Below are 70,372 nucleotides of genomic sequence, written 5' to 3'. Positions count from 1 at the left end.
AATGACTGCAGCACATCTGCTCCCACAGGACATCACTAGTTTCTCACACTGCTCTGGTTTGATCTTGGTCCATTCTGACTCAGTCTCTTCCACAGTTCACTAACTGGAGTGGGTTTCTTACACATTACTTTGTTGCCAAGGATTTTCCAGAGATTCTCTATGGGGTTTAGATCTGGACTCTGGCCATTTCATTGTTTTGATATTCTTAGCTTCAAGGAACTGATTCACATGTTTTGCAGTGTGACAGGGGACATTGTCTTTTATGAAAATTGCAGCTGATTTCGGAGACGGTTGCAGTGAAGGTGTTGCATGTTGTTGAAGGAGGTTCACATAAACATTTGCATTCACCTGCTATGTAGCTGTACAAGAGGCCCAACTCCTGCTGCAGAAAACATCTTTCAAACCATGACACTTCCTCCTCCAGAGTTAACTGACTTCTTTACACACTCTGGGTTCAGTCTTTCCCCAGTCCTACGCCCAACATAATGTTTCCCATCAGACCCAAATAAACTGAACGTCCTCTCATCACTGAAGTCACTCTGGACCAGTTCTCCTCTGTCCACACAACATGCTCCTCAGCAAAGGCAAGTCTAGCCTTTTTATTCTTTCTGCTGATGAGAGGTTTGGTCACTGCAGAGTGGGCTTTCAGTCCAAAAAGTCTGAAACAATGAGACACTTTGTGCGGAGACAGATCCTTGTCCTGTTCAGCACTGAACTGGAGACCAACTCCAGCTGCAGAGTTGAACCGATTCCCCGTTGAGAGTCTTCTCTTAATCCTGTCCTCTCATGGACCTGCCTTTTTGAGGGACTTAAATGAATCTGTGTCCTTGTAAAGTTTGAATGTTCTTGAAATCACAGACTGTGAACACCCAACCTCTCTCTGATGGCTGAGAGGGTCATCCCTTTGGCCTTCACCTGGACAACCTGCTGTCTCAGGGTTTCAGTCTCCTTAGAGCAGCTTCCATCTTACAAAGTAACCAGGAGAGCTGCAGATAAATAGGGTTTGTCCAACAATGAAGTCAACTGTCACCAGTTGCTGATTAACACCAATAACTGGGAGGGATCTTAAAGTGTTCTCTGATTTTGATCACTGTTTTTTTTCACAATAGAGTGGCCAAGTGTCTTGGTTATTTAAAAGAACATGCTAGTACAGCAGAGGTACAGCCACGGCTGATATTCGAACAAATTATGAACAATAAAAATGACAGTATTTCAGAATAAATCAAGAAGTATGAATGAATATGAATATATATATGAATATATATGAAGATATACCTATATATATATATATATATATACATATATATATATATATATATACTGTATATATATATATATATTCATTCATCCTTGATTTATTCTGAAATACTGTCACTTTTATTGTATTTATTTATATACTGTATATATATATGTATGTATATGTATATATATATACTGTATATGTATAATTATTTCTATTATCTCTTTTCTAGAACCACACACATCTTTAATAAATAAAAGGAGCATCTTGTCTGGAGTGCATTCTGATTGATGCATTCTGATTGATGCCTCCTGGTGGTCACAGTATATATGAACCAGTCAAAGTATATAGTCCTTAACAATCAACACCTTGCTTGGGATACTGCTGGCATCATAGCCAGGTAGCTATTGGTAAGTTTAGATAGATGGAAAGAAATGGTCTGCGTTCCATCCCCACCTCTCCAGTGGGGATGTGGGGATGTGGGGTGTCTAAGAGCGGTCCTGTAGCTCATCGACACCATTATGAGCACGCTTTGTCTTTGTGCTTTCACACTCAGGTACAAACAGCTGTTTAAAGTCATTCTCTATTCTCGCCACTTTGAATGTCTGGTTGTCCTCAGAATTTTATTTAACCTATTCCACCACTTAGCTACAATTATTTCAGCAACACAATCCAATTGGCAAATTGACTGCGGAAAATTACCATTACCATAATACCAATATTGAGCACCGTACAACAGAACAATAAACCAAAGAAATGTCAAATGCACATAGGTCACACACATTACATTTATTGTAATTGACAGTCTACTTGTAGCTCCACGCTGTTCCCTGGTTTGTTCCCCTTCATCTCCTCACACCAGCAGAGCCAGGTGCATCCAATTCTTTCTTGAATTGAATTGAATTAGTTATTTTCTGTGAGGATGCATTCCGTGACTGGAATGGACTGCTTGAAGTGTTTGATGGGCCATTTCCTTTAAAGTACAAACAGCTGCAAGAGTAGACTCTCTGCCTTTCTGGGTGTTGCCAGCCCCTTTCAGTAACACAGGTTTGATGAAGGACAGCCTGACACAAAACATTATTGTTGTTGTCTTTGCTGGCCTCAGTACAGGCAAATAGGTTATAATTACAAGAGGCGATGCTCCATTGGGTCATCAATTAAACATCTGTATGCACCCGCAGAGCTGAGTCACCACCATGTTGGACTGAACAAAGAGCTTGCTTTAATGACAGAGATTCATAAAATATGCCATTCCTACTTATTAGAGGAGATAAATCAGCAGCTGAGGTCTTGGAGGTCCAGACGTGGCAGCTTTTCTGCTAATGGCTGGCCAAGTGTTTGCCTTCAACAGTGGGGGTCAGCAGGGATCATTCCCAACCTGCTCGGCCACATCCACCACTTTCCTGCCCCACCTAAACCCGCTGCCTCCAGTTTAATTTTTCCGCAATAAATGGTGTCAATTTTACGTTGGTTTGCGCAGGGGAGCAGATCGGATGTCAGCATGGGGGGGCACAAAATCACAACTTCGCTCGCCATATAATTCAAAACACAAAAGAATGTGAAGTCTGAAAATACATTAGTTTTATTTTGAATCATTTAGGGTATTTTTATTCATGTTTTTCAGAAATGGTGCTCGTCCCCCCCCAGGATCTGTGCCCATTGCTTTGCGAGAGCTTCAGTCTGAGTGATTCACCTTGTGACACATAGGTTGAATGAAGTGAATGTAGTTGATTGACATCGGCTGGAGCCGATCCCAGCTGACATTGGGCTCGGGGCGGGGTACGCCCTGGACAGGACGCCAGTCTATCACAGGACACATAGAGACCAACAGAGACAACCATTCACACTCACATTCACACCTACGGGCAATTTAGAGTCATCAATGAACCTAACACCTGCACGTCTTTGGACTGTGGGAGGAAACCGGAGAACCCGGAGAAAACCCACACAGACACGGGGAGAACATGCAAACTCCACACAGAAGGGCCCCAGCTGGGATTCGAACAAGGAACCCTCTCGCTGTGAGGCGACAGTGCTAACCACCACAATGGAACATGATGCTGTGATATTGTCACACAGAAAACAGAAAAAGGGAGCATATGAAAAGAGGAGACATTGCTATTAAACAGATTGTTTTGATGCTGGGCCCCAGCTGGGATTCGAACAAGGAACCCTCTCGCTGTGAGGCGACAGTGCTAACCACCACAATGGAACATGATGCTGTGATATTGTCACACAGAAAACAGAAAAAGGGAGCATATGAAAAGAGGAGACATTGCTATTAAACAGATTGTTTTGATGCTTAATTTATTTTTGATGAAATTACTATTTTACAAATATTTTCTTTATGTATCTTGAACTGTATTTCTTGCAGAAAATATAAAGGTTTGATTATCTCAATGAATCCAAATTAAATTGGAACAATTATATTTTTTAAAAGATTCTAAAGAGAATACATTTAATACAATAAATAAACCACTACTGCTAAAAAATGTTATTAGTAAGGCAATAAAAATATATTAACATTATAAATGTGTTTTTCAACCATAGTAGTTTAGCTTCATTCCGAGCGATTCACCTTGTCATCGTCGGTCGGTTCAGATACTGATCAGGCTAGCCATGGTGGTTCTACACGGGCGGGAAGAAGCTTCCCTTCACCAGGCATGAGCTTTATCCACAGCATCATCAATCCTCATGCTAGCATCTTTAGCCCTGTTACTAACATTATTACTGATGCTAGTTGTCATGTAAGCTCTGTTGATAATGACATTAGCATGGTTGGCCATGTAAACTTTGTTGATGATGTGGTGAGCACTGTTCTATGTTAGCAATAATAGGCGTGTTTACATTTGCCCTGTAGAGTAGCCTCCAGGAAAGTTTCAGGCCACACCCTCTCAAATGGCCGCTCACTCGCCGTGTTCCCGTTACAAAAAAAGGCCTGAGAGGGATTTAGAGAACTCCGGAGCAGACGTATCACTCTGAATGATTTAGATCGCTGGTGATCAGCTGATCAGTGATACAGCGATGTGTTCTTCCTCAAGAGAAACACAGAATAGTTGTAGTTTGATTTAAGGTGGCCCCTATGATTCACAAAGTCAACTTATGTACAAGTAACATGGAAGAAAACACTCCACCTTAAAAATTCCAGACGCTATAAAAGTGTTTCTTGACAGACAGGTTATCACCCCGCTGCAGTGTGTGTGTGTGTGTGTTTGTGCGCGCATTCTTGTGAATGTGTAAATGAGAGGTATGGAGCATGCAGCAAAGGACCACAGGTCGGAAATGTAATCCAGAATCTGTGCTGTGTTCTTCTACACCACTGGATAAAAGTGTCTACTCTACTTCACCGTGTTGTTGTGGCGTCTGTACTACCACACGTCACATCCTGCTGAGAGCTACATTCAATCAGCAATCTAGCAAATCTCAGGGGACAAAAGAGACCTGCTCTCTGATAGGGCATCTATCTATTCGGTCAAACGGCCTCCTGAGCGACTCACATGCAAATTAGGGGCGTTTTTGGCGAGATATACCCGCCTCATTCAGGGTAGTCGACCATACTGGAAACACACCTATTAGGTGTCTCACTCAAGGAAGACGGCATACCCTGCCCACTCTTCCTCAGCCTCAGCATCACAAAAAGGCCCCCCTCACTCCGCTGCAATGGCTCATAATGTATTTATACCCCACTGCTTAGCTTCTCCCCACCATCTCATACTGTGCTCTACCGAGGTTGAGAGAGTAGAGACCAGCGGTGCTGTTAATTATGTTAAATAAGTCATAGAGTGTGGTCTTTACCTACTCTGTAAAGTGTCCTGAGATAACTTTTGTTATGATTTGGCACTATAAATAAAATTGAATTGAATCGAAATAATAATGCCGAGCTGGCCCATGGTGGCGGGTCGGCATAATTACGGAGGCTTAGTGCCACAGCGGTTCTCCCACGTCATCACACTGCTGTTATTTGAGCAGTTAACTCCCTGGAGTCCTTAATGTAGTGAGTGGTTACTGTAATATATGGATCCATAGTGCAAGATGTTCAGAGATCGGTAGTGAGTGACACGTTTGCCTCCTTGGCAATCTCAGCTGTCTTACTGGTGAATGATTGTGTTCCTCAGCGTAGTATAACATGGTATGCATAGTCTGGTTAAAAAAAAATTGTTTGCCGTAAGCTTTCTCCAAGACCAAAGATTGATGTTCCCTCTGATTCAGCTTGTAAAATCGCAAGCAGCAGGTTTTAGAACGTAACACACGTCACCTGTTTCAACAGCTAATCAATCAATGGCAGGCTCGACGAGCGTGAGAGAGAGAGAGAGAGAGAGGTAAAAGAGACACAGAGAGAGGGAGAGAAATACAATGATCGAGCAAGCAATACAATGAATAAGGAGAGGGAGCGCCGTGATCCAGAAAAAAGCAGTGAATCAGTGAAATCCAACAGTATTTTCTCTGTTTCATCTCAACTAGAAATGCAGCTGTAATTGTACTATCTCTGTCCTCATTTATATTAAATAATGCTACAAATTATATCCAGCTACGGCTACAGCTAAAGCCTGAAAAGTCAGAGGTTAGAACGGAAGTACAGAGAGGTTTCAGGTTTCAGAACGTTGTAGACCTGAACGTTGCAAATAGTTGCAAGTTTCAAATGGACTCGTTGCGAATCTTTGGTGTGAACTGGGCTTTAGAATAACCATTATAAACATTCTCAGGTTTAACCAATCACCTTCCAGACCACACACCAGGGTAATTGGTGTTTTTGATTTGACTTCAGAATAAAATCAGCTGTTCCTTTGATTTGACTTCAGAATAAAATCAGCTGTTCATTTGATTTTACTTCAGAATAAAATCGTCTTTTTCTTTGATTGTACTTCAGAATAAAATCAGCTGTTCCTTCGATTTGACTTCAGAATAAAATCAGCTGTTCCTTTTATTTGACTTCAGAATAAAATCAGCTGTTCCTTTGATTTGACTTCAGAATAAAATCAGCTGTTTCTTTGATTTTACTTCAGAATAAAATCAGCTGTTCCTTTGATTTTACTTCAGTATAAAATCAGCTGTTCCTTTGATTACTTCAGAATAAAATCAGCTGTTTCTTTGATTTTACTTCAGAATAAAATCAACTGTTCCTTTGACTTTACTTCAGAAAAAATTCAGCTGTTCCTTTGATTTTACTTCAGAATAAAATAAGCTGTTCCTTTGATTTTACTTCAAAATGAAATCAGCTGTTTCTTTGATTTTACTTCAAAATAAAATCAGCTGTTGCTTTGATTTTACTTCAGAATAAAATCAGCTGTTCCTTTGATTACTTCAGAATAAAATTGAACTTCTTCAGCTTCCCCCCGAAGTACATCCTCTGCTGAGCCTTCTTGATGAGGGAGCTGATGTTTGGCTCCCACCTGAGGTCCTGGGAGATGATGGTGCCCAAGAAGCGGTAGGACTCCACAGTGTCCACTGGAGAGTCACACAGGATGATGGGGGAGGGTGGGGCTGTGCTTTTTCTGAAGTCTATAGTCATCTCCACTGTTTTCGGAGCAATTGAGCCCAAGGTTGTTCTCCCTGCACCAAGTCACCAGATGGTCGATCTCCCATCTGTAGGCAGACTCATCCCCACCAGAGATGAGTCCAATGAGGGTGGTGTCATCCGCAAACTTAAGGAGCTTGACGGACTGGTGACTGGAGGTGCAGTTATTAGTGTACAGGGAGAAGAGCAGGGGAGAAAGCCCTGCGGAGAGCTGGTGCTGATCATCCTGGAGTCCGAGGTGAGGCTTCCCAGCCTCACATGCTGCTTCCTGTCTGTCAGGAAGTCATTGATCCACCTGCAGGTGGAGTCGGGCACTTTGAGTCGAGAAAGCTTGTCCTGCAGACGAGCCGGGATGATTGTGTTGAATGCAGAGCTGAAGTCCACAAACAGGATCCTGACGTAGGATCCTGCAGAGTCCAGATGCTGGAGGATGAAGTGTGTGGCCAGGTTAACAGCATCATCTACAGACCTGTTGGCTCTGTAGGCAAACCGCAGGGGTCCAGGAGTGAGTCTGTGATGGATTTGAGGTGGGACAAAACCAGGCGCTCAAAGGATTTCATGACCACAGAGGTCAGGTCGACAGGTCTGTAGTCGTTTAGTCCAGTGGGTCCTGGTTTTTTGGGGACTGGGATGATGGTGGAGGCCTTGAAGCAAGCTGGCACACGGCATGTCTCCAGTGAGGTGTTGAAGATGTCCGTGAACAGAGGAGACAGCTGGTCTGCACAGTGCTTCAGGCAGGATGGAGACACGGAATCTGGCCCAGCAGCTTTGCGGGGGTTCTGTCTCTTGAAGAGCCGGTTAACATCTATTTCAAGGACAGACAGAGGTGTCGTGGAGGGGAGGTGGGGAGGGGCAGCTGTGGTGGTAAGAGGTGTACAGTCTCTATTGTGGTGGTGGGGGGAGAAGGGCTGATGGGCTGGAGCTGGTGGGTACTGAGGTGGGGGGTGGTATGAGTACTGTCCAGATAATCTTCAAAGCGGCAGTAGAAGTGAGGTTGTTGGCAAGGCGTTGATCGTTAGCAGCAGGGGGGGCTCTTGGCTTGTAGTTGGTGATCTGCCTGAGCCCCCTCCAGACAGAGGCAGAGTCGTTAGAGGAGAACTGATGTTGGAGTTTCTTGGAGTACAGCTGTTTAGCGTCCCTCACCGCCCTGCTAAACCTGTATTTGGCCTCTATGTACTCTGCTCTGTTGCCACTTTTGAAAGCCTTTTTCTTGTCAGACCTCAACTGTCGCAGTCTGGGTGTGAACCAGGGCTTGTCATTGTTATAAGTCACCCTGGTGCGTGTTGGTACACAGCAGTCCTCACAGAAGCTGATGTATGAGGTCACAGCTTCTGTGTACTCATCCAGACTGGTGGAAGCAGTCCTGAATACATCCCAGTCAGTACAGTCCAGACACGCCTTTAAGTCCTCTGTAGCTTCACTGGTCCACTTATTTGATGTCCTCACCACAGGTTTAGAGAGTTTTAGTCTTTGTCTGTAGGCAGGAATCAGGTGGACCATGTTGTGGTCAGAGTGTCCCAGTGCAGCGCGGGTGACGGCGTGATAGGCGTTACTGACTGTTGTCTTACAGTGATCCCGAGTGTTCCCCTCCCTGGTTGCACATTTTATAAACTGTCTGTATTTGGGCAATTTGTGACTGAGGTTACCTTTGTTAAAATCCCCGAGGACAATAACTAAGGAGTCCGGGTTGGTCCGCTCCACTTCCAGTATCTGGTCGACGAGCGTGCGCTGTGCGTCCTGCACGTTGGCCTCTGGTGGAATGTAAACACCGACCAGAATGAAGGAAGCGAACTTACGTGGGGAGTAGAATGGTTTGCAGTTAATAATAAAAGTTTCCAGGAGGGGAGAACAGTGTCGTATCGCCGTTACGTCGTCGCACCAGCCGCTGTTGGTGTAGAAACAAATACCTCCACCCTTTGTTTTGCCAGAGAGCCATGTGTCACGGCCCGCTCGGTAAAGCTGGAATCCATCCAGCTGTAGCGCAGAGTTGTTCTCACACAGCCATGACTCGGTGAAGCACAAAACAGAGGATGAATTGAAGTCCTTGTCTCTCCTCAACAGAAGTTGAAGTTCGTCTATTTTATTGCACAGTGAGCACACGTTGGAGAGAAATTTTCCAGGTAGCGGCGTGCGTCTTCCCCTCTGGCGAAGGCGCACATGCACACCGGCTCGTTTCCCCCTGCGACCGCGTAAAGTTGTAAAGGTGAGGGCACCTTTGACTAAAAAGTTCACCCGAACCGATGTGGGAGCCAGAAATTCGGGAAACAAACCCCGTGGAGTTGTTACCAATGTTCATGAGTTGTTCTCTGGTGAAAGAAAGCCGTGAACCCAAACAAAAAAACGTGTTTACAAACAAAACAAGACAAAACAAAGCGCACCAACAAATCAAGACAGCCATCCGCGGCGCCATCTTTCATAGTGCATGGTAACCAAAGAATCCACCATGGTTGGAAAGATGCTTTCAAAAGAGCTCCAGGATAAAGTTGTGGATAGGCACAAGTTAGGAGAAGGAAATAAAAGATTTCAAAGGCTTTACCTCTTCCGCCCAGGAGAGTCAACAATCTAACCTCAAAGAACAACTGTTCACAAATGGCCCCCCCGAGACTCCAACGACTGTCGTTAAGACTCAATAGAGCACTAACAAAGTCGAAACTTCCCACCAACGACTGTCACTCTAACGACAGTCGTTGGCACTTGGAGCACAAAGGGTTCCAGTGCCATCATCGGCTTTGTGAAAGGTTAAATAAAATATTCTTTCAGTCCATTCGAGACATGCATTTCCCAAATATCCCTAACTGATGTAATTGATGGTGTGATATGACACGGGTAGACCGACCTTCAGCACTTGTGTATATTTTTGATAACCATAAATTTCTTTTTTTGTGCCACGTCTTAGGGTCTACTCACCCTTAGCCCAGATGATCCGTGACGTGCTTAAGCACGAGTTTGACTGACAGTTAGCGCTAGCCGAAAGCTGTTAGCATTAGACGTTCCAGCTAAGTAAAGATGAAAGTGATGTTAGCGATCAAGGAGAAGCGTAGCCATGTGGGCGTGCATTTGAATGGCGTTTCTCTCCTTTCTCTCAGTCCATGGAGTGAATGCTCGGCCTATAGTGACTCTGGTTTCTGCCCGTCTCCGCTCACTCAGCTGCTGGGACAAATAACGTTCCCTTCACTGAGGCTCCGGAGCAGCTGCAGGATTGGCAAACTCCATTTCACCCAGTGCCAGCCTACAGTAGCTGCACCCAACAACAGACAACCCTGGCAACCAGCAACGCCCAACGCTATTGGCTGCTACCATGAAAACAGAACGGGACAGGATTTAAAAAAAAAATTAATTCAGACTAAATATATTTATCATATGGAAAAGCAATACTTTCATTCTGTACCCCTCAAAACATCCCGTGGGTGTATTATTTTTATTTTTTAAATATAGCCTTTAATAAAGATTCTACTTATTCATCCTTTAAGAGGAATAGCCTGACATGTTGAGAAACATTTTTTATGCATTTATTGCAAGTTTATCTATTTATTTATTTATTTATCTGTCTCATGTCACTTTTTGGTCCCCTTAGCAGATGAAAGAATAATCAGAGTTAATCAATATGCAGGCCCCTAATTCGGAGGCCTGACAGGAAGTCCTCTCCCACAGATACCATTACTGGTATTAATTCTGCTGGAGGATTGGAAAGGGTCACAGTAGTGTCAATATTGAGTGTGGCGGTGACCTGACCTTTGCGACTGTCTTCATCTCATTTAAGCCCTGACTACTCAAGAAGACTTTGGATTGTACTGCTAGCCTATTAGTCTGGGTGGTGGGGGGTTGGGGAGTTAATAGTTTTATTGGCGGTCCGGGGGCTTTCTGTCACACCTATGAAGGGAAGTGTTAGTTTTGTGATCAATATCCCCAGTTTTCAATGAATTATACTTGGCAAATGGTATACCAAAATAAATGAAGAATATTCTGTGTTTATATTTCAGGCCAGCTGAAATCATAGGAGCAGATCTGTATTTTCATTAATTTTAGTAATTTCTTGATATTCAGAATATATTTCAAATATGTTAATTTAACAACTAGGCACCCTCCCTTTCCAGCCCTGCAGTGATAATCCACTTTTGGGCCTTAAAACAAAATAAGAGCACGTTTCATCTATTATTTCCTTTATTATCCAAATGCTCAGTAGCAACCATCTTCATTTCTACAGGCCATCTTTATAGCAGACATTTTTACTCAGCACAGTGGTTCAAGCACAGGTGTTACTAACATTACTGTTGGCTTGGTTCTATTCCTATAAGTCATGACAGAGTTAGTGAACCAGCATGAATAATACCAGGAGCCTGAAACTGAAAACTATACTAATAAAGCCATCCTGTGTGTTTCCTACTGAAACATATGAGAATATCTTCAAAGAAAAAAAGTCCATGATTGATCTATCGCCATGAGGGTTCAAATGTTCAGTTTATGAATGTACTATATTAATGTGCATTAGTATACGCTGCCAGTGCAATTGCCTTTTTCATTATCACTATCATCTGTGTTATTATGTTATTAGACTAATGAATGCAGATACTCGAGAAGAGCAGAACACAATGGCTGCGTCCCCTTGGGGTGGATCATATGTCTGCTTCACCGGCTCCTTCCCCTTGACAAAAAAAAAACACCCTGTAGTATCAGCATAATCAATGGGGAGTGGTGCTGGAGGGGGGTGGCTACAACAGTTTGTCTGCCTGTGATTCGCTGACTTGCGCTCTAATTGGATCAAGTAGGAACTTGCTTAGCTGGATGCTTTGTGCTTGGATTGGGAGCAGCCTGCAAAGAGAACACGAACACCACCAGACAGGAAGAGAGGCAGAGAGGGAGGAGGCCAAAGGCTGCCCTGCTCACCACTTGGAGAGGAAAGACTGAGAAAGGAGGGGTGAGAGAAGAAAAAGGGGAGTATCCCGTCTTCTCTGCCCTTCTGTGCTACTGCAGCCCCTCCTCCCCCTCCCTCTCTCTATGATTCTCTTTCTCTCTCTTTCCCCTTACTCATCTGTTTCTGTGGCTGTGCTGAGAGGAAGGGCACCTGCCGCTCCCCGATGATTCAGCCTTTCAGCTACTTGGAGCTTCACAGACAAGACAGCATGTCTCTCCTGCCACTGCAGTGCCCGGCCGTCCTGTCCTCTGCACTACAGCTACTGCAGCTGGCCCATCACATCGACACCGCCTCTTCTGCCAAAGTGCTCAGGTGAGTGAGTTACTATTCCGCCACTGCTCTCTAGTAGACCTTGCAGAACATTTAAGGGATCAAATTCTCTGGTAATCTTTTCTGTTTCTGCCTGCAGCCAATTTGCCAATTCTATTAATAGACTGATTGCGTTTCCTGTGAGAAAGCATGAGTAAGGAACTCCTTTTCCTCGTGTGCAGAAGACTGTCTACAGACCGCCCAGGCTGTTAACAAGGTTTGACTTACTATAAAGAGCCTTTCTCTGAAATCCAAGCTCTGACTCTGCAGCCTCATGATGGAAAACATACTCGAGGAGACCGGTGGCAGACAGCCACTGTGTGATGCTCTGAGTTAATAGTTGAGGTGTTCAGAGACCCTTCATCCAGTAGTTGGAAAAGGATGACTGAGGGAATGGAGGACATCTCCGCAGGACCAGCTCCCGCGCCTGGACCGGCCTCCCCCACAAGCTCTGTTGATACTGGACAAGTCCCAGAGGAGAAGCCAGAGGAGACAGAGGCAGCTGGCGAGGGTGGGGAGGACAGCGCAGAGGGAGGAGGTGGTGGTGGTGGTGATGGTGATGGTGAAGGGGAGCATTTGGGGGCTTTGGGAATTGTGGCCTTGCCAGGGACCTGCTGTGTGTGCATAGAGATGGAACAGATTAACAATTGCCTGCACTCTGAGAAAATCTGCATTCTTCCCATCCTGGCCTGTCTGCTTAGCTTAGCCCTCTGCACAGCTGGCCTCAAATGGGTATTTGTGGATAAGATCTTTGAGTACGAACCACCCACACACTTGGATCCTAAACGCATTGGACAGGACCCAGTTATCATATCAGTTACCCCCATACTGGGACTAACTGTGTCGATTCCTCAATCATCTCCGACCCTTGTCTCCTTGACCACCGCCATTACCCCAGGACATCCTGACGTCTTAATGGAAGAGAAGTCTACACGAGGGCCGTACATGCCTCAGCCTCCACTAGTGACACAGCCTGATACCTCTGTTACACTGAAATACAACGATAAACGTCCCACTGTCCCAAAGCAGACTCGCCACCCTCAGACAACGCATGAAATCAACGACATCATCATCCCAACAATCTGTAAGTACCACACACACAGTTAAGTAAAGGTTTTGGAATTTGGTTTTCTTTTCAGACAGAATGACCCTTTGTTCAAAAACTAGTCTCCCATTTAACATGATATAGGATGTAATCATGGACATGGGAAGCTGGAGTCCTACGTAACCTTGGACTGTGACTTTTTTCATCATTGTACAGAGAAGCTCAGTGTTTTTATAAAAATGATTCAAGTGTTTTTTTTACTCTGTTTTATCATTGAGTTATTGAATGGTGCATTCTATCAATTGTGCCAGGAAGTGTCAGGACTTTGTCTGAAAGCAGACACGTTGGGACTTGCAGAGTGTAGCACAGAGGCCCATGACTAAGCCTCTGAAATATTGCTCTGCTGATAGGTGTGCAGGGAAGCACACTCTACTCCTACAGTGAGTGAATGTATAATTTCTAACATTCACTCCTTCCTCTTAAAGTATTAATGATCTCTTAGATTAAATCCCAACGCAGACACGGTATAATGAATGGATGTTGTAATGGTGTTATTTTGAATGTCTTAGCTGGTAGGCAGCAAGATCCTTAAAATGTGTCGATGCACAATTTCAGTCATATGAAAAAGTGAAAATCAATAAATGATGTGGGAGACAAACCGGAGCTCCGGGCTGTGGTAAAGGGAGACTTCCTGTTTTCTGCCTGTGCTCCATTTCAAGGTCAGAGTCTGCTAGAGGCTAATTGATGCCCTCTCCATCCCTCCGCCCCAGGGAAAAACAACCCACTAATTCTGCCTTTCTGCCAGTTGCCACTATGTCATATGTGTTGTAGTCACCTCACTGTGTGCTTTATTACTCTGTATCTGGGTTAGCTAATCTTAAGTGATGGTGGTTCAGGGGAGGTCAGTTTCCAACTAATGCTTAAGTGAAAATATATGGTGCTGTTTCTTTTTATCAGCAGCACAGATGATGCATGTAACTAACTGCTACAACTACAAAGTGGGACATTTCTTGATAACGGTAACAAAAGTCCAAACAGTTGGGCAAAATGGTGGTGCAGAAGTTTTAACGTGCAACTGCAGAAAGTCCGTGTTGATTTGCAACAGTACCTGTTCATGTGTTCCAACAAATAGAAATGGTTGTGTTTGCTGGTGGGAGTGGGTCAATGGGCATCATGCAAGAACATCTTTGTATTCTTATCCTACACTTCTCTTTTTTCTGTGAGTTGTTTTTGTTTGAGTGTTCCAAGTCAGATCCACTTAACTCTCTTAACTGTGGTAAATCACCACCTGTTCACGTCTCACGACATTTCATCATTAGCATAATCAACAGCCACATCATTGCCATATAAGGCGTGCTGTCCTGCTCTCTGTGTGTGAGGAGGTTTCATTGACAAGAAGGTTACCAACAAGTAAAAAGAAGAACTTCACCCAGCAGAGCTTCAATTCCTGCTGTCAGAAATCAGCAGACAAACAGTAGAGGACCGGAAACAATAATGAATTATTAACAAACAACTGTCAATGATTTATGATGATTTGACACAAAGTTAGATGCTTTGTCTTAAACAAAGTGGTCCATGCAGTCACATAGATATTACATCCCACAGCAGGTGATGGTAAACTGTCAGGAGCAACTAACTCTAGAACTTTCTGTGCCCAAATATGGCAATGAGATCATGAAATCAAATAAACACCTCTTAATAAATTGCCTAGCATGATGATCTGGTGAACATAATAATACTTTTTTTTTTAAGTCTGTTTTACTCTGACATTAAACTTGTCTTTTATTTGAGTTATTTATGGTATCATGTTAAAACTCAAAATTCTTTGAGATAAAACGCATTATGATTCCTGGTCAGGCGACCCATCTGGAATATGGATTTTTGATTGATTTATTATATTAAATTACTTGTACGTACCACATAAGAACATATCTGTTCGTATGAGGGGTTCCTGCAAACATGTTTATGATTAATAATGTTACTGTTGCGGCTGATAGTTGCTCCGCATACTTAAAGGGATAGTTTGAAGGATTTAATGAATTAATTAGAGCTGAATGATTAATCCAATTCAAATTTCTGTTGCAATGTAGAAGAACACAATTTTCAAATCAATCAGCAATTTTTTTTAATGCTAAATGCTCTAACCAACCTGAGAGTTGGAAACATCTGTTCCAAGTGACATATGCAAATGAGAGTAGATGACGAAAACAATTCTTAAACACCACGCACAAGCTTGGATTCTTACAGTGCTATAGACGAATCTGGTGAAGTGAACAAGCCGCCATTAATGCAGTGGCATCTTCCTCCAGTATGCAAGAGATAGAATGGGAAGTGAAGCTTTTCTACTTTTACAAGTACTTTTTATGCAGCATTACTTTTGACAACGAAGTCCAGGAAGTCAGGAAGGATCTGTGCAATTCTCTGCTGCTCCAACAGCAGTGGAAACTTCAACTTTGGAAACAACTGAATGAACGACACAAACCTTTACCTCATGAAGAGCACCCCTGTCTGAGGCCGTACGGTCTACATGGATTCAAACCTTTACCTCATGAAGAGTGCCCCTGTTTGAGGCCGTACGGTCTACAGGGATTCAAACCTTTACCTCATGAAGAGCGCCCCTGTCTGAGGCCGTACGGTCTACATTGATTCAAACCTTTACCTCATGAAGAGCGCCCCTGTCTGAGGCCGTACGGTCTACATGGATTCAAACCTTTACCTCATGAAGAGCGCCCCTGTCTGAGGCCGTACGGTCTACATGGATTCAAACCTTTACCTCATGAAGAGCGCCCCTGTCTGAGGCCGTACGGTCTACATGGATTCAAACCTTTACCTCATGAAGAGCGCCCCTGTCTGAGGCCGTACGGTCTACATGGATTCAAACCTTTACCTCATGAAGAGCGCCCCTGTCTGAGGCCGTACGGTCTACATGGATTCAAACCTTTACCTCATGAAGAGCGCCCCTGTCTGAGGCCGTACGGTCTACATGGATTCAAACCTTTACCTCATGAAGAGCGCCCCTGTCTGAGGCCGTACGGTCTACATGGATTCAAACCTTTACCTCATGAAGAGCGCCCCTGTCTGAGGCCGTACGGTCTACATGGATTCAAACCTTTACCTCATGAAGAGCGCCCCTGTCTGAGGCCGTACGGTCTACATGGATTCAAATCTTTACCTCATGAAGAGCGCCCCTGTCTGAGGCCGTACGGTCTACATGGATTCAAACCTTTACCTCATGAAGAGTGCCACTGTCTGAGGCCGTACAGGTAAAAGTACAAAAGGTACACTTCCGATTCAAGCACATGCATACGCAAGCACACACATACTGGAGGGAGAGCCAACTGCAGTAATGGCGGTGCCGCTATTCACCAGACTCGTGATTAAATTGATTAATGATGAAATAATTAAATTCTGCAGCTCTTAATGACCCCAGAAAAGATTCCAGGTCTTGCCTCCAAACTGCTGGGGACAGTCAAAGGGGAACTATTATACTCTTTTTAAGGTTCATACATGTATTTGGTGTTTCTACTTGAACATGTTTATATACTCTATTGTTCTCATACTGCTCACGGCTGCTGCACCTGCATGCACCCTCTGTCTGAGCCGCCTTGTTTCAGTGCCTGTCTCTTTAAGACCCCCTCCCGAAAAGCCCAGTCTGCTATGATTGGTCAACACTTCCTGGTCTCCAATCCACTGTACCGTTTTCTGTATCCGTACTACTGCAGAAGACTTGACAGTAACTGCGTGAATTGTGGGATTTTATACCATCATACGTAAAGAGTCAGACACAAAGCCTTCTAAACCAAACACAAAACAACACAACTGAACATGTTGGAGCAGGAGTGTGGTCTGAAATTAGGGAGCACTAAACAACACATGCAACCAGAATAACAGCTTTGTCTTCCATTCACATGTAGCTACATGTAGTAAACAGCAGCCCGTTCTACCGGAGCTGTGCGTAGCTGTACTTCGTGGGCATGCCCGGCGTGCTGATGATCTTATTTGAAAATCCTTGAGGCTTAAATGTCAGAACGCCAAGAAAGTAGAAAAAAACTGTGTGAAAGAAGGTGTTGACAACAGTCTGTATCCTGAGCAGATCTGCTCATGGGGGTTAGACTGGTTACCCAACAACACCTTTACCTCATTATTATTATGAAACTTTGGTCATGTTAAGCATCAACAGCTGACATTATAATAAGATATATATATGACAGAAACTAGGGAAAGAATATAAGGTCCACTTAAACATATGTTTACAGAAATGGATTTATCTCATATTTCTGGAGTGGAAAGACACAAGTGTTCACTTTAGCTTGTCTTTTTTTACCAGTCGAGACAGCGACACTGGTATAGTTTAAATATATGAGTCTGTGTGTGTGTGTCATCATGTCTCACGCCTGTCTGTCTGCCTGTGAGCAATAACGAAAAAAGTTACACCAGAATTTAAAGCAGAATGAGACCTTGCCTCCCCCCTCTCTGTCCTGAGCCAATAGGAACGCTCTCTCTCTCTGAAATGACTAGTGATTGGTCACAGTCTCCCGTCACAAGCTAGATTTTCTAAAGCCCGAAAAACAGGCTCAAGAGGAGGTTCAGAAAACTAGTTTTCTCTCAGAAGAATTGAATTATAATATGATGAAAGATTGTTTAGGATTTCTTTGACCCACAACGTCAAAAAGAACCGCCCATCCCAGGTTAAGGCCCTTAAAACGTATTAAAAAGTTTTAACCCATATTGCAAAGTATTCAATATTGTAGGTTGTTTTCAATATGCATATTTGTCCAAAGTGGTTGTACACTAAAGTTTGTGTGAATTTACTAATTGCACGGGCACATAGCAGGATTCTGTGTAGTTTATGGGATCTGCAAGTATTGATGGATGAATTGTGGAAATGCAAGTGTTTGAACGATGGAAGGGGCCATCTCTGGAGATAAACATGAGGCTTAAAGCAGCTGTACCTGATATTCACAACATTTATATAGCAGTCAAGAAATATTTGCGATGTAAAGACACAGTGTAGAAATGGCGTCCTGAGCAGAGAATGAAGTCACTCTCCCTCCCTGTGTGTGTGTTGTTTCTTTGTTTGTTCTCATTTCAACTCGTCACATATGACTGCTTTCTCAGGACCATGTGGCGTAACATGGCGTCACATGGCGTCAACGCACTGAGTAAAACTGTGGTCGCTGTCTTAAACACAGCTAACACATGATTAACCTTGTGAACTCAAACAGAACTAAAGTATGTGGTTATAGGTTTAAGCAACGAAACCACTTGGTTGGGGTTAGGAAAAGATAGTTGGTGTGGTCAAGACCTACTCTACATGTAAAGTGTCTTGAGATAACTTTGACTTGAATTAAAATAAGTATGTTTGTAACGTAGCTAAAGTGACACATGGGATGAACAGGAAACGAATGGGACAGGAACTGCATTCTCCTGGGCCAAAGTGTCCGTTTGATCCATCCACCATCCCCTCGTCCTCCCTACTTGGACTATGTCGCTCTTACTTCTAGAACACTTGCACAGGGTGTCTTATTCTGCAGCAGATGGGTTGGCAGTCAAAAGCCTGGTGCGTTATTTGGCGCCTTGTAAATGAGAATGAGTTATGGATTGGCTAAAAACATTTGGGGTAATTTGTTTACTCCAAATTGTTACAGATTTCAGCTTCAATGTGTTAAAGCTAGTTTCTGCTGACCATAACTATAACCATAACCAGAAGTATACAGAAATGTATCTGACCAATCCCATATTTCTCGCTTACCTTAATAAATCTAACAACCATAATCTATAGGGTTTCTAAGAAATCCTCCATTTTCTGTAGGGTTGCGAAGGTTTCTTTTCTTTTTATTAACATACATGAATGATAGAACATGATATAAATTGGTTGTAATTATGTAATGACTTTCATTTGGACATTTTTGAATTCTGAAAAAGCAAGTGCTGTTCACTGAAATGATAGATATATTTGTTTCCTGGGAATGGATTACATCTACACTATGACATTCTCTGAAAGATTCTTTTCATTTTGGTTCTCATCCCAACTACAATCCTGATGTGTCGGATAAAAATAGAAAAGTCAAGACTTTAACTAGAGACATTAACTGTATTTATGAATTTGAACTTCATTTGTTGGACGGAGACGAGCTTTGAAAGTAATGATGAGCTTTAAGTAGTATGTAAAAGAAAAGTATCCTTTATATACTTCCTCAGCACAGTACTAAAGGAGGTTCTGTATTATTCCAATAATGGAGTTATAGCTGACATTTTGCCCAAAGGTTTGAAGCCAAATTGCTTTTATAAGCTGTGTTTCCATTCAGTTGTTAAGTTTTGAATTTTAAATGAACTTTTGAAATGTTTCAAAAAATAAATGCAAATTAGGTTCATTTCCATCAATAGTTTTGACATAAATTGGCGCTATAAGCCACACGTGGCTGTAATCCTTCTGTAAACCAGAGTAGAAGAAGTAGAGGTCACTGATGGGAAACAAAACAAGTCACACTGGCCATCGAAAAAAATCTGCGCCCGAAAAATTGAGAGAGGTCTTGACGAATTTTGAATTGTTCTAACATGTCTGCAATTAAAGGGGAAAATTATCAGTATATTTCATGGGACGTGATAAATGAAATTACTGAAATATTCATTTATGATTATGATTAATAATTAACTTAATTATCACGATCAAAATCACTATTTCAAAAGCTAGTCAATTGAGGTGATTTGGGAGTTCTCCCTAGGAAAGGTTGTCATCATTCATCTTTTTGTAATATTAAATCAACAAACGTATTTATAAACATAAACATTTATTTACAAGAAAGTAAAAGCAAAAACAAAACACACAATAGATCTAACGAGAGGCAAACTAATCAAGACAACACAGGTGTGTGTGTGTGTCTGTGTGTGTCTGTGTGTCTGTGTAAGAGAGAGAGGGAGAGAGAGAGGGAGGGAGGGTGGAGGAGCACTGGAGGAATGTGTTCCTTTGTTCATGGTCCTGAACATGTGGCCAGAACAAAGAAAGCATGTTAGCGGCGTGTTTGAATCTCTCTCAACGTGCAGGATAACGTTCCATTTAAGAGAGTGTCAGGACCCTCTCACATTTGGCCAAGATGATCCTGCTGTCCCTCCCCCTGCTGTTGGTTAGTGAAAGTGTCACACCTTGTTTTGTTTTTTCAACCCTAGTTCCTTTATTGTGCTTCGGTAGATATTTAAGAAAAAAGTTTTGCTTCAAAGTGAAGACAAATCAGAATCAATACTTACATCAATTTCATACGAAAAGCTATAAAAATAAAAAAATAAAAAAATAAAAATAAAAGGACATAACACCACGTAAAAGTAAGTCTATAATACTGGGTCACTGACTGCTGAGCCCTCAGCTCTCTTCACTGGCTGGTAGAGGCTTCAAAATGAGTAATCATCAGCTTCAATCACAGGCTGCAGATCATCCTGGTAGCTTTAGCTCACCTGGTGGAGTCTGCGCCTCTTAGAGAGGAGATAACTATGCCAAATGCATAATTGTTCGCCATTAATCCCAATAGAGTGATGATGATTGAAAATTGCAAAACCAACATCCAACCTGCATTAATCTATATTTCAGGGAATTCACTTTAAATACACAAGCATTTCTAACATAAACATCCTCAACCCAACTTAATAAACACGATCACAACATAATCCTCATTAAAAACATATAACATAGTTATAGTCTTAGGGCTTAGCATTTCAAGTAAAGTCTCGTTACATGTAATTAATGCCCAGTTGCAATTGAGTGACCAATCCATAGGATAGGGAAAGGGAAGTTGGGTTTGTGGGATTTTAGTGTCTGGTCCTTGTTACCCAGGTTGAAGACAGTCATTTTTTTGTCCGGGTTGTGTGCTCTTAAACAAAAAGGTAATCAGATCGCTCTTTGTTTAACCAAACTGGTCATGGTAGTCCTTGTGACCAGTTTGGTTAAAATGGCTGATGGTCCTACTCCTGGCAGGCCATACTCATTCCTTGGGACAGCCGGCAGCTGGTCCCTAGATGATGAGAGGGAAGAAAGGCTGAAATAAGAGGCAAGAGGAGAAAGAATGGCTTTCCTCTAGTTTTATAGACATGAGTGGCGTTTCCATTAGACTGTAATACCTGGTATAAGGCGTGTCTCCACCCCAGAAACACCTCCATTTGTGTGTGTCGTTCAAGCCACAGTTTGACCGGGCTTTTGTTTACCCTATAACTCTCAGCAGGATGTGACGTGTGGTAGTACAGATGCCACAACAACACGGTGAAGTAGAGTAGACACTTTTATCCAGAGGTGAAGAAGAACACAGCACAGAAAATGATCTGTGCATGAGCATCTTTGCCCAGGCGGCATGCTCTCTCTGTCTCGGTCTCTGTCTCTGTCTACCTACACATGTGTAGAGTCAATTGCACCTATGTGTTTGGGGAATCCTATAAATGGATTATAGAAATGTAGAATGTTACAAATGCAAAGGTGTAATAGTCCACACTGACCTTAACACCATAACTTTTAGTGAATAAGTTTTCCATGTGGCATAAGAATTGGATTTTTTAAAAACTAGACATTAATGCACCTTGCATGGGAGAGGAACCCCGCATGCACGCGCTGCCTCCACTCTACCACTGTCCACGGGGTGGAGGTTTTCTTTTACCTGAATCACTATTAAATCCTTCCATGACAGTTTGAGTGGGCATAAAGCTCAGAAACGCCACAAACATATTGAGCAATGGATTGAGAGCAGCTACGATATGGATAGCACAGCACACCTTATTATTGCTCAGCTCTAAGTCTGAGCTGAAAACCTCCTCAGACCAGGTTGGGTTGGCAGCATAAATCCCCATGGTGATACAGCGAGGCTTCGTAGTACACCCCACTGGTCATAACATAAGTAAATATATTAAAAAACAAAATAAATTTTTCATGCTTTTTTGTATTGGCAACCAAACACACATTACACATTACAATTTTACTTAGTTTAGTAAGTAATTGTAATTCAGTATTTAATTCACATTTAGAGTTCTTTTCAAAATCTTTTTCACCAGTCACTGATGCCCTGCTGTGATTCCAGTTAATGATGCAGAGGGAGATTTCTGCTGGTGCAGTGCATCACAGTTTGTCCTTGACACCACTTGATAGAAACACCATCCTCTGCAGCAGACTGCTGCTCTGCTAATTCAAGCCCAGCTCTGCCCAAAGAGCTTGAACAGCAGAGGAGTGAAGTGGCCTGTTGGCTAATCTCCAGCACCGTGTCACTGCTCACTGGTTTAATGTTTCTGATCCACCAGCAGAGAAATCTGCATTAATCTCTTCAGTGTGCTCAACAGCTGCTCTGCTTTGAGCAGTGTAACCAAAACTCTCCAGATGTGGTACTGTGGCATCTCTGACACACCCGCTGCACTGAGCAGAAACTACTGCTGAATATCAATATTTTCTACCCATATTAAGCTGCTGATTTAAAGAGGTTTCGAACACATCCACTCAAGTGCGTTGTTAGACCTAGGCATTCATGCTATTGTCACACCGCGGTGAGGACTGTCCTGTCTTTGGGTTTTCTGTCTTGTGAAGTTCATGTTTTATTTTGAAAAGTAACTCTCCTCTTGTTTCAGGTCACTTGCCCTTCCTCTTGTGTCACCGGTCTGACGTTTCCCCCTGATCCATGATTGTTTCCACCTGTGTTCCCCCTTCCTTATGTGTATATAGTCTGTGTCTTCCCCTGTCTCGTTGCCAGAGTATTTCGTCCGTCATGTCGGAAACGTCCACCCCGATTCCACAGCCTTGTCCCGGCCTTTGAGTCTGAGTGTTGTCAGGCTCTTGTTTTCTGTTTTTCAGTTTTTCCTCTGAAGAAGAGTGATTTTGATTTTGAATTCACTTTTGTCTGCTTTGTTTTTTGGAGAAACCTATTTTATAGTCCCTTTGTTTTCCTTCTGTTCGGAGTGACTTTGTTTTGTGTTTTTTCTAGCTCAGTGCAGCTCAGTTTTGGTTTTAGAATAAAAGCCGGCATAACCTGTTCAACTTTGCATCTGAGTCCTCATTCCTGCCCAGGCCTGACATCTATAGCCTCGGACCTCTGTGCAGTCATTAAAATTATGAAAATAGCCCAGTATAGTAGACTTTTATATGGTTGCATTACCAGCAGCCACAGATGCAACATTGAAGCAGTGAAAATCGCAAAATTCTAAAATGTCCACACTGACGGTGCAGTAAAGGGAATGTGATATATTGCATTTATATATTGCATATATAAACCTCCTGCTCCAATTCTCATGTTCCATCGTCCCCTCACTGCGAATTAGACCCAGAGGTAACTGAACTGCTTCACTTGGGGTTATGTTCTGTGCAATGATGGGTTAACATGTAAATAGTAGGAAATCACTGTATCCATTCATCCCCTTGAGGCTTACTTTATTTTTTCTTTTCAGAATACATATTCACTAATTATGTGGTTATCTCAATTTCAATTCAATTAGATTTGATAGGGCTCCATCTTCCACAGAGGCACACAACGCAGATATCATCGCTAGTTTCAGACCGATGCAGTCGTCATTTCCATGCCCAGTGCTCATGTTTTGTAGGTAGCGAATCTGCTTGCTTCCATCTGTGCATCCATGGGTGTTTGTGTCTTAAAATGAGGTTTGGTCAGGCGAATTGTTGGCACGTTGACAGAAGAAAGTGAGTGCACCATTGACCAACAGAAACTAGGTCTGAAGTAGTGGTGTCTAGTGGAATTTATTTTAGGGGGGGCTTTGTCAAAAATAAAGCGCACTTTCTCTCAGAAAAGATAACCAGTTCAGTTCAGAAACAGTGAGAAGATTGTGTGTCAATATAATGTACACAGACACAGTTCACATTTATATCAATAACCCCAAAAACGTCGTTTTTAGATAATTGACCGATTTTTCTTACTTAAGTGAACATAGCTAGACATTCTTTGTTTTCTTATAGATGTTTTCCATTTAAAAAATTTTTATTGAATTTTTACTGAAGATCTCCTTTTTTTTCATGTTTTTTTTCTTTCCAGAAAGGTGCTTTAGGTCATTTGCTCCAGTATTAATCCAGGCTTAATCTGTTGATTTGATTTGGAAAAGGAGGGAAGGAAAATAGGATAGTTCCTGGATGCTGTCCAAGTTGTTTAACAAGTTTATATGATATTAATCACCTCTCAAACAGATTTAGAGATTTGACAGTTAAGAACACTGTTCGGCTCAATGCTGTTCCTAATATAACTATCTTTTCAGTTTCAGTCACCGATCAGAAACACAACAGGTGAGACTTGGGGAGAGATGAGGGTGGTGTAGGGCGATATTTTTACTGCAGATAGTGAGATCAGAGATTCATGGACTGCAGTTAAATCCACGGCCCTGCAGTTAATTAATAATGGATGGGTTGCGGGTTTGTGAAATAATACATCAAATTCTCTAAAATGTGAACAGAACAGAGCTGATGCACTTCCTGAAAAATGAACAGGAAGTTTAGAGGCCACAGCTTTGAATGACTTCAGCACATCTGTTCCCACAGGACATCACTAGTTTCTCACACTGCTCTGGTTTGATCTTGGTCCATTTTGACTCAGTCTCTTCCACAGTTCACTAAGTGCAGTGGGTTTCTTACACATTACTTTGTTGCCAAGGATTTTACAGAAATTCTCTATGGGAATATCATGGAGCTGTACAAGAGGCCCAACTCCTGCTGCAGAAAACATCCCCAAACCATGACACTTCCTCCTCCAGAGTTAACTGACTTCTTTACACACTTTGGGTTCAGTCTTTCCCCAGTCCTACGCCCAACATAATGTTTCCATCAGACACAAATAAACTGAACGTCCTCTCATCACTGAAGTCACTCTGGACAAGTTCTCCTCTGTCCACACAACATGCTCCTCAGCAAAGGCAAGTCTAGCCTTTTTATTCTTTCTGCTGATGAGAGGTTTGGTCACTGCAGAGTGGGCTTCCAGTCCAAAAAGTCTTAAATGAGGAGACACTGTGCAGAGACAGATCCTTGTCCTGTTCAGCACTGAACTGGAGACCAACTCCAGCTGCAGTGTTGAACTGATTCCCCATTGAGAGTCTTCTCATCATCCTGTCCTCTCGTGCACTTGTTTTACGTGGACGACCGGCCTTTTTGAGGGACTTAAATGAATCTGTGTCCTTGTAAAGTTTCAATCTTGTGAATCTTGTGTGAACGCCCAACCTCTCTCTGACGGCTGAGAGGATCATCCCTTTGGCCTTCATCTGGACAACCTGCTGTCTCAGGGTTTCAGTCTCCTTAGAGCAGCTTCCATCTTACAAAGTAACCAGGAGAGCTGCAGATAAATAGGGCGTGTCCAACAATGAAGTCAACTGTCACCAGGTGCACATTAACACCAATAACTGGGAGGGATCTCAAAGTGTTCTGATTTTGATCACTGTTTTTGTCTTTGTTTAAAAAAAACAAAAACATGCTCATACAGCAGTGGTATAGACACGGAGGATATTCTATTGAATTAAATTCCAATAAAAACTAACAGTATTTCAGAATAAATCAAGTATTTTTTGGTTAATTAATTTTGATCTCAACTGTATTTCCTGTATATCTTTGTGTGTGTAATTTTCTCATTCTCTATCTTTAAGAGCAACAACATGGGCACTACTGATGTTCCAATTACCAGGCTGAATATGGCTGTTTCACTTTTTCTGGTTGTGGTCTTTAAACAAATAAACAAAGCCTGTGCTTCAATTAAGTAGTATGAGTAATTGGAACATACTGAAAATATAAATGGAGAGTAAAATAATGACATAAGGATTTGAGATGTGTCAATCGACATTTTAAATTTTTTAGTTAAACTTAATATATTAAGTTTAATATTTTTAGTCTCCATTAAAATAAATTGACCTGAATCCAATCTTATTGCAGCTGCCATTTTAGATCCACGTTTCCTTTTGGGAGTACTACACTGTGGGATTGTTTTCTTAACACTCAGTAAACATGCAGCCAACATGGATGGATTTTAGCTACTGGTAACTCAGTGTAAGCCATGTGTTGTTTTCTTGCATCACTAATTGCGGTTATCTTCTGCAGCTGCCACCAGCACCACCACTACAACCAAGACCTCCAGTCATGTGACACGCTGCACTGCCAGCCAGAGGAACTACTGTGTTAATGGAGGGGAGTGCTTCACCCTTGAAATCATGCCAGGCAGCACAAAGTTTCTTTGCAGGTATGACAGGGACAGTAGGTTGTAAGACTGACTTTGATTCAAGTTTTCGTCTGACTGAATATTTTATAAAGCATTTCTTGTGATTTATGGTAACCAACACGTTTCAAATGTCATCACTTACCATTAAATGAGCGTTACCAATTGTAATCAGCCTCATAGATATGGGTAAGAAGAAGCCTGCTACACTGCCGTTAAAATATGTTCAAATTGTAACAGTAGCTATTACATTGGACAGGACCCCATGTCATCACTTTTTGATGTGACCTAAAGGGGATTTTCTATATTTGTGTACCTGGAAGCTATCTGGCTGTTAAGTCTCACATAACACCCTTTCAAAATATGATTTCCGGGTCCAAACACTCTGTTGAAATAAAACAGACAACGGCCGAACATGTGAACAATTACAATCACATCTAACTTCATTTAGACACCTTTTTCATCCATGAGAAAGAGAAAATGACAATTACATTGTTTTGTTTTTTAACTCAGATCTGTTCAAACAATGGGGAACACAGCACTGTGGCGTGGTAAAAATACAAGGCTTGGAACAGTTTGGACCCGGAAATCATATTTTGAAAGGGCACTACGTCACGACTTAACAGCCGAACAGGGCTGGTCCCGCCTCTATAATATGGTTTCCATGGGACCTCAGCTCACGAAAAATTTGGATTGATGTCTATTGCAATGGAACAATTCTTTTCTGGTCCCAGTCATTATGTCGCCTATGTGATGTTGAAAGTTGAGAAGTGGAGGAAAGTGTGATAATGTGAAGAATGATGAAATGTAATGATTCTCATTCAGCTTTTTCCAGAACTTTTTACTGAACAATCTTACAATAAACTGTCAAACTCTTAACATGAAAAATTGTCATTTAATTCTGCAAAAATCACATGTGTAATCCAGGACAGATAATGACTGGGACCAGAAAAGAATTGTTCCATTTCAATAGAAACCAATGTCGATTTTTCAGGAGCTGAGGTCCCATGGGGTGTACTGTAAGCCGTAATACAGGGGCTGGACTAACCAGCCCTATTTCCCCATGTATTTTTGTGTATTTTGTGTATTCCGTGTTTCTTATGGCAACAACTTTTTTTTCTTAAGCTGGATACTTATAATAACAATCTGGGCCTGTCAGTGGCAAAGGCAAACACTTTTGGCAAATGTACATTGACGGTGCAGAGGTGCCCTGTTTGATTACATTGTAGCCAGTTCACAGCATCCAGGCTGCTGCGCTAATGCTCAATACTGGACCAATTTAAAAAAAAAAAAGTTGTTGCCATGAGTCACTTACGCAAACGTACTTAGGGAAATAAGGTGCATGTTGAAAAATACAGAAATTACCCTTTTAAGCAGTTCTTACCTTTCTGCCATTTATACACTTTACACTTTCCTAATCTAAGTGTATGGCACTAAAATGTAAAAGAAATCCACCAGGTGTTGAAAGTTATCAATATTAAATTCTCATATATTTCTGATAAAAGTTTGACCAATCATTTGATTCGGTCCTTTTAAAATGATTTGCCGAGCTTCCTGTCCGTCATCCGTCGCAGCGTCCCTTTGAGTGCCTAATCGGCTCTACTTTCTAGTGATGGCGGAGGCTAATGCAGCTTCATCTGGAGCTAAAAAGAGATGAGATGGTCGCAGAGTTTCTTCTACGTTATGTATTGTATCGTATGTTATAGTGGATGTTTGAAGTGTTTCCATTCACATGTCATACAATGGTGGAGCAATGCCGACACCACACTCGTCTTATGAAGTTACCAGCCTGCCTGATCTACTAAAAATCCTGTTCCTATTGTGAGCAGGCTGGCCTAGGTGAGTTCAGCCCAACAACTGAAATGAAGAGAGCACAAGTCAAGTTTCAAGGCAGCGGGTTAGGGGGGCATGATCACACAAATTCTTCCAAATCCGCGGTAGTGGTTCACTTTACTGGACCTGGAGACTTTTATAGCTGATGAGAGATGTTACCCTTTGCCGTTGCGAAGTACTCCCTTGGTTTAAAGCCCTGCCAGAGGAGAAGAGGGTGGGTTACTCAAAGCAGGCTGAAGAGTTGACTAAACAGTCAACTAATCCACCACCTGCAGGGTCAGGCCGACATGGAGGCACTGGTAAAGTGCAACATCTGCACCACCAGAGACAAGCTCAGATGCGCCCAGGAGAAGGTTTTCAACCTGCAGCAAGCCAGGGAGCAAGCCACGGCGGAGCGGGAGCATGATAACGTCCCCCTGCAGGCCGAACTGGGCAACGTGCGATTCAAGCTTGAGCACTTGAGGGACAAGGCAGCCAAGTACGAGGGGGAGATCAGAAGCTGCAGAAGTCCTTCACTGAGAGAGAGTCCAATTGACAATGATTAACTGTTTGTGTTTTTACTTCTTCTCAAACAACACGCAGTTATTTAAAAAAAAGAAAAAAAAGAGAGAGAGCAGAGCGGAGAGGGGTTGGGCTTGGTCTGGAAGCGGTTGGACAGGCCTCAAACAGTCCGTTTTTTACTGTTAGGACTAAGCATCAGTGTCCCTCCTCAGCTTCATGGTCCAAAAGGCAATCATTTTGATTGTTCACACACTACCATGCACCACTTTGTAACATTCTTGAAAATTCTCTTTAACTTTAGATAAATTGGTGTGGTGTTTGTCCCTCCGTCCAGTTCATCAGTAGCTCTTGCATATGAGTCTTAGTGCTCTCTCCCCTCCCTTCTCTCAGACTGTCTTAAAAACAGTTCATCAGTGGCAGTCTAAATCAGGGGGATGAGCCACACCCGGTGTGGCTTCCCTCAGCTCCAATCAATTGAGGTCAGCTCACCTGTTGCTGCTCTCCCAGAGTGTGAGCAGGTAATTGGAGTAGTACTGGCCTGCGATAACCTTCCCCAGTGCCCTGCGTTGTGGGAAGGGTCTCTGCCTATGGTGATGAGGGTGTTACCCCTCCAGCAGAGGCACTCTCAACTAAGTTTTGACATATTTCCTCCAGCACCAGGGGGAGCCCTTTATAGTTGGCATTAGGAAGCTTGGCAAAGTCCGGACTGCCCAAATAGGCTTGCTAGGCTGCTCCTACAGAGCGCCACCAAACACGTCCAAGGAGTGAACCACATGAGGAGACACACAGCATGACCCGATTCGCAAATAGCACCATCTTGGGAATCACAGAATGCATTTTGGGAATATGGAGATGCATCGTGGGACGGAATGTGAACAGACACTTCTCCGCCTCCCGTCTTCTATTGTGTCTGACACGACCGAAAATGACTAATCAATTAAGACAGTATTTATTAAGTCCTACACAAACAGCGGTGAAGTTAGTTTTAAGTTGGATATTCGGCAGATATTCACTCCAGTCCAGCTGTGACTTCTGTCAGTGTTAGCAGTAGGAGGACAGAGTGCTCACCTCCCAGAGCCTCCGCTGAATCACTGGGAACTGTTTTGTAAGAAGTCCTGGCAGGGACCGGAGTGACTATCCAGATGTAGTTGCCCGTTGCCGTGCAGCATATTTTTTAGACTTCCAACCCAGGGCTACACCAGCAGTAAGCCCAACAATCTATCCACATCTGTTACAGAGTAGTTTAGAAACATACTTATCATTAAAAAAGCAATCATAATGTAATCAGTAGTCTAATAACTGTGTGTTGCGCTTGTGGGCTGTCTGGTCCTCAATAAATAGATTACTCAGAAATTTTTTATTTATTACCCTATACATTTTAGCCTTCCGCTATGAATGAATATAGCCAAGTAATTATCACCAACGTAATCTAAAAATATATGTATTTACACTGCGCATCATAACAGTTTAATTAAATGTGCCTCAGTTGTTCAGTGTGTAGTGTGGGACATGAAGAAGAGCACACACACCTCCACTCTCCACCACAAGTGACGGCTCCCTTTATTTTCTTTCATTTTTTAATGTGTCGGTGTAGGAACCTGGCCTGTATTCTTGTATGTATGTATGTATGTATGTATGTATGTATACTTATGAGTCATAGTGCTTTTAAAGCCTGGCTTGGTATGGTCTATGTTTATTATACTAAAGAAGGTGGAGAGTACAATAAAGCACTGGGCAATGCTGCCTGCCTCTTTTCGGCGCTGATGTTAATCAGTTGTGCAGTTCACATATGACACGCCACATTGCAGGGCTCTGCGAACAGCTCACAGTCTTTCAGTATCTGGTCCATTTCTTCTGTAAGCCACGTGGAAATCTAGCAAGAAATCACACTGATCTACTACAAGAAACAATTTAACACACCTATTAGACATGATATAAATGATATGAGTCTCATTTTATATATATATATATATATATATATATATATATATATATATATATATATATACACACACACATATATATACATATACATATATATATATATACACACACACATATATACATATACATATATATGTATATATATATATATATATATATATATATATACATATACATATATATACACACACACACATATATATAGATATATATATATCTATATATATGTATTACTGCTTGCAAAGCCTTTTGATTTTCCTGCCTCTCTTCCTTTTTTTAATTTTTTAGAATAAGAATAAATAAGATCTGCTTGCAATTTATTTTAAAAATTATTATTATTGTGACACACATTTGTCAGTTGTGTCTAAACAGAGAGCACCAGAGATGAGCATGCAGGCTGTCCGTCTGCTGCTCTTATGAACACACACACACACACACACACACACACACACACACACACACACACACACACACACACACACACACACACACACACACACACACACACACACACACACTCGATTCAATTCAAAATTATTCGATTTAGTTCAGTTCAATTCAATTCAGTTCTATTCATAGTGCCCAATCATAGCTCTTACTCTCATATCTCAAGACACTTTACATATAGAGTAGACCTAGACCACACTCTGTGACTCATTTATGATTTACAGAAGTTAGAAAACAGTGGTGCAGAGAAATGCACCCAGCTGCTCGCCCATCTCTGGATATATTGTGGTGGTTCCTGCCGATTACACCCGCAATGGAAACCTGCTGTAAGCTCTGTAGCACATCTGACTCAAGCAGGAAACCCGGAGTTTGTGCCTTGTCACAGACCTTTATACTAACTGTAACAAGATTATTTCTCTAGCCTTAAACAAGTGCTTTAGTTGCCTATCCTTAAACATTGTTCAAGGTGACATTTGCTCCATTCACTCACAAAAGAACAAATCTTGCCCAAAAGGCAAACCCTTCCCAGATCAATGGATGGCACTTAAAATCCAGACGTGTAATGAGTCACATTAAGCGCCCACTCACACTGTCCTTCCGTACCGTTCCCCAGGACGTTTCACGGGTAAAGTCTAGTTCGTTTGACCAGTGTGAGTGCAACCGTACCACTTCTAGGAACTGTACCCTTGCCGGCGCCTGCCCGTTTGGGGGAGGTGGGCTTTTGTAAAGCACGTTTGCACGTGTACGAGCACGAGCGTGCGTACGTGTACGGACACGAGCACGAGACCAATGGCTGTTCTGACGTCATTTTATGTGCGCCTGTTCGGACACAGAAAAAAGAAGGACGGACCATGCGTGGACATTTAAAACAATGGCGGTGAAAGGTTCACGTTGGTGTGATGCAGAGGTGGAGTGTTTACTGCAGATTTGGTCGATGAAAAGATTCAAAAACAGTCGGACAAGACCCACAAAAACTCTGAGGTCTATGGAAAGATTTGTAAACAAAGCGACGCATCGTGATGGCGTCAATCAATAGTGTGAGTACAAACGGGCCTGGGCCGCGGGGGAGATGGAGGGGGGGACAAGTAACCTAAAGCACGGGGCACGGTACGGATGGACAGTGTGAGTGCGCCCTAATATTTCCCCCACTCATAGCACAGCATTTTAAAACCACTGCAATAGGACATTTAAATACATTGCTTTGTGAATGTACACTGGATGTCTTTGTGTTTGTCCATGCGTTCTCATGTCTTGTCTGTAACATGTCAGTACTGTTATCTCTTTCCTTTCTACCCATCAACCAGGTGCTTGGCGGGATACACTGGGCACCGATGTGAACAAGCTGTGCTTAAGACAGTCTCAGACCCAAAACGTATGTGAACACAACTGTATTCAACCCCACATGTCATTGCTGGTGTTTCACCCCTGTCATGTTTTCTCTAAAAAATGGTGGAGGAATCCATGTTTCCCTTATATGCAGTGATACAAATCTAATGATAAGCTAGGCATTGTTCCTGCTATAACTCTATTTCTATTAGCCTAAGCCCTATACATGGGTTTGAAGGCTTAAGCACACTTTCCTGTGGAGTAGTGCACTAAAATTTGCATGTACTACATCTCATCACACCTCATCCATGCTGTTCAGAGCAGTGAACTGCCTTCATCTAGTGTTGAAGTGGTGTGTCTTGTCTACCTAATGTTCTCCCAATTCAGCCATACCCCATTCCCCTAGGGAACACTCTTGTAACGGGTATCCCTGCATCCGAACTTTTCCCCAATGGTCCAATGCTTGACTGACCACCGTGTGGTAGCATAGCAGTATTAACTCAAGTCCAAAAAAAAGAGTTTGATCACTGTTTGGGCTGCTGGGTCATCATGACTAAAGCCGTTTTTCTCAAACAAATTCACAGTGCCAAACAAATCAGGCCCTGACATTTTTCATTGCCCGTGCCAGACGTGTTCCCACTTACTGGAAATACTTTGTTCAGTTTCAAGGAGGGGTGGTGCCTGGAAAGAGTGTGCAATAGGCAGAACACGACACGGATTACACTCAGTCACAAAGCTGGTTCATAATTTGGTCACTAACAAATTAGATGATTTCGCCGTCGTCCCTTATCGTCAGAAGCTCCAGAATCCTGCTCTATTAACACATACATGCAATCCTACATTTCACAGACTTTCAACCAGGGAGCTGGCAGCATCTGTTTATGTCCGGTCCAACTCACATATAGCTCTTCAAGGCAATGTCTAGATAATTGCAGGGTTGCAGTTCATGTGCGAAAGGGGCTTAACAGTCATTACTGGGAACCCTTAATTCTCTTTTTAACTGCCATGCTGTATAACATATAACCTATAGTTCTGTTTTCACTGATATGGCTCTTCTCCACTCGACTCATTCTTTTGGTACCAGTACTTTTCTCGTTTCATTTACCACTGCAGATAGTAAGCCCACAATGTAGGCGGGATTCTCAGCCGACTCCCGTAGCAATGCTCAATATCATCTTCAACACAACACTCACTGAATCCTTTATCAGCACCCAAAAAGAGGAATATTTACACTTTGTCAGTTATATGGCGTAGTCTATGTAGTATACATCATAGTTTTGCAGGCTGCCATTTTTAAAAATCTGTGAATATCGAGTGAATAAAAAAACAGCTGTTGCTATTGATGGTTTGACTTAGCTAAGCTACTTTAAAAGGGTTTGTGGGTTTTGGGTTTGTGCAGGATGTCACATGTCCCACTTTGACCAATTAGTGATCTGCAGCGTTTTAAAGTTATAATCCATAAGATTTCAGATACCTTATTGGCCTCTTTGCCTTTAAGATGTAACAGCAGGCAGCCTGTTCTTTTCTATGTTCATGGTTCTTTCAGAGCCTCCCTCTCGTCACCTTCACGGTCACTGTGCTTTATCTGTCTTTTGATCCTCCATTGTGGGTCAATGGTAATGAAATGGACCTGTGCCGTCAGACACATTAAAGCAAGTTTTTCTGTTCTGTTCTTGTTTCTTTTTTTTGGTAGACTTTATTGAAACACAGTCACCTCTCTACTTCCGGTCCGTCTCATATATGTTCCCCTTTTAAATCCATATACACACACATTTTCCTATTACACTTCTGCCCTTACTACAAACCAGACTCAAGTTGAAAGTTCTTTATTTCATTACCTTACAATGAAACGCAACATACGCTCCAGTGACTAGCTCCATCTGGGCCGACCAATCACTGCTGACTGATGTAAAGCGTCACTAATAGGGCGCTGCATTTGAATTTTGCGAGGGAATGTCCCCAAAGACACTCAAATGTATTTCTCGGCAAAGCAGCAAAAACAAGTGCTTTCATTAGTGGGCCATATGATCAATCACCAAATAGAGAGTTGTTTTAACTCTCTATTTGATAGACAGGAACATAAAAGACAATTAATTAGATGAAAATCTTTCAGATTATAACTTTGAGTCCACCTTTTAGTATCAGCTCAGCTGCCTTGGTACCAAAACAGGTACAAGGTACAGTAATGAGCTATCTAAAACCAAAAAGAGCGATTCCAGTTGACTCCATATCATGGAAAAACGACATATGTTGCTATTTGGGTGGGGTCATGACACTAGGATTGTGTTACAGACAAGACTAGTCTTGTCTTGAATGGTCGCATACGTACATGCAAATTTCAGTCTGCTGCTAAAACAGTATTCAAACCTATAGAGTTTGATGGAGGGCCTGTGCAAAACAGAACTGTTTCTCATATGATCATCTTAAACTGATCATTATTCAATGGACTTGTGTATGAAGGTCTGATGATTATAGACTCACAGACTATGGCTAGACATATTGGTCTATCTGGCCCTTCCTGCTAACACCAGTGATGACTGTTGTGGGTTGCACAGCTCTTGTATAAACTAACCCCCTCTCTCTTCTTGTCTGTTTCTTTTGTTTCCTACTCAGGTGTCCAAATGAATTTACTGGTGATCGCTGCCAAAACTATGTAATGGCCAGCTTTTACAGTATGTCCATTTTCTGTTCTATATTTCCTTGGACTGGAGCATGCTCAATTTGTAGTTCTTGTGCTGTGTACCTGTTCAGTAGATGTGTGATTTGTGCAGCACAAAACATTTTGCATGTTTTTGTTAAAATGGCATGTGGTATTGTATAAGTTATAGAAAGTTGATTCTTCTTTCTACTGACCAAAATGAACATGTTTACAGACTTTTAAACTGGGATCAATTAACTTTTGCTCAGTAAATGACACTTTATTTTATTTACCCTGTTAACTGCATAGTGAATTTATTTTTTACATAAATGAAGAGATGAATACACGTCTAATAAATCAAACTAAGACAAATATTGTCTTTGATGCAATAAGGCACTAAAGACCTGAAATTCTGGATATGTAGTTACAGTCCAACCTATGCCACTTACAGCATCAGCAGTTTAGGACTGCAAGTGCAGACATGCCTATGTGAGCAATTTTCATCTATGTACTGTATTATAACTTCCGTAATTTACCGCAAGTTGAGTAGTTAGAGATGAAACTTAATTGCTTTGTTCTCATTTTCTGAAAGTTAGGTCGTAATTTTGTTCAACCTGTGCTCATTTTGACAATGTAGTCAGGTTGCAGCTGTATTTTAAAAGTCGGACAACACTGCTTCAGATGTTCTTACCTGCAAATAAGAACAAACGTACAACTGAATCTGAAACATGCTACTTGATTGCGTTTGTGGGTGATTCACAAACTAATTTCATGAGGAGGTTTGTCTCTAAATAATAAAATATAAAGAATAATGAATAATATAAATATCGGCAGCTACACAAGCGATGTGTAATGGGCAAACAAGTTTCCATGTTGTTAAAAATAAATATTAATTTCACATCCAGGTAGGTTAGGCATTTTCTAAGATTTTTGGTGCAGCATAACATGCTGGAGCCTTCCAAAGGATCCCACAAGTAAGTTTTTTCAGAATAAGGTGTCTCATAAAAGACATTCTGGCATGGATGGTTCTGCATCCAGTGTTGGTGCATGGACACATACCATGGTGGGTTGCTACCCCAATGAAAGAAGACCATCACGCTGTAACAGCTGTCAAACAGAATTGGTTAAAACTGAACAAAATTCCGATACAATGTTGAAAGGTGTAAATCTTCAATACTTGGATACTTAAAAACCTTTCATTGGACCTGGCACCATATTTTCTGAATTCAAGAGTAAAAAGACAGCTGAACTTTTAGAAGATCACTTTCTGGTGAGATGCTGGTCCAGATTTATTTCAGGCACATTCTAATTTTAATGTTGAGTTTCTGATCAAATCCTCAACTCTGACAGTAGCTGCAAGGGCCACCCAGGCTTCTTCAGTTTTTCACTAAATGTGACAAAAATAGACTTGAAAAGTGAAACAGAGCAAGGATCTCCGTGAGCCGTCCACCACTGTGCATTGATCATTTAATAAAATGGAAGCTTATCTGTTCCATTGGGCATAGGAGTGAAGGAAGTGAAGGAATTAGAGCTGTAGTCCTACATACTGTAGTGTGACATGTCACAGTAGAATGCTTGAACTTTCTGCATTACGAAAGTACATTTTCATTGTTACCTAGAAATCATCTCTCCGCATCTTTGTTACACAACAAGTAACCTGGGCAAAACTGCCCTTTTAGGGTATTAATTCCTAGAAAGGCGGCCTGCACGGAGACTTGTCCATGACCATTGACAATACTGTGTGCATGCCAACTCCATGGACAGTAAGTAAACCAGGATGTGATCCTGGAAGACGAACGTTCATTCTCTGCAAACACTGCAGCAGTAGCCGTCTCCTATACATGCCTCGTGTGCATCAGAGGAATTTGCCCCCACGCAAGGGAAGTGTCCCAGGTGCTTATAGAGACACCTCATGTCCTGCCTTGACTACTGCAACTCCCTCTTTGTGGAAGCATCTGTGTCTGCAAAGTTCTAGCACAACCACTCTGCTCTTCTGCCTGTCTTCATTAGTGGATTGAAATGGCTCATTTGTCATGGATCACTTATTTTCAGTGTCCATCCTGGCCCTAACCGGAGGAAAGGGAAATGGATGAACTAATTCAGTCTCAAGCTCTAGGTGATTTAAGTTAGTGACCCTAATACCTCATACACACAAACCATATGATTGAATTCTTTATCAATGGAATGCTAATTTAACTATTAAATTACTAACTAACATACATACAAATAAATGAGTTAAAGAATGAATCAGGACCACCGTCTGCCAGATAAAGGAAACAAAGGAAACCCCCAAAAACCCTAATATTAAAGTGTAATTCCGTCTTTTTTGGCTCTTATATAAATCAAATAAGCCATCAAGACAGTTTTCTTCGTGGAACAACTATTAAGAGTCCCTAACAGCCGGACGTGATTAGCCCACTTATTGCACACTTGCTCGGGGAAGTACGGTGAAGGCATTTAAAAAGCTTTTACTAGATTCATGCACTGCCGTCATCTTCCCGTCGCCATGTGTGTGTGTGCAATCGTAAACATTATTAACTGTCATACTGTATTTCCATTTTTACTTGGTCTCTTAACATAAAAAAAAAAGCTCTCATGGAACATATTTATGTTATGTTTGTTTTCTAGGCAGTAGAAATATCTGAATACTTCAAATCAGCAGCAAGGTTTTATACACACATACTGGTACCTAAATGCAGTGTCACTGTTATGAATGACATGCACTATAATATTGTTTTATTAAGGAGAAGGGCTGTGCAATGGAAATGAATGGCAGCATTTAACAGAGCTTTGTAGATAGCTAAATGGTGTAGTTTGCACAAAGACACTTTTCAATTTTAATATATTTATTTCCCCTAAAATTTACAGATCAGTTTAAAAACACATTTCATGTTAAACACATCCAAATCTGTAGTGGTTAGTTCTTGTCGCTGACCACCCAGAGCTACATGGTGTCATCATCATTAGCACAGTACAACAACAAAAACAGAAATAACAAATCAGTGTGATCGAAAGAGGAGCAGAAGAGGAAGGAGAGTTGCGGTGTCCCTCACTTACTAGTTGTTAAATCACATGTTTGCTCAAAACAATCTAGAATAAACTGATTAATTTACACTTTTTAAAAAAAATCGTAATAATAAGGACTTATGCATGTTTTGGAATGGTGCATGATAACTAGCATAGCATGCTACATTTAAAGTGAGTTGAGTGTATCCCTAACCCACTGACTGTCTATTGACTGTTTGGCATGGTGCTATAGAAAAGCAAGCACTGATGGAGGTGCTGCATGCAGTTCCACGCAACATATTGCTGTAGTCGTGCTTTAAATTTGGAACCAGAAGTATAATATTGTATTCCGATCATTTTAGGTATTTCATTACAGTCCAAACCTTGTTTTAAAAAACTGAATTGGTGTTGTCATAACAATACATACAGTATTTTAAAGGTACAGGAAACTCAAAATTGGGAGGTTTTAATGAACTAGAGCAATGAAGGAAATCTCATCAACCGTTGTTAATTTTCTATTCTTATAATAGTTTGTTACGCACACATTTCACAGTTACAGCTGTAACAGCTTGCTGACCTCATTAGATTATTTCTCTGTCGGCCTCGAGTCTTCTGAAAGTCCGTGTGATAAGGTCAGGGTATAGTGGATGGTTGTGTAGAACTAATTAAAAAGCCTACTCTTTATGTAAAGTGTCTTGAGATAACTCTTGTTATGATTTGGCACTATAAATACAATTGAATTAAATTGAATGTAACTACATTGAACGTCTGACTTAAATGCAGGCAATAGGGTTGCAAATAGACAGGTGTAGCCTGTTTAGCATCCATTGGGTTTCTTGTTGTGTTAGCCTTAATTTTTTTTTGGTTCAAGTTGCCAAAAGCTGCCAAAAGCTCATCTGGCTCAAAGTGTTTGATAAAGGTAATTGCAATGTTTGCCATGTTTGTTTATTTCCATAACAAACCATGTGGCTTTATCGTTCTCAATTTTAATTGCATTTAATAGAAATGCACAAACCACCCTGATGCCTGGAAATCTTTGAGAAAAGTCAGAATAAACGATTTTAGGTGTTAATAGTTTCCTGTACCTTTAGGATAGATTTGAGATACTTAATGTTTGTACATGTTCCTGTAGAAAGTCTTCTGTATAATGTTTGTATAATGACTGTTACTCTTAATCAATCAAGTTAAAGCTCATTACATTGGTAACATGTTATAATAACCACCATTAATAAGTGGTAAACTCATAGTGATATTTTGTTAATAGTTTACTGTAAACAAACTATTAAATTATGGTTAACAATGTTTAGTAATTATTAGTAACATTAGAATTTATGTTAATATATCATTAACTTAATATAAAATAAATTGGTTGATACATTTAGTTAGATAGTTTATACTTTCGTAATGGGTTATTTCATTTATAAACATTATTTGGATGCTTTTAAAAAGTTGCAACTAATGCTTATAATAATAAGTTAATGGTTAATAAGTGATTTATGAAGCATCAACTAATATTGGTACATTAAATATTTGTAATATAATATTGTTATCTAAATAATGTTTGCTTGTTGTCCAAATAGATGCTTTAGAAAGTATTTTACCATTAACAAGGTATTATAATCATCAGTTGCAACTCATGATAGCCATCCAAATAGTGTTTATTGACGATATTACAAACAATTTACATTATATTACATACACAACATTAGGCCGGTGCTGATACAGAGCATCTCAGACAGAGGGTGCAGCAGCCATGAGCACTATAAGAAAACTGTGTAAGGAAACTGTAAGAAAAGGTGTTTTTTGAACATTAAAGCATATACATATAGCATATACTGTATATATATGAGTATAATAGGTCCACTTTAAAATAATGTAGAAAATGTTTTTGATTTGTCAAGCAATAAACTCTTAAAACAGTATACAGTATACCATAACTTATATTACTAAACATTATTTATTAACAGTTAAATACCTATTAACTTAAATGTGTCTAACTATCGATTCACCATTTTTTAGTGATGATTGTTATAAAGTGTTACCACTACATAATCCTTACCTTATGCCTTAAAACGCATCTGTGAGAGCAACAAATATTATCATCTCATCTGAAAAATCAAATTTTCTTTTTTTTTTGTCACCTTTCTGCATTGACAGAACATCTTGGGATTGAATTTATGGGTATGGATTGTTCCTTCCTCCTAGTTTGCAGATGTAAGACTGTAAGCTAAAACCCTCTACTCAAGCTAGTTTTCTCTTGCCAGGAGGGATCGTACAGCCTTGACCATCAGCGCAATTAAGATACCACGTTGAACAGATTATAGCAATCAATAATAAACCCAATACATTAAGATTATACATGAGAGAGTATCTGATGTATCTAGAAGCTTTCATTTTGACATCAAATATCACACATGCTGTGGTGTAGGTGAACAGTTCACTGCTGCTGATTTTTTTATAGTATGGCTTGAGTAAAGCCAAAGAGGCTGTACAGTTCTGATGATTTATGCTCACACCCCTTGAGCTCTCCCTTCCTGCATTTTCTGTTGCAACCAGTGTTCAGCATGAGACAGAGCAGCATCACTTTCCTCCTGACTCCAACCATCTCATTCCATATGCCTCTCTGTTTCCACCTCCACTAGCTGTATGTTTCCTTTCTTTGTGCTTTATCTTCCTTCTTCCTTATTGCAGCTCTACAGTTTCTGTCTCTTCTCATCACACTGAGGGCAGGGACATCTTATATCTGCTAAATTACATTTAAAATTGTATTAAAATATGTAATATCAACCTGCCCAAAGAAAGCAGATGAGATTTTAAATTTGGGCTACATGTGGCACATTTACCTCAGCACTAGGACAGTTGACTGATTTAAAAAGTACTGCATGGAACCTGCTGGGTCCTTTCACGTTTTTCCATTATTACAGCTAATTAGTCCAATTAACACACTGTTTTAGGCATAAGACCAAATTTAAGCATTTGAAATAACAATAAACTGTGCTGCTGAATGAAACACTGATGTCATCAAAGTTAACAGTTTTTTTTTGGGTGTTTTTTCAATGACTTTCTGCCACCACTTCTCACTTAGTTGAAGTCCTAGTTCACCCTTCCAAACAGTCTTTGTTTTGGAGTTTGTGTAATCACAAAGGGCCAGATTATGGTAATACATTTCCGGAACAATCCCTATTCGTTGTGACTTAAAGTTAAGCAATCCTTCCCACGGTTGTTAAGGAGGCAAGCAGGGGATTTTTTTAAATAGTGGCGAGTTTGAAGGTAGCTAAAAAAACTTGGTAAAACTTCCAAAAATATCATCTGAATATAAACCAATGAAACACTTTATACCTTTGTTTGTATTTAGATAGGAATAGAGGCATTGATTGGAACAAATAAAGAAATTTAGGCAACACATTATTTTCAACAACATTAATCTTCCCAATAAGAGAGAGAGGCATCTCTCCATTTCTGAAGGATGGATTTAATTTTGGCTAATAACAGGGAAAAGTTGGCCAACTGAAGACCTGAAAATGTTCGTGTCACATTAATACCAAGATTCTTGAAGCCAGACTGACTGATATTAAAGGGGAAGTCAGTTTACTTAAGTACTATAGTCCTCTATTGTAAATATATATGTTATATTCAGAAAAAGAACTAAGTGTAGACAGAATGCCAGGAAAACAGTATTCAGGATCGGTTACATATAACAACAAATCATCTGCATACACTGATAACACATTGTTCGACACTGTTGCAAAAGACACCTTTAATACAGGTGGAGAATCGCAATGAAGTGAACAGCGGTTCAATAGCAAAGGTGAACAGAGATGGACAGCCCTGTCATGTCCCCCCCTCTAGTGAAAAATATTAAGAGCAGGTGTAGTTTGTTTGAACAGTAGCTTTTGGTGATGTACACAATAATCTCACCCAGTTTATAAATTTGTCTCCAAAGCCAAATTTTTTTTAATACAACGAATAAGTAACCCCTCTACCCTGTCATATGCCTTCTCAGCATCTAATAATATTACAATTTCAGGTGATTATTTGTTGGTGTTGAGTAAATTATATTTAAAAGCACATGTTAGAATAGAATAGAACAGAATAGACTTTATTGATCCCACAGCGGGGAAATTCACATGAGCAGTAGCTTACAACACAGACACAGACAACACAGACCCTTAGTTTACATAAGGTAAACAAAGATAATTAAAAATAAAATAGAAGATAAAAATAAAAAATAAGAATAGAAAATATACTATATACAATATACAACAATTTACACTATGTGTCATAAATATGAAGTGGAAAAACTACAGTGGATGGAAATACTAAGTACAGATGTTACAAATATGCATTACAAAAGTGACTTGTGAACATGTTACAATATCACAGTCACATGCCTCAAGCTAGGCATACGCTAAATGACATTAGCAGTTGCTATCTATTAGTAAGTTAGCCAGCCTACCTCCATGTAGCGTGTACTCCATGCTGTTTATTGATTAGAGAAGACACAGGCGTGTTCACAGGAATCTGGTGCACAAGCACTGATGAGCACTCGCTGAGAGGGAGAGGAGGAGCTCGGTGGTAGAGGGGGAGTCAGCTCAACTGCAAGATTTGCCGACTGCAGCTTTAATAAAACCAACCTGTTCGTAAGAAATCATACTAGGCAAAATCCTTTCCAAATGGAGAGCAGCAGTCAACATTTAGTAAGGACAGAGGTCTGTAAGAGCCACAGGAGGAGGGATCCTTGTCAGGCTTCAAAAGAAGAGATATTTATGCTTGTGTGTGAGTGTGGGAGGTAGCAAACCATTTTCCAAAGATTCATTAAATATCTGCAAAAGTACAGGGGCCAATTTATCACAGACTTTCTTAAAAAAACCTCTACTGTAAATCAATTAGGACCTTGGGTCTTATTTGACTGATTTGCTTTAATTGAAAGAAGAAATTATTCCACGGAGAGTGGAGTATTCAATTCTTCTGCACGATCAAAATCAATGGCAGGGTTTTCAAGATTAGCCACAAACTGACTCATCTGTGAGGAATTCTGATTTGTACAGAGTAAAGTAAAATGACTTAAATGAGGCACTATTTTCCACAGGATCTGTGACAGTTGGATCCTTTTAACTTGTGGTATGAGACGTGAGGTGAGGTTCAACTGGTGTTTTTTCACCATGCTCATAGAAAGTACCACGATTCAGTAATAACAGACGCTAAGTGGTAAGATGCTTCTTAAAGAGACTGGGGGCTACTGAGAGCGGCCAAAAGTTCTGACAGCCTGGCATTAGGTTTTTTTTATTGTCGTTGGAAAACTATGAAATGATCTGTCCTCTAAGAAAAATAAATTGATTCCCAAAGAGGTAAACATGATGCAATTTTGGTTAAAATAAAAAAGGGAAACTCATCAATAGAATTTAAAATAATGAATTAATAAATATGCCAGCAATAAAGGATAAAGTCTCTAAAGTGGTTGAGTAGGTTTATGTGTGGATAACTGGATATCAAGAAATAACGGAGCATGATCAGATAGTAGAATTGCTGAAAAATCAGTGGAATCGACATGTGAATTAAGACTTGATTCTTGAGTAGATTGATGTACCTGGGAAAAGAAAGAAACGTTTTTGTTATATTTAAATACACTTTTTTTAAATATATGAGAAATGTCAAGTCTGGGAAATATCCTTGATGAAATCCCTATGATGCCAAGTCAAGAGACTACTGAGATGCATTATGGGAGGATCTAGTGTTTTTGGAGCTTGAACCATACGAAGGACTAGAGGCTATGTTCACATTACAGGGCTTGAGCTTTAATTCCATGACCCATATCTGACATCGGGGGTGGGGGGCAAGGGAAATTGGAAGAAATTGAAATGCTGAAAAAATCCAATCTGGACCGCATACAATGCTTTTAATTTGAACATAGCCTTAACGTCTCTACATATCAGCCTCTGCTGCTCAAATTTTGACCATTCTTTACAAAACTTTCCCCCACTAGTCCCAAAACTTTGTGGACGTGCAATACTAAAATGACTGGATTACCACTCATGTTAATGCCTTGGTCCATCAGACTGTTTACATTTACAAGTACTGTAAGGAATAACCAGTCAAAATGAGCATGTTTGGCTGCTGTGAATGCTGAAAGCATGAATGCCACTGTGTCTCCCAGCTCAGTGGATTAGAATTAGATCACGTCAATAGTAGCAAATTACTTCTAATACAGGGATGCATTTGGACTGTTTGTGTGCTGTAAATGTATAATCCTCCTTATAGAGCCTTTTCTTATTGCGGGTTATTGGGTTTATGGCTGTAATGGTCTTAATGTATGTCTGTGTGTCTGTCTGTGTGTGTTGTACACCTGAGGTTTTAAAATTGGACTGTCCTCTTTTTCAGAAGCCGAGGAGCTGTATCAGAAACGTATTTTAACAATAACAGGGATCTGCATTGCACTCCTAGTGGTTGGAATCATGTGCGTGGTTGCCTACTGCAAAACAAAGTAATTCATCGTTACATTTTTACGTTTCATTTATGACTTTAAAGTACACTCCCTGATTTTATTATAGTGCCATATAGGCCATTATAGCCTAGTTTTGTTCCCCTTACATAACAATCAATACTTTGACATAAAAGTGATGTCAAAGGACCCTGTAAACGTCTTTCTTACGCATGAGAACAAGGTGTAAAATTACATGCGAAAAGTTTGAAATGTGTTACATGACATGCAAAACATGGCAAAAATGGCTGTGATATTAATATGCTTTCAGACGAGATCATGTTGCAAAATCTCAACTGTGAACTGTGTTGTGTTTCAAAATATAATTTGTAAGTAAATAAAGTAAGTACAAAGAATAGTGCATGCCAAAGAGAAGACAACAACAAAAAAGTATGTGAATAAATATTAACATCAAAAACAAATCAGGGCAAGGGCATCATAGATAATATATTCATCTAAAATGTGTTAGGGTGAGATTTAACAGTTGCAAGCTTGCTTATCTGGACCCGTATTCACAAAAGTTTTGATCGTACCAAGTTCCTCACTAAGATTGCTCTCTTAAAACCTTTTGACAAAGCTGAGCAGAGAAGAGAAAGAGCAGGGTTGACCCTGGTGCTATAGATGATGTTGTGCTTCATCAAATTGGCTGCCTTGGGTCTTGGGCTGTTTTGGATCTCTGTCAGTGATTTCTTGATAGAAATACTGTAGGAGGTATATATGTTGTATGTTGCCATAACCAAAATGAGGATTTTAAAATAAAATGTAGTGTAAGGTTGTACTCATAAGTTGTAGTAGTGTATGGTTGTACTCTACATAAGATTTCCATCTATTTAATTGCCTTTTTGAGTTCCTATCTATCACAGAGTGAGTTAAAACAATGGTGATTGATCATCTGAGCCACTAATGAAAGACCTTGTTGCCTTTTTTGCTGAGTATTCCAATCCAATTCTCAATTCCAAAATTGACCTAATTTTATCATCAATTATGTAAAGTAACTAGATTAGAAAGTTTGCAGGGTTTAACATATACATAAAGCTAGACATGAAATGCATAGCAATGATTAAAGATAGCCAAACCAGATGAGCTGAGACATTTAGGGATTTTGTGGTGCTATTGGACACAATAACAATATTGTGGAGTATATTTTTACTGACGTCAATCGGTACAAAAAATATCAATTACCATCACTACAGACAAGCCATCATGACATTAGATGAAATTGGGGTAAATGTATCTCTTTAGGTACATTTGGAACTTTACCCTCAGACATGTTGTCCAGTTGTGTTCTCGGCTGCTTCACAATTTAATTTGTTTTTTTTACAAACAGGAAGCAGAGGAAGAAGCTCCATGACCGTCTGAGGCAGAGTCTGAGGAATAAGAGGAACAATAATACCAATAATGGTATTGGCCCCAACCTGGCAAGCTCAGCCAGAGGACGTCAGATTTCTAACTTGCCTCTTCAGGATTTGCAGCTTATCAATGTATGCTGTTACTTGTTGGTATCAAGCAAAAGGTGTCAAAACCTGTTAAATTTGTACATGCACATCAATTGTCAATCTATTTTCTGCTTCTCTTTTTGTAGCAATGTAATGGGACGACTATGCAGCAATCAGCTGAGAGGGAGACAGATACGACCTTCTCCACAAGCAAAAACGCTTTATCTGCACATGAACCCACAACATTTACCCACATCTCTAGCCAAAGGTAAGGAAGAACTTCATAGAAATAGAAAATAGCAGCAGTCCTAGAGAGGAGCCTTGAGGTACAACTTTTTCATTAAATCTGACTGAAAGAGTGTTAGCCACGTCCGGCTGTTAGTGACTCTCCAGGATTTCTCTATTAATAGTTTATACACGAAAAAAAACTGTCTCAATGGCTTATTTGATGTATGTAAGTGTTGAAAAAGACCATGGGATGATTTTTCCCCCACATTTTTTTATTGAATTTTGCAGATGGTCAAAGAAGAAAAAGTACAACAGTTGTACAGTGTCTCAATGCATCTGCCATAAAGTGAAAAAACAGGAACATAATAAAAAAAAAAAAATAATACCACTATCCCTCCCAACAACCCATGTCAGACGTGGTCACAGTAACCAACTAAATAATTGAATAACATATAACAGAAGTAGATACATAGGTACAATGAAACCAAATAGAGTGAAATCTATAGCAAAAAAAAAAATAGGGGGGGGGGGGGGTGTCTCTCCTTCCAAGCACTTGGAAGTGTCCTCAGCATCATCAGGAATAACAGTGATTCTATTACTAATAAAAGCAGCAGTGGGTCCCAGGTTTTGTGGAATGTCTCCAAAGATCCCCTCTGTGAAAACCTTAACTTCTCTAACCTTAGACATCGTAGAATTTCACATATCCAACTATTGTGAGTCGGTGAAGAAAGATTTTTCACAGGTTGTGTAGTGATGGGCAGATTTTTAGACGGAGGGAGCCCAAAAAGAGCAGTCAGGTGATTGGGTTCCAAATTTGTGTTAAGAGCCTGTTTGAGGGTTTGAAATATATCAGACCAAAATTCAGAAAATGTGGGAATTGCTTTTGGATAAAAGCTCTCATTTGAAGGTACCAAAAAAAGGCTAGACAGGCTGTATTTGTGCGACATTGATGCAAAGGACGCAAAAACCCCTTTGTCATACAGGTCCTTAAGAGTTTTGAGGCCCTTATCTGACCATATATTGAATGCAGGGTCGGTGCAAGAAGGGAGAAACGCATGTTATTCAAAACTGGGGCAAGGACCAAAGCCCTTTGCAAGCCGTACTGCTTCCTGAACTGGATCCAAATTTGAATGGCATTAACGACAACCGGATTGGATGAGACCTTGTGGGCAGTTATGGGGAGCTGTGAACAAATCTTAGAGTGCATAGAGCAGGAGGAAGATGCTATCTCAGTATGAGCCCATGGTGGGCAGGCGTCTGCCACTTCACCACAGAGCCAATATAAAAGTTTGCAAGCCCAGAAGTAGTAGCGGAAACTAGGGAGTGCTAGTCCACCTTCACGTTTAGGGAGTTGAAGAATATGTTATTTGATATGGAATGATTTATTTTGACAGATAAAGGCGTTAAGTTGTTGGTCCAGGATAGTGAAGAACGATTTGTTAAGACAAATTGGGAGGTGTTTAAAAAGATACAGAAACTTTGGTAAAATGACCATCTTAATAAGATTAACCCGGTCTGCAAGGGACAGCGGGAGGCCTGCCCATCTAGACAAGTCTGACTTGCATTTATCCAATAGCGGCTGGAAGTTCTTTTGAAAAAGTCCCTGAAGGAGCTGGTGATAAACACCCCCAAATACTTGAACCCCTCGTCAGCTGTTTTAAAGGGGAATATGGATTTTGGGAGTGATCTCGCCAAGTTGTTGACAAACAATAAATCACTTTTCCGAATATTCAACTTGCCCAAACTGATTAAACTCTATGTAAAAGCGGATTTCAGTCGCAACAAAATCTTTAAACTTACTATCCGACAGTAAGTGTGAGCTGAACCTCCGTGGTGAACGTGGAATTGTATCTTGTGGAAAACTAATATCAACTGTGGTAGAAGCGTGGTCAGAAGTGACTATTGGGTGATATTCACACTCATTCACACAGTCAAGGAGGTTGTTATCGAGCTTTCCCATGGGGATTTCTGAACCTCCAAGGATCAGAAATTCCCAACTGTAATGCATATGTTTTTACTGTGCGTGCTGAGTTGGATAGTGTAAGTGTAAAATAGGGCAGTAACATTGAAGTGATCAGTATTTTGTGTCACTGGTTTGTTTTGTAAACATTACAGCGTCTGAGCAAATAGAAAGCAGTAAGCAGTGACTGGGTTACTAATATTTATCATGTTTACGGGGAATATGAATAAACTGATTTCTCTGTGGTCATGTAGCAACACCGTATCCTGAATATGATCTTGACCGGGATAAGCCTCATTATTCACGTCCATGTAAATAACAAAAATGTTATTGGACTGTTGGAAAATTGGACCTCTCATTGTACCTTAAGCTACTGTTTTGACTAAAGAGCTGAATTGTTGACTTGTTTTATTCATTGATATTGTCATCCTTGGCACTAGTTTGTTTATGAATATTTTGAAGACAATTCATTTTTCTATTTCATCAATCTCTTCATCTAGTTCTTGCTTCTTTTGAACTGAAAATGACAGCATTAACTGTCCTATATACACCTTAAATGTGTCTATGATAGATGTTGTATTTTCAATATTTGTATTTATATATATATTATATATACTGTATAATATCCCCATTCTTTATAGGTTAAATGTTTTTGATCCATTCAACAGATTTTATGAGGCCGTTAATTTATTGAAAGGGCCATTGCATACATAAGTGCAGCATGATCCGACATAACTAACCTGAACTCAACAGAGTACAGGGAAACATGCAGAAAGCAACATAGCATCAGCATAACAGCGACATAACATAGCCACTATTAATAAGGTGGCCCACTAAAATCCAATATAACACTTACCAAAATAACACATTAACCACTTAAGGAAGCACGCCTAAGCTAGTGCTTACAACAGCAAAAAAAAACCTACACATTAATAAGAAAGCTGCATTTAGCTCAGCCCCTGCAGTTGATTCAACTTAAGTATGTGAGTGGGCATCTGCCAAAATGTTCCTTCCCATAAGAGTGACAGATTTCCAGCTTGTACTCCTTCAAAAACAGGCTCCGCCTCATCAATAAAAAGCACAGGACAGGGGAAAGGCCATGGGTGTATTAAAAGAAAGGCAGGGAGGTGAGAGGGACGGGAAATATTTGGCACATCACAATACTCTGAAGAAGCACTTATGGGGTTGGAAGGATGTATTTGTTTGGCTGTTGAGTTCATATATCAGCAATTGTTCTCCAGAATTGCATGCTCCACCTTTAATTGCATAATTTGACATTATAATAATTATTATAATTTGAACGAATAACTATGCTGTCTGATCCATCAATGAAGAAAAGTGAAAACAAAATGGGATCAAACGTCTTTATTGGGTCAGGTCCCATTTGATAGGTTCAGTCCTATTTGACTGAACATAAAGTTGCAAATATGAAAGGTGTTCCAGTTTCTTATTCTATAATTAATGGCTGCATCAGTAAAACAGACTTTGAATTCATGCAGGCTGTGTGCAAACTGGAATGAAATACATTGAAAGGCTCAGGGACACAAATTTGACCCACAATATATTTATGTCATGGTCTAGAGGCCTGTCTGAAACCTGCCTCATGTAAACGACCCCCTCCCTGTCTCTGCAGCTGGAGTAATGACTGGAGCACCAGTGTTCTGTCTGACACTGAGTCTGTCTCGGTGATGTCATTGGCGGAGAATAGCCAGCGTGCCACACAGGGCAGCCGGGATCGTCTGAAGGCCACTGGTGGTAGCAGAGACTTAAGTGCTCTTTGAATGAAGTTCTGAGACACACCCAACTCCAACAGGGACTTGTCTTAAAGTGCAAGGTAATTGGTTGATAAATTATAACTTTGTGTCCAAAAGAGGCACTTGAAACTGACAACAAAGACTTTCAGAAGGCACACATCCAACAATTAGAATTAAAGTAGCCTATTATAGACAATTGCTAATAATAATAATAATAATAATAATAATAACAATAATATAAATAATAATAATACTAATAAAAATAATAATAATATTAATAATAATAATAACAATAATATTATTATTAATAATAATAATACTAATAATAATAATAAAAATTATAATAATATTAATAATAATAATAATAACAATAATATTATTATTATTAATAATAATAATAATAATAAAAAATAATAATAATAATAGGTTTGTATAGCCCCTTTCAAGAGCAGACGTCACCAACTGCTTCACAACACAAGCAAAAATAGCAAGCAAAATATAAATCAACAGACGTAAAATGCAGACATCAAGAAAAAAACATAAAATACACTAAAAAACTAAAGAAAAGCAAGTCTAAACAAGTGGACCTTGAACTACTTATTACTGTCCACAGATCGTAAGTCCAATGGGAGCGGTTCGAAAGTTTAGGAGGTCTCCTTTTGTTTTGATCTTGGGGCGAGGAACCCTTGGATACTTTTAAACAGACGTTTTGCCTTATTACCACCATCAGTTTAAATCACAATGACAAATAACTTTTGCCAACAGCAATAATAATTATTGCCCTTCTTGTGCTGTGTCTCACAGCACTCCCACAACACATGACACAATGGTATAATGACCGATTTGCAGCAGCAACAAAGTGTATTTCCACTGTTGAAATGAAGATGGAAGTTACATGGGGAACTTTAAATAGTTTATTAGAGAATAATAGGCATCCTTTAGGCCCGGGCAATTGCTGCTCCTTCCACTGTCATGTCTGGGAAAGATCTGGGTCACTGGTCTGGCGTCCCTCCCATGCTCCATCTCCATCAACAACATACAATCTCACACCGTAAATCCAAAGAACCATGCAAATAACTAGTAAAACCATGTAACACTTCAAAACTAATAAAACCAAATGAAAATAAATATATAAATACTGAATACAAACTAAACTGGATAATAAACTAAAACATGCAATGTTAGGATGAAGTGAATAAAACTTGCTAATATAAAGTACCACGCTGACACACACACGTACACACACACACACACACACACACACACACATACACACACACACACACACACGTCTCACAAGAGATGGTCACAAGTCTCACACAGAGATGGTCACAAGTCACTTTTTTTGCAAGTCTTAAGACTCTGAGGAAAGCAGCAAGTCCTAATCAAGTCTCTTATAGTTTTAGTAAATAATAAAGAGAGTTGAAGTGCACTGTATTATATAATTACACAAAGCCCCAACTAATGATAGTTTATAATTTAGTGTAAATAAAGAAAGTCTGCTGCTCCCTTTACTGAACTTATCACAGACACACCAGAAACTCCAGGTCCTGCTCTCACTGGAGGATTTCAAGACATTTGTTAATAACTTGGAGGCTGTACATATTCTGCATTATATATATTCATGATTATGCTCGATTTTGATATATTATTAGTTGATATACAGTATTTTTATGTATTTTGTATTGGATGCTTTTATGTTTGTCAGAAACGTTGTCAGTCGTGCTGCTGTCTGTCTCAGGACACTCTGAAAAAAGAGATGTTTAATGTCAGTGAGTTCTTTCTGTTAAATACATTTTTAAAAAAATCCTCCAGTCTGTCAAACGCAGTGTATTGGTAAGCTAATCAGGCAGTGACGTTAATGTAACGTGGTCAACAGTAAACTTGTAAACAAGCCCCCACCACAGCAACTTCCTGGTTGTGCCAAAAACTGCAGTTCTCTGAGTGTCCACCAGGGGCAGGTTTCATAATAGAGCAGTTTCTCATTGACCCCCATGTTAAACAGGCCGTTTACACAGCATCATTAAACCTGTTTAAGGCCTGGGACAAAAAAACATTATAGTCTGTATGTTTAGGTCATATCTCCATGACAACACTGAGGGGGAAGAACTTTTTTGTACCAGGCTAGTTTTTATTCAATTGGAGGTTAAAGTTTATAAATAATTAGGGGCGTGGCCTCTTGAGTGACAGCTAGCCTATGGCCCTCACTTCTCCTCGGTGGTAAACGTCAGCCAGATGGACATATGTCCCTCCCCCCTACGTCACATACATTCCCTTTTTTAGTCAGAGGAAATGACAAGATGGAGACTCCCGTAGGTAAGGAAGATTGGAAGTTGAGAGAACGGACCCCGACGGGTATGCTACGTCCAATTTTTATACAGTCTATGCTTGTAACATAAACTTGCCTTTAGCTGACAATAATAATTAACGTGTATTTCTCCCAGTTTATCGGCCTTAGCCAGCAGATGGTGGCAGCACCGGAAAGAAAACACTTTTCAAAAATATGTAATTCAACGAACGCTAACATTAGTAGAACCTGTAGTTTCGGCTGTGCCTGGAGTTATTAAAGCCAAACATGACAAGGTAATGTAACTGCAGCCACAGACCGGGGTGAAGTTAGTTTGAAGTTGGATATTCAGTTAGGCTGGGACTAGAGTGGGTCCATTAAATAGCCAACTTCACCAGTTCAGTAGCAGCCCTCTCCCTGTCATCTGTGGAGTGTAGCCGCTCACACATCTCTGTATGTCTAATATATACTGCATGTACGAATTCTACTCCACCTCAACTTATAACAAGTTTTGATAGACTCATAACCCAATTATTCTGCCTATTATTTGCTTCTTTTCAGGTTTTGTATAGTGGTGTCGTTTTTTATTTAGTTATTTCCACATGCATCAGTTCTACATTAATCAATTACTGGGGATGTTTCTAAGGTGGTAGAAAGCAGATTTAGTAATGGATTTAATGTTTGACTGGAATAAAAGGGTGATGGGCAAATGGAGCAGCTGATGGAGCAGGAGAAGATCTTTAACCTTCTGGAGCAGCGCCTTGGAGGCCACAACCATGAGCTCTGTTTTGTTGCTGATTAGTTTGAGTAGGTTGGATGACAGGTTTTTTTTGTCTTCTGCATAGCAGTAGAAACTTAGGCCATAGTGACACATGCTCTGACCATGGGGGAACATGATGGATGGTAAAGGTCTGAGTTTGCACTGTAGCCGTGCTGTTAGTCCTCTGTTTCCTCCACACACTCTCTCCCTTTGTGATCCACCATCTATCATTGGTATGAGCTCTGTATGAGCACCGATCTCTCACTGAAGCCTGACCCAGGTGCCCTTGAAATCCAGACATACTGCTAGCAAATTTCAAATTGCTCTGCTAGTGCCTCTGGGCACTCACTGTTGGAGCTCATTAACAATGTCAGAAAATCCCAACTCACCAATCAAATCATACTATCTGTTATGGACGGACGTAACTGAATGACGACAGTGCTTCGCCATTGAAGTCTGCTAGATACGTCAACTTTTTCATTGCTCTGATTTGTCGTAGAGCTATCCAATTGCGTGCAGTAATATTTAGAAACATGCGTTGGGATGGTCTATCGCTCATTGCCAGACCTTATGTCTTTCTAGATGTGGGTCTGGATTTCCAGGCTATGACCCAGGTAGTACACAGTACGCAGCATTTAGTTAGCCTGTGGATGGCTATTGCCATTGTTAGCTCCATTATGGCTCAGCAAGCTCTGTGTTGGCTTGTCACGTGAGCATTCAATCCCAGCTCAAACAGTTTCTTTTAGTATTTTGTTTACAATACCATTAAGCTCTGTCTCTGAACTCTTCACATCGATGCATTATGCTCCTTAATATGCAGCTTTCTCTGTCCACCTAGAAATACTGATATATTGAAGTGAACTTATCCATTTGTATTAGCCGTTTAAAAGACTGGAAGCCTTTTCATGTTCCTTGCCTCTCACCCAACTAGAGCTATGAAAAAAAATTAGGCCTGACCCTACATAAAAAAAAGTTCCTACCTTTTTGGCACCTTCTGCACAGCCCCTGCAATGATGAGCTCAGCCGTCGTCCCGGTGAGCAGGTCCAAACCGATCAAAGGTCTGGGGTCACCAATTTATGGTAGAACAATGTATTATAAAAATAGATAGCTCTACAAGAAGGAGTCAGCAGAGAGGTCTCACAGCAATCAAGGGGAATTTATTGAATCAAGGTTTGATACACTCATCACAGAGTTCCAAGATCCACAATACCAAATTCCAAGTGTCAGTTAACAGAACTTTCCGTCTTATAACGAGGCTAAAAACACTTACACGCCCCGTCAGGTTTTTCCAATACACACTCAGTACATTTACAATCAGTGGCGTCTACTTTGTGTCCAGACGTCATCATGCCCAAATATAGTTCAATTGTTTTCTAAACAGAAAGTGCTTATCAGGCCCAGTACATGGTGACCTCGGCCTGTTATTCACTTTCTCAATCATATTTTCTTCCACACCGCATAGCTTTTGTCCAAGCCCAACCTGTGCCTAAGCAAAGCACTCGTTTTTGGCACGATTGTAAACCCAAATTTCCACAGTATTTTTTATCCAGAGGATGGTGGTCACACACAGTGGTATACAGCCCATACATTATTCATGACATTCCACAGACTATGCATTTAAAAAAAACACAGGGAAATGTGTGTAAATCCTACCAAATTCAAGCACATGAGAATTTTGAGAAATTAAGCCAAATCAGGTTTGGGCAGAGAATCAAAGCTCTACACCTAACGTATGCTTTGATACTTTCCAAGCCTCCTGACCCCCCAACAGGGTGAGCGGGTTAGAAAACAGTGGATAGATTTATTGTCTAGATTTATTGTGCAGCCTTTTACTTGTGCAGTATCATTGGCAATTCAACTCTCTTTCAACCTGTAGGTTATGTATTACACTCAATATTATTTGCAATTCCTCAGACAGTGATTCTACTTTTCGTTTTATTTCAAATGTAGCATACAGTATATACTTTGCACATGAACATCTTTCATATAAATGTTTAAAATGTGTTTCTGTTTTAGGTTTGTATCTGCCATGACAACTTCGACTCAACTGTCTCCGGTGTCCCGGACCTCTCCTGCAACTCCAGGGTCTCCTCCATCAGAGATGTCAGCCCCCCTGTCCAGCCTGGCCATGTCTGTCACCTCTGTGGCTTTAAGCCCCTCTGGTGAAGAGGACCGCCCCCTGCTGTTGTCAAACACACATCAGTCACGCAAGTCCTTGAGCCGAGATGAACAGAAGAGGACCTCTGCCCACTACAACCATGGCCACGTGGCACATAGCTCACCACCCAGCCCACTGTTTACGATGGAGAATGGTTACTATCAAGTCATAGGTAACCATGACACCACAGCTGTGAGTCATATGTTCTCAGCATCACCTGACAAGCTGCTTAATGCAAACAACAACATCAACAACTGCAGCACCGAAAGAGTCACCATTGGCCACTGGCTGCATAACGTGAAGCCCAATGGTGACAGCACGCTAGCGAGCGAAACAGATGAGGCTCAGGGGGAACACACACCCTTCCTTAATACAGATAGCACTACAACCCTGTTGCTCAGAGCTATGGAAGGCAGCAGGACTAACCCAGCATCTCCAAATGATGATCTGCAAGACAAGTCATCCAGTCCGACCACCAAACAAGATCCAGTTGCTGTGTGAAGTCAAAATAAATAGCTGAGCATTCTTAATGTTGAGGGAAATAATAGTCACTATTTAACCTTTATTTTCTATAAATTATTTGCTGTGGAAAGACTTTAAAGATTAATGAAAAATGAAACTTTTATTTTAGTGATCTAGTAAATAAAGAGTTTTATAAAAAAAAAAATGTACAAATGTGTTCATGTCTTGTAGGTAAAGTGCCATACACTAGTATGTAGCAATGGTTCACAGTATATTTCAGTGCAGAAAAAAATATCAATGGTGCCTTTCTGTTCAGTATGCTTAAGGGAACTGCAACATTGCATACTGGGCCATATATTCACCATCTTAATCTTCCAGTTAACAATCAAAAATAACTTGCCGGCTGCTTTTAATGTCCTGCACTTGGAAGTGTCCACTGACACGACAGTTTGATATCAAATTGATATGGAGGTGCATGCTATGTCCTTGAATGCTGTGATGGAGTAGTGAGCAGTTTAATGTGGTTCCCTCTCCAGCATTTTGACCTGATACTGAACTTCAACACCTGGACTGATGTTTATGAATAAATTGTTAATCAGCTCATTACCTGCATTTGATGAGAGATAGAGAATAAAATCATAATGGTTTTATACCATTACCGTCTAATCTGGAATCCTGCCGGTAAATGAATATTAACCGTTAGATAACGGTGCAATGACTTAAGTCTGGCTTTGTAGTGTTACTAATACTGTCACATAACATAACCTTGAGTAACCCCATGGATTTTCTTTGAAGTAAATGATTCATTGGGATATAAGTTTGCCATTTCTACGTTAAAGGTGTACTGCACTGGTGTAGCATTGCACTTACATAATGTTTGGGGACTCACAAACGGACAGATTAAAAAATACCAGAAAGAATGGTGATTGAAAGAGAGACCTAAATGTCCTTACTTTAGATCCCAAGAATGAGTCAAGCTCAATGCTCTTGAAAAGCACTTGAAAATCTCTTTTTGTAAGTAATTGTCTTTATATGCTGGCAGGTATCTATATCTTCACTGAGTGCAAACTGACTCAGATAAGGTGGTACCATCAAAGAAAAGAACTACTAGCATGGAGACCAGCAATTCTCTGTTTTTTAAGAGATCACTCCAGTTACTTGTGCCCGCCATCACCAGGATGATATTGCTGATTGCAACTTTAAATGCAAGAATATGTAAAAGTGTGTACTGAATGGAAGACTGAATATATGGCACTATATTTTGTCCTCTGTGAAGATATCCATGTTGTTCTGAGTAATGCATTTCTGGGATTCAAGAATTTGCTAAATATATACATGTTAGTTAACTGCTTTCATCTATTCAGTCATATCTGATGGGATAGATTGTTTTCTCCAAATTTAACTTGTTACAGTTTCCCCAAAAATAAATGCATACATGCAATGTGCACTTATTTTGTAAACTAACCAAGCTTGTGTTCAAGTTTAGTCTCATTGTATGTGTGATTAAAAAAAGAAAAGGTTTCGACAAAGTCTGCTAACATGAACAAAGCTTATGAAACTCTGCCAAAGACTGTCACCATTTCAAGACTATTAAATACACAGATTTATGAAAGGCAAATACAAATAACCATTCTCTGTAATCAACCATAGTTTCTTAAAATGTATGTATGTAGAATCAGCAGTGGCCTAGCATATGAGTAAGTATGATAACATAAACGTGCTGCTCTTTGATTTGCTTTTTAAAGGTGGCCATACTTCTGTATTTTATACAGATTTGTTTTATGTATTATTTATTTGTAAATTATTTGTCATTACAAGCATTAACTACTGATTTTAAATTATACATTTGTATTTTACCAAACATGATTTAAAGATGTTATATAGAGCCATCTGTCACATGGTTATTAGTATGAAATAGTATGCATATTTTGTCTATTGTATGCTTAACATAACTCACAGTGCATTGCTTTTAGGTCTAGGAGTGTCTTCAAATGATGTAAATACACCATGAAAATATTTAGTGCTGTTGTTTCTTATTAAATATTGAATCAGTACTGTGTTTTGTGCCTCACAGTGTCAATATAATTCTGGTTAAAACCTCATTTCAGCTCATCTGCATTACCACCAATGAATGCAATGCAGACAATTTATTATGTAAAGATTTTGTAAAAAAAAAAAAAAGGATTATGTGAACATTTCATTTTGTCTGCTATTGTAACTTCAGTAAAAAATATCAGATACAATCATAATATATATCGACATATTTTGAAAGATAGCCTCACAGTTCACAGCTAAAATAAATGTTAACACAAATTCACAAATGTATAGTCTGAAATTACAAACATTCAATCTAATGAGCTGCTGGATAAAATGCTGTTAGGTTTTTATTCCAAGTGGAGATTCGTACTGTCATGTCTCCCTAATGCAGGATTAGGGAGACAGAGAGGGACAGTTTTTTTTATTTTTTATTTTTATTTTTTTCTTGGGTGTTTGAAAGGGGCCATCAAACAAAATGTATTATTATTATTATTATTATTATTATTATTATTATTATTATTATTATTATTATTATTAGTTAAAAAATGTATTGCCATATATGGCAGGGAATGAATGGAACTCGGCCGGTATATAAACTGAGAGGCTGATGAGGGAATGAGACGCAGATCAGAAGAAGAATCAGAATCAGAAATCTCTTTTTTGTCATTATACTCAGTATAATGAAATTGTGTATGGCTTCTCCCGTACACATATCAAAACAATAAATAAAATCAAAATAGCAACAGAAACACAAAGACAAAGACAGTAGGCAGCAGCTGGCAAATAGCATGAAAACAAAACACTTTTAAAAGTGTTTAAACTGTATATCTACAAAAGGGTACAGTATATTATAAGTTATTAGTGCAAATCCTGGTCGGGACCAGGTTAGGTTCAGCAGTCAGCGGGCAAGTTTTGGTGTAGTATAGTTCTGTCGTCTGTTTTTTCCAGAAAATCATTGCAAAAATCAGTCATTAGAAGTTATATTAGGTGGCGACTATTTCCACTACCATGGCGTGTCCTTTTGATAATGATCCCGTGGATGAAGGTGCAGCATTACTGCGCAGAGAATTATATATTCGTCGGGAGATGATTATCAAACTATTGATTATAGATGTTCTTGCATTTCCAGGCAATTATCTTTTTGAGCGGCACAGTTTCACGTCACAGTCCATCATTTACATACACAGCCTCATCCGTCCTTACATTACCAACATTAACAACCAAAGTCATGCTCTCACATCCCAGCAGATGAGTGCTGAGGTTTTACCTGTTTAAACATTTTTTTTATGTTTCATCTTAAGCTGCTGCCAAGTGCGCTTCTAACCCCACGGGAATGCACCTAAATGAAATAAATGAATAGGCTCCCACTCAAGCAGTTCCCCCTGTGATATTACTGTGATTGCAACAGGACTACATTTAAACTTATGCACTGACCCGAGCAGCAATGTTCTCCTGCACTGTCTCCCTCTCTTTTGCTGCTGCAGCGGTGTGACGCTTTCGGCGAAAAACATACTCAAACTCCCGTATGAGTGCATTAATATTTTGAATTCCAGTGGTAGCGTAGCCCTCCTCTTCCCCGTTGCCATGGTGACTCGTCGAATCAGGGCTTCATTGATGCTTTCTTTTTATACTTGTGGTGCACGCGCTTAACTCCAGGTCAAACTACTCCGACTAACGCAAATCAGCTGTTCTGGAACTGAAACTCAGAGTTCAGGGTTAGACTCAGACCTCTGAACCATTTACCGAAAGGCAGTGGCTCAAACAGAGTGTTTCCAGGGTGTGTGTGATTTCTGAGTATGTTGCTGGCTTTCTTAGGCTATGTCTACGAAAAACTACCTTTTTTTCTCCTTTTTCCGTCCACACAGGCTCGGCAAAAGAAATATGCCATGTGTCCTCAACGAGCAGAGGGTGCTGCTGTGAGCCCCTTCCCCGTACCAAAGCACTCACAGGCAGCACTTTCTCGTTGATTTTTGCGACCTTCTTGGCAACTTTATTTATTAAAAGCAACTGCGACCAATTAAGCGACTTATTCAAACCATCAGGGAAAAGGGAGAAATATCTGGTCGACATTATTCACTCCCATCAGTGTGTGAACTGAGTCCAGTTCAGTAAACAGTCTATGGGTCCGTCTCTCTCCTCCCACACAGCAGCACTGTTGGTATGTGACGCTGCGGGGGTTAGAGGTCGGAGGGGTGGATATGACGGCATCCTTACCATAGTATGATGTTTTGCCGTAGAGACGAAAACACCACTGTGGGACCTGGTTACAGAAAAGACCATTTTCAGGCTCCAATAAGGCCGGCTGTGTGTGGATCAGCCTAACCCAGGGGTAGGCAATTCCAGTCCTGGAGTGCCACTGTCCTGCATGTTTTAGGTTTCTCTCTGCTCTAACACACCTGATTCTAAGGATGTGCTCGTTATCAAGCAGCTGATGCTTGTCACAGTTTGATCATTGTTAGACTCAGGTGTGTTAGAGCAGGGAGAAGCCTAAAACATGCAGGACAGTGGCTCTCCAGGACCGGAATTGCCTAACCGATACTAAAAATATGCGGTTACAGAAAAACGCGTCCTCGTGTGGACGGGCCCTTACTCAGTCTGCTGGCATATATGGAGTCAAGGTTAGGTAGCTCCAGCGAGATGACATGCTGGGCTGCCTTCACCACCCTATGCAGGTCCTTGCGCTCAGCAGCTGTGCAACTGGCATACCAAACAGTTATGCAGTTGGTTAGGATGCTCGCAATGACAGACCTGTAAAAGTTGAACATCAGTGTTTGTGGGAGCTGGGCCTTTTTCAGCTTCCTGAGGAAATATAGTCTCTGTTGAGCCCTTTTGACCAAGCATGAGGTGTTGGAGGTCCAGACCCGCTTGTCTGATATGCTGACTCCAAGAAACGTAATGGTCTCCACACATTCCACTGCTTCTCCATGTATGTGGAGAGGGATGTGTTCAGTTCTCTTTGTCCTCCTGAAGTCAATGATAACCTCTTTTGTCTTTGAGGTGTTAAGGACAAGGTTGTTGTCCCCACACCCATCAGTCAGATGTCACCTCATGCCTGTATGCTGTTTCCTCATTTTCTGAAATTAGTCCGACAATGGTTGTGTCATCTGCAAACTTTATTATGGAGTTTGAATTGTGGATGGGGGTGCAGTCACTGGTGAATAATTTAAAAAGAACTGGGTCTAGTGCCGAGTCCAGTCCTGAGTCTGGAGTTTGGATCAGTTCAGAACACAGAATGAAAAACTTGGGAAATGTTTCACTGGATGTTTATTCTTCAAGATCGCTGATTTGCTCATTTAGCTGTCAATCCAAAAAGGATTCCGCCTCAGACAGCTTATCCAATCATTATGCAGAAGCTGAGCGTCCGGGCCAGCCCACTGTCCCATAGACCCCCAGAGACGCTGACTGTCCGATGGGCAGGACAAAGCCCAGCACTTATCCAATGAGCGTCTTGTTTGGCTGCAGTGGAACAACCCGCTCTATGCTTCCCCATTGAAGTCAGTAGAAATTGAGTGTCTGACTGTGTAAAGAGCTGTGGAGCTGTGGGGATGAATGAGAAGGAAGTTGGGCCGGTTACCTGTGATAAGAAGATGATTCTGAACAAAAGATGAAGTCTTTCTAGCGCCTATTTAGTCAATAAATCTACACACAGCAGTACATATTTCACCCTTTCTTTTTTTTCTTTTGCCACTGCCACAGAACCCAGGCCCAGAATGTTCAGTTTGTCTATCAGTTTGTGTGGAATTAATGTATCAAAGTCCACAAGTCCACAAAGAGCATCCTCACATACCTGTTTGGTGTCTAAGTGTTCCAGGGCTGTGTGGAGAGCTGTTGTAATGGCATCCTCTGTGGAGCAGTTTGCTCTGTATGCAAACTGGTGTTTGTCCAGGTCTGGTCGAATGATGGCTTTGATATGAGAGAGCACCAGCTTTTCAAAGCACAGATGGGTAAGGCCAGGCAACTGCAGAACAGATGAGGTAAGGGGGAGCAGGTGTGTAGAAGGGTGGGGTTCCCTCTCTATTCAGTTCAATTCAATTCAATTCAATTTTATTTACAGAGCCAAATCATAATTTTTTTTTTTTTTATCTCAGGACACTTTACAGAGTAGGTATAGACCACACTCTATGACTTATTTATGATTTACATAGACCCAACAATTCCTCCGTAGAGTACAGTGGCAACGAAAACCTTCCCTTTAAAACCCTCCTGTTGTCCTCATTTTCTGTATACACCCTCTGTCCTCCGGTCCCGTCTTCACTAAACCCCTAATATAAGCAGCTTAATTGAATTTAAACACCAAATTTCATCTTGCTTGAAGAAACAACTTGTCATTCACCACAAAATGTGTGAATAACTGAGTTTTCCCTCTTCACTTCATTTCAATAGCTTAAGAAAAGAAAAAAATGTGCAAAAAGGAGTTTTGAATCCATTTTTATTCCCTCATCCCAATGACTCAGTCTCTTTCTTTTCTTTCTCCAGTGAACAATTGAAGACAATGTACAATACAAGATATGAAAAATAACATAACCCATTCAACTAATTGGCACATGTAGGGCAGTATGCAAGTGTGCAGCCTTTGCACATATATTTCTTACACCTGCAGCACACAGTATGTGTTTTACAGTCCTTCTTTTGAGGGCAGAACTGACATCTCTTCCTCTTACTTGCCCTAGCTGGGGAAGTGGTAGCTGGATCCTCAGGTTGATCAGGAGCTCCTGCACTCTGAATAGCTTTGACTACTGCTGCTGAGGCTTCTGTGCGGGGGACATGCTTCCTTCTTTCAATGAGTGGAATTACAAGTGCCTTTCCCAGCTGCTCCAGGAACACCCTTGTGTTCACCCTTTTGTTCTGCTTACGAGACATCCAGGTCGGGTTGATCTCTCTCCAAATCACAAAGGCATTGTAGGAGGAAACATCAATGATGTTGTGGAAGATGACCAGGGGCCAGCGGGCAGTCATCCTTCTGCAGCTGTATGTTCCAATCACCTTATCTAGGTTGTCCACACCTCCCTTGTTGCAGTTGTAGTCTAGGATGATGACTGGCTTCCTGTCCTCACGACTGCTAACGTCACCGTCTGTGTGCAGTGTGCTCAGAAGAACTACATTCTTGTTTTTGTGTGGGACCTAAGATACTAGAGTGATGGTGGGTGTGAAGGCAAACTTTGATGAGAAAACCTCTCTCTCCTTTGACGCAGCAGTGCAGGTGGGAGCTCAGGCTTGTTCTTTCGAACTGTACCAACCATGGTGATCTTCCTCTTCAGGAGCTGATGTGAAGAAATGGTCACATGTCAGATTGTGACCCCTCAGTCCCTCTGTCACATCAAGCACAACTCGCATCTCCTGGTTCTTCTCTGGGCATCCACTGGTCGGCTTCTCTGTATAGACTTGATCCCATATTTAGCTGGCTTGCTGGGCATATACTGCCGGAAAGGACAACGACCTTTGGACAGAAGACATTAGCATCAGTGATTAGTATCAGTGTCACAGAAAACAGTCAAACAAATCAATAGTGAAAATCACTTTTATTACAAATATGAAAATAGATTACCTCTAAATGGAACCAGTTGCTCATCTACTGTTACGTCAGGCCCTGGATTGTAGAGGTAGGGCAGCCGCTCCACCCACTTGTCCCAGACCTCTCTTATGGCTGCAAGTTTGTCTGTCACGCGTATTGCTGGTCTTGACTAACGGTCATCAAATCGTAGCAGTCTTGAGTAGGTGTGAAAGAGTTTGAGTGGCATTGTGGCTCGGAAAATTGGCCTTCCACTCTCTGCATTCCATAGACTAGCTGCAGCCTCATCTCGGGACCTGTATACACCGGCTAAGATTAGCAGCCCTAAGTAGGCCTGCAGGTCAGTCTCATCCATCTTTTTCCAGCTGTCTCCATATTTGCGAAAACCCTCCAGATTTGTCATCTCCAGGATTATTTTTTCTATTGCTGGTGGGATAAACAGGTAGAATGTAGAGACAATGTCATGGGCATGAGAAACCATACCTTGTGGGTCCTGGGGTCATCTTTATGACGTTTTGTTCTGCCATGTTATCTTGCCATTTTTTGAAAGGAAAGTCTCTCTTTAAGCGTCAGGGTTTTCTTCTTCTTCTTCTGAAGATGATTCATCATGCTCTGGGTTGTATTACTCCCCATCTTCTTCTTCTGATACATCCTCCACTTCCTCTTCTGAATCAGAGTTGTCTTGCTGGACATCTGAAAAAATCCGCTCTAGAGCCGCTTCAGCGTTATAACGCACACTCATGGCTTCAGCCCAGACAGAGTTCGGGGCCCTGTCATCTGCAGCACCTTTATAAACTCTGGAAATCCACAGAAAAAGAGCTCTGCAGTCTGCGTTTACGTCTGCTACTGATTGACTAAAACAACTAAAACATTGTAACATTCTGTGTTTTGTAAATAACTCTGTGACCTTGATTTCAACTATTTTTGCCTCACAGGTCATTTTGACCTGAAGACCAACTTTGTACCTTTTTTTGAACAGCTTACATGGAAATGTTAATAAAAGCAACATTTCACTTCTACTGTTGGTGCCAATCTAGGAAAAGTCATAAAATTTCAATTTCAATTTTTTTTTGTTTTTAACACAGTGGCGGGTCATTTTGACCCGAGGACAACAGCAGGAACGTGGAACAGACCCAGCTCTATGGAGGACGGACATCTGTCTGCACTGGTTGGGGAAGAAGAAAAGGAGAGAGAAAAGACAGACGGATGGACAGAGAGAGACAAAGACAGACACAAAAACAGACAGAGAGACACTTCCAGAAATGCAAGCAACCACAAAAGTAACAGTGATTATAATAATATCTATAGTAATGTAAATGTTACTTATATGTTTTGGCAGTTAATATAGTAGAACAGTAGAAACAAACACAGCCAAGGTGAATATGACAATGATAATAACAATTATAGTTGTACATTTGTTCTATGATGAGTAGAGGTAATAACCTCTGGGATAAAGTGAGACATACAACTGATGGGGTTTTTATGGCTACAAATTTTAAGACTTATGATAGTACATATGAGGAATAGTTAAAAGCATAGTATAAAAGCAGCAGGAAGCGTCACACAGGACCACGGCAGCAGGCACCATCATGATCAGCAGAGACCTGAGAGACGACAAAGCACAAACAACTCCAGGGAAGAAATTGAATTAGTAACATGCATTTATGAAACATGGATGATACCGACAGAGAGGAAAAAAGCTCAGAATGTCAGGAACAGGATTATCCCCTGGCAGACTAGGCCTATAGCAGCATCATTAAGCAGAACAAAATCAGTTTAGGCCCCGTACATGAAGGCTCTTAGAGAAATTGAATGCCAATAATAACATAGCTAAGGGCTCATAAGCCCTAGCTATAAGCTTTATCAAAGAGGAAAGTTTTAAGTTTACTCTTAAATATGGGGACAGTGTCTGCCTCCGGAACAACACTTGGGAGTGGAGGAGCTTGAGAGGATAGGAGCTTGGTAGCTGAAGGCTCTGCCTCCACTTCTACTTATGGAGACTCGGAACGACAAGTAGCCCTGCATTCTCAGAGCGCAGCGATCTAGTCGGGTAATAAGTTACTATGAGCTCTTTAAGATACGACGGAGCCTGACCAATGAGAGCTTTGTAGGTAAGAAGAAGGATTTTAAATTCTATTCTAGATTTTACAGATAGCCAGTGCAAAGAAGTTAATACAGGAGAAATATGTTCTCTTCTATTTGTTTTAGTATTAGTTAGTTAGTACACGAGCTGCAGCATTTTGGACCAACTGGAGACTCTTAACAGACTTATTGGAGCAGCCTGATAATAAGGAGTTGCAGTAGTCCAGCCTAGAAGTAACAAATGCATGGACTAGTTTTTATGAATTTTTCTGAGACACAATGTTCCTAATTTTCGCAATATTACGCAGGTGAAAAAAAGGAAGCCCTTGTCGAGAATCGTAGGACATATCCTTATCAAAAATAACACCCAGATTCCTTACTGTGGTGCTGGAGGACAACACAACATCATCCAGAATAACAATATCTAGCCTCCCTGGTGGTCTAGTGGTTAGGCTTGGGCGCTCTCACCGCCGCGGCCCGGGTTCGATTCCCGGTCAGGAAACTAGAGTTTGGAGTGGCAGTAGCTCAGTCTCTGACTTGGCTGGAAACCGGAGGGTCGTGGTTAAAGTCCCTGTGTGTGTGGACCATGAATGGAACGTGGACTGGTGGCTGGAGAGGTGCCAGTGCATCTCCTGGGTGCTGTTGAATGCTCGGGGCGCTGGTCACTGGCAGCCCCCTCGCTCTGACATCTCTCCATAAAAAAATTGCACGTATATAGGTCCTGTCTGTGCATGTGTGTGTATTTCAGGCCTGTGTGTGTGTAAAATGAAAAATAATAATAGAGTGAAAATTGAATTTCCCCATTGCGGGACAAATAAAGGAATTCTTCTTCAACTATTGAGTTTCGGAGGCCTTTGGGGCCAAGTACAATAACTTCAGTTTTATCTGAGTTTAACATCAGAAAATTGCAGGTCATCCAGCTTCTTATTTCCTTAACGCACGTTTGAAGTTTATCTAACTGATCGGTTCCTTCTGGTTTGATCGATAAAAATAATTGTGTATCATCGACATAACAATAAAAAATGTATGGAGTGTTTCCTTATAATATTTCCTTAGGGAAGCATATATAAGATGGAAAGAATCGGTCCAAGGACAGAACCCTGTGGGACTAACTTTAGTGTGTATGGAGGATTTGTCGTTAACATGTACAAACTGAGATCTATCTGATAAATAAGACTTAAACCAGCTTAATGCGGTTCCTTTAATGCCAATTAGATGCTCCAGTCTCTGTAGCAGGATGTGATGGTAAGTAGTTGCGAATGCAGCACTTAGATCTAGTAAAATAAGTACAGAGAAGTCCTTTGTCTGAAGCTATTAGAAGGTCGTTAGTAATATTTACCACTGCTGTCTCAGTGCTATGATTCGCTCTAAATCCTGACTGGAAGTCCTCCAATAACTCATTATTATGTAAAAAGTCACACAGCTGATTGGCAACTAATTTCTCGAGGATCTTAGAGAGAAAAGGAAGGTTAGATATAGGTCTATAGTTGGCCTGTACCTCTGGATCGAGACTGGGCTTTTTAAGAAGAGGTTTAATTACAGCTACTTTAAAAGACTGTGGTACATAACCTGCTGATAAAGACATGTTAATCATAGCTAATACAGGAGTGCTAACTAAAGGTAACACTTCTTTAAGAAGAAGAAGAAGAAGAAGAAGAAGAAGAAGAAGTAACCTAGTTGGGATAGAGTCTAGGAGACAAGTAGAGGGCTTTGATGCTGAAATAGTAGAGGTTAATTTGTTAAGGTCGACTGTAGAAAAGCAGTCCAAGAATATATCAGGTCGTACAGTTGGTTCTAAGGTTCCTGGGTTTGAAGAAAAATTGGTGCCAAGCGAGTTGATTTTGTATCTAATTGTTATAATTTTGTCATTAAAGAAGGTCATGAAGGGCTCAATAGAGCTGTGGCTCCCTGTCAGCCTGGCTACAGTGCTGAAAAGAAATCTAGGATTGTTCTTATTCTCCTCTATTAAAGATGAGTAATAGGCTGCTCTCACATTACGGAGGGCCTTCCTATATGTTTTTAGACCCTCATGCCAAACTAAGCGAGATTCCTCCAATTTAGTAGAACGCCATTTACTTTCCAATTTCTTCGATATTTGTTTTAATTCACAGGTTTGTTAGTTAGCTACCATGGAGTTAACTTCCTCTGTTTCATTATCCTCTTTTTTAAAGGAGCAACAGAGTCAAGTGTTGTTCGTAGTGAGCCTGCAACACTTTCAACAAGGTGATCAATTTCAGAGAAATAAATGTTAGTACAGGAATCTTGAATATTAGGATAAGGCATTAAATTAAATGCAGATGGAATTGCTTCCTTAAATTGGTTGAGGGTGAGATTAAAACAGTGAGTAGGTTTATGTACACTCTGACTAAAACCAATCGAATCTAATAGAGAGATAAACGCAGTACTAAGGCTATTATTATCAACGTCCACATGAATATTAAAATCTCCCAAAATGATTACTTTATCAGATTTAAGGACTAAATTTGACAGAAACTCTGAGAATTCAGATAAAATTCAGAGTACGGACAAGGAGCACGGAACACTATAACGAGTATAATTGGCTGCACAGTTTTCCAGGTTGAATGTGAAAGACAAAGAACAAGACTTTCAAATGAATTATAATTTAGTTTAGGTTTAGGGTTTATTAATAGGCCTGAGTCAGAAACTGGCTGTGTAAAAAAATACTCTTAGGAACATTGATTTAACTCATTTACTCAAGTAGAAGTAAGAAAGTACAGGCTCTGAAATGTCAAAGTAAATGTAAAAATTATTTTATTTGCCATTAATGAAACACATTACATCCTTTAATAATTTAGTTAAAAAAGAAAAAAATCAGACAGAATCAACAAGATTGAAATGACCAGAGGTACTACATGAGCATCTCAATAACTGTTAACAGCTTTGATTCTTTTTCCACTGCAGCACAACCAGACTGTAATCAGTAATATTTATGATCAGTCAGCCATATTGGATGTTTACACTCTTAACAAAAGACCAATGATATTTTCTGCCTTTTTATTTTTCTCTGTACTGAAAGCGTTCTGAACCGTGACCCCAAAACACACATATGTATAGGGATCAAGCTTTACACCAAAAAGGCAATAAATGCATCCAAAGTGGATTATGAATCCGGTGGATCTTTTGAAGCGTCACTGTCGGCAATACTCCCCGCTTTGCTTCCTTCCTCCATGAAAGCAATATTCCTTGTGTTGTGGCAATTTTGGATATTAGTAATTCATAATCATAGTTTTGTCAGGTCAGACACAGTTCAGTGTCTCCTCTGTCTCACCTTCTTAATGGATAATGCAAATAACTAACTCATGATGATATATTGGCATATTTGTGCATCTGTACCCTGTGTTAGAGACTTTGTGATGAGAGAGGTTCAGAATGTTCAGAATTGTAATGTCTGAGGCATGTTTTTGTTTGGTCTAAAGACGACACCCAACCAAGGCTATTCGGGTCCTGTCCCTTCCCCTAAAAGACTGGACATGATTTGGCGTTGTCATTCCTGCTAGACTCTAACTTTGTGAGGATGCAAGGATGAACGTATTTTTGTCTGCAGAGGAAAATGCTTTGGCAAAATAAATCACGGAGAAAAAGCTGATCCTGTTTGTTGATCTTTATTGAATAATTCATTTCCACAACACTTGCCTCCATGTCTGCTACAGTACAAGCTCTTGGTTCTCTCTCTACTGTCCTCTCCTTAGTCTATGGTCCCCTCACTCACTCGACTTCTTCCAGTGGTCACCTTTGCCCCCCCCCCACACACACACACACACACACACAATATAAGGAGTAAAAAGTACACATTTTTGTGTATAAATGTAGGGAGTAAAAGTTAAAATTCATCATAAATATAAATACTCAAGTAAAGTACGAACACCTGAAAAATCTACTACACTAACTAAGTATTTGTACTTCGTTTCTTGTCACTTCTGCTCTGGGTCTACGTGTGCATGCACGGTTGGAAGAATTGCGGATCTATTACTTTCCCCTGCGACCTGACTGTGACCTTAGTGACGTCTTTTCAGCGTTTTTCTACTCGTATCCGTAAACTCAAAGTCGTATTCACAAGACTTGGCACTCACAGCTTTTTGATTCATACTCATAAAAACAATCCTAACATGAATTCAATCTCACATCCAACATCTTGCTAAAGGGCTCAGAAGGAGTTAAGAGGAAAGCCTCAGAGAATAGAAGACCTCTGAAGAGCTGACTCCCTCAACTTCTGGACTCGCGCCTCCACAGAACGGATCGGGAAGGGTTACTTGGAAGTCTACACCCAAGATGGTGTAGGATTTCTTTAAGCAGTGAGGGCTGGCAGCACCCTAGGTAGCGTCTTGCACCAGGGCCTGTCTGTATCCAGTGACTTGATTTTAGTATTAACCTTCAGAGGCAAATACAATAAAAAAAAAAAAAGAAATTACATGAAACATTATTGGCATAGCAATATTATATACAAATCTAGTATATAAAAATGAAACCTCCTAGTAAACGCCTGAAACATCCCTCATCCCTCAGGGGTCAGTGTTGGGCCCCACAAATCAACTGTGTGAAGACAGTTCAGGTGATTGAGTAAGTCGAGTCAGGTGTGTTCTTGCTTGGTCGGAATGAAAACCTGCAGCCACAGCGACCCTTTACTGGATCAGTTTGACACCCAAGTATATCAATGATATATGTAAGGTATCAAAAGTGTTGAAGTTGGTCTTGTTTGCAGATGATACGAATATTTTTTGTTCTGGTAGTGATCAACAAATTTTAACAGAAGTGATCAATACTGAATTGAATAAAATAAAAGAATGGTTGGACAGAAATAAATTATCATTAAACCTTAGCAAAACAAGACTAATACATTTTTGGAAATCACAGAACTAATTAACTAACTAATACTAAAGATACTATTAGATGGGGTTAGTATTGAAAGAGTAAGTGAAATCAAATTTTTAGGGGTGATCATAGATGAGAAGATAAGTTGGAAATCACAAATTAAACAAACAAAAACATGCACTGGATCATAAATCACTATGTACTCTATATTGTACATTAGTTCTGCCATACCGTATTTACTGTGTAGAAGTTTGGGGCAACAACTATATGACTACAATACATCCACAAAAGAAAGCAATACGGATCATTCATCGGGGTTGGATACAAGGATCACACAAACTCACTATTCTTAAAATTCAAAGATATGGTGGATTTTTATAAAGAACAAATACTATTTAAAGCAAAAAATAATCTACTACCAGAAAACATTCAGACACTATTCACTGGAAGGGAAGGGGGTTATAGTCTAAGGGGGACATTTAAATTCAAACCACTGAAGTCACGCACAACAAGAAAAACT

General features: G+C 40.5%; 1 protein-coding gene across 3 annotated transcripts; it reads left to right on the top strand.

The window, feature by feature from the left end:
- The first annotated feature begins 11,684 nt into the window (after positions 1–11,684).
- Positions 11,685–57,392, top strand: nrg1 (neuregulin 1). 3 transcript variants are annotated; one of them, XM_083930322.1, is made up of 8 exons: positions 11,685–11,979; positions 12,077–13,060; positions 26,061–26,199; positions 34,840–34,898; positions 44,249–44,351; positions 45,676–45,829; positions 45,931–46,052; positions 54,791–57,392. In XM_083930322.1, the coding sequence occupies exons 2-8, from the start codon at positions 12,358–12,360 to the stop codon at positions 55,431–55,433; spliced, it is 1,923 nt and encodes a 640-aa protein (XP_083786448.1). In that variant the 5' UTR covers positions 11,685–11,979; positions 12,077–12,357; the 3' UTR covers positions 55,434–57,392. The 3 variants fall into 3 exon arrangements, with proteins under 3 accessions (XP_083786448.1, XP_083786447.1, XP_083786449.1); XM_083930321.1 differs by lacking the exon at positions 34,840–34,898 and adding an exon at positions 32,205–32,272; XM_083930323.1 differs by lacking the exons at positions 34,840–34,898; positions 44,249–44,351.
- The last annotated feature ends 12,980 nt before the right edge of the window (positions 57,393–70,372 follow it).

The sequence above is a fragment of the Echiichthys vipera genome, assembly GCF_963691815.1.
Source record: "Echiichthys vipera genome assembly, chromosome: 16".
NCBI classification, from domain to species: domain Eukaryota; kingdom Metazoa; phylum Chordata; class Actinopteri; order Perciformes; family Trachinidae; genus Echiichthys; species Echiichthys vipera.
The sequence above is the reverse complement of the archived record's forward strand: the minus strand, read 5'-3'. Positions and strand labels throughout refer to the sequence as shown.

What these genes read in the sequence shown, in the direction of transcription:
- nrg1 (XM_083930321.1), top strand. Translation starts at nt 12,358, where the DNA reads ATGACTGAGGGAATGGAGGACATCTCCGCAGGACCAGCTCCCGCGCCT. An exon ending in AGCACAAAGTTTCTTTGCAG is followed by an intron (nt 26,200 to 32,204) that starts GTATGACAGGGA and finishes CCCATCAACCAG; the next exon opens with GTGCTTGGCGGGATACACTG. An exon ending in ACCCACATCTCTAGCCAAAG is followed by an intron (nt 46,053 to 54,790) that starts GTAAGGAAGAAC and finishes TTTCTGTTTTAG; the next exon opens with GTTTGTATCTGCCATGACAA.